Source organism: Chiloscyllium punctatum, chromosome 35 (assembly GCF_047496795.1).
Source record: "Chiloscyllium punctatum isolate Juve2018m chromosome 35, sChiPun1.3, whole genome shotgun sequence".
In the NCBI taxonomy this organism is placed as follows: domain Eukaryota; kingdom Metazoa; phylum Chordata; class Chondrichthyes; order Orectolobiformes; family Hemiscylliidae; genus Chiloscyllium; species Chiloscyllium punctatum.
In genome coordinates, this window is record NC_092773.1 from 54,966,532 (window position 1) to 55,038,620 (window position 72,089).

Here is a 72,089-nt window from a genome sequence, read left to right on the forward strand (position 1 = left end):
TTGATAACAGTTTTCTGTAATCGAACTGACGAGGGACCAAGCTGTCCGAGATCTGGTCCTGTGTATTGAAACAGGAATAATTAATTACCTCATAGTTAGGGATCCTCTTGGAAATTATGAGCACATTGTTGTTCAATTAAGAATACAGATGGAGAGTGCAAATTTAAAATTTAATATCGGGGCCTGTCCATGAACAAGGAAACTACTATGAAATTAGGAAGGAGCTGGCTAAAGTAGACTGGAACCGAATACTTTATGGTGGGACATTTGGCGAGCAGTAGAGGACTTTCAACGCAATTTCTGAAAACTGCTCAAAAAATGTATATCGTGAGAAAGACGTGTTCTGAAGATGTCGGTGCACTGTCCCTCTAAGAATGTTGAAAGCTCGCAGAACTTCCTGACCCAGCACCAAGAATTCGGAAAAAGTTAAAACGCATCTTTTTTGTCGAACAACCTGTTTACCTGGTTTCCTGGAAACGACTAAACAGCTTCGAATTCGGCTAATCAGTTTAAATTACAACCCTAAAAATGCCAAACTCCAACCAAGACTGAATTGAGTTCACAATTGAGTATGATTGAATTGACAATCATAAAAGCCAATGATACAATCCGATGCTTTCCGGACATAAGCTCAGGGAATACTGAACATTTGGAGGGGAACTCCAACGCCATTGACATTTGACACTGTCTAGAGAATAGCTCTCTTCAAATTATCCTTATCGATCAGTAACCTGTGAAGGAGCAATCGCTGAGATGAAGAAAAGAAGATTCGACGTCCGGGTAGATTTTGAAGAGTTAAATTTTGGTAAATCTTAATTGAGGTTTTTAAGCGGACTAATATTGTAGTAGGGGATGTAAAATGATCCGTCGAGGTAAGAGTACTTAACAGTTTTTAGCAAATTATTTTCTGTTATACTTTAAGAAATAACGCTGTTAGAATTATGTTAACTAACTCTTTGCCTCTCGAATTTTCACAGGTTATTGCATGGGCTAAATCGTGTGTCTGTTGGTGGTTTAAATTATCAGAATGACTGTTACAATCGTAACACAAGGACTGCAAGAACACGGGTAATCTGCGATGGGTGTGAAAGCAAATAAAGTAGGATATCCCATTGAAGTGGAAGGCAACCATTTGGCCAAAATCGGAATGAAACTGGAAGCCTGGGAAGTGTTACATATCAACAGAAAGTCACAAATGGTGGTATAAAGAAAAGTAAGATTAATGGGTGGAACGGTGGCTCAGTGGGTAGCACTGCTGCTGGAGAACCACGTTCGATTTCAGTATCTGGCGACTGCATGGTTGTGTTTGCACATTGTTCCCGTGTCTGCGCGGGTCACATCCGGGTGCTCCGGTTTTCTCCCAAGTTTAGACATGCACAGGTTAGGTGAAGTGGCCATGCTATATTGTCCATCCGCGTTCAGGGATGTGGAGGTTAATTGCATTAAGCAGGCGTAAATATAGGGAACCGGAAAGGGGACGATATAGGTTTCCTTTCAGAGGTTGGTATGGACTTGTATGGTTAAAGGGCACATTTCCACACTGGCGGGATTCTATAAAAAAAGAGCATCAGGTAAAACACTTGCACAGAATGTAAAGACAGCTAGCAACAGTTTCTATAAAGGAATTAAACGAAAAAGAGTGGCTAAAGTAAACTTTAGGCGTTTGGAGGATGAGAAGGGGCATTTAAGTGTGGGATGTAATGAAATGGCCGAGGTACTGAAGAGGTATTTTGAATTCGTATTTACACTGGACTTCGCTAATAATATGCTATTAAATTAGGTGAGGACCTAGAAATAATCATTATTACTGAAGAGCTCGTGTGGGGCAAGCTAATGGAGAAAAGAATTGATAAGTCTCCTGGCCCTGATGAAATGCATCCCAGTATACTAAAATAAATGGTGGGAGAAATAGCGGTGCTCTGGTAGCAATTTTCCAAAAGTCATTGGAGTCTTGGCCAGTCGCAGCAGATTTGAAAACAGCAAAAATGACACCACTGTTTAAAAAGGGTCGTTGACAATGATTGGGAATTATAGATCAGTTAGCTTAACCACTGTAGTGGGGAAGATGCTTGAGTCGATTATTAAGGAAGAAATAGTAGGGTATCTCGAAATAAAGTGTCCCAATTGGCAGACGCAACATTAGTTGACTAAGGGTGGGTCATGTTTTAAAAAATCTTTCAGATTCTACGAAGACAAGTCGATAAATGTGGACAACGGGACCCAGTGGATTTGGTCTACCTACATTTGCAAAAGGCATTCGACAACGTGCTGCACAAAAGGCTAGTGCAGAAGAGAAGGATGCATGGCATGAAGTAGAAAATATTAGCATGGATACATGATTGCTTAACTGACAGGAAGCAATGAGTGTGGATAAATGAGTGCTATTCTGCCGGGCAACAGTGACGAGTAGTATACCTCAGGGTTCAGTGGTGGGACTGCATTTATTTACTTTTAGATGGGTGATTTGGAGTTGGGCACCACGTGTACTGTGTCCAAATTTGTAGATGACACGCAGATGAGTGGCAGAATACAGGGTGCAGAAGATTGTGAAACATTATGGAGGAAAGTAGATATATTGAGTGAGTGGGCAAATGTCTGGGATATGGAATATAATGTGAATAAATTTGAAGTCATCGATTTTGGTTGGAGTATCTGTTAAAAATATTAATTGGATGGTAAAACGTTTCAAGATGCTGCTGTGCAGAGAGACCTGGGTGTCCTGCACGAATCACAGAAATTTGGTTTGGAGGTACAACAAGTAATTAGGAATGCAAACGGAGATTTGTCCATCATTGCTTAGGGGGTTGAGTTCAAAAGCAATAATATAATTTTGCAGCTTTAAAAGCTGTGAAACCACACCTGGAGTAATGTGTGCAGCTTCGATCTCCTTGAAAAAGGATGAATTTGCATTTGAGCAATTGCAGACGATGTTCAAATGTTTGATTCTGGAGTTGAGGCGGTTGAATTAAAAGGAGACCCTGAGTAGAATGGGATTATATACATTGGAATTCAGAAGAGGGTGCATATTAAAGAAACTTATGAAATTATGAAAGGAATCGGTAAAATCGAAGATGGGACGTTTCCATCTCGCAGGTGACGCAAGGAAAAGAGGGCATAGCCTCAAGATGACAGGGAGCAAATTTCGGACTGAATTGAGAAGGAAATCATTTACCCACAGGGGCGTTATTCCATGGAATTCCTTGCCCAGGGAACCAGTTGATGCTACTTCAGTAAACGCTTTTAAAGCTCAGGTAGATTTTTAGAAAAAGGAACTAAGGGATATGGTGAGAGCGTGGCTAAGTGGTGCTGAGTCCACGAAAAGATCAGTCCAAATCTTATTGAATAGCGGAGCGGGCTCGAAGGGCTGTATGGCCTACGTCTACTCCTAAATCCTATGTTCTTATGATCAGAGAAAGATTCAGGGAAGTTATTCCTGTTAAAATAGGACAATTGCTTCATGGAGAAAACGTTGCAGAAATATTAGTGTAGATAGAGGAAGGGTATTGGTTAAGGAGTCAGACTTGGGCTAGTTCAATCAAAGGAATGAAAATATGTATAAATGTATTGCAGAATCAACAGAAAAAAATAGTTACCACACGTTCTGGATCCACCAGACAGAACGAGCCCAGGCGTTATAAACCCTAATGATATGTCTGTTCACCATGTTGAACTGTACAGACGAGGCTAATGCAATGCTCAATACAGCCAGGTAATTTGTCCACCGGGGATCATTGTGCAGACCTAACCAGTACATTTCTCATTGAACATGAACGGGTCTGTCCAGCAGGCATTCATTTATAAACGTGGAGTGGGCAGGTCGAGCACGCATCAGTCTTTGATTGGAGGCAGGTGCAGCTTCATTCTGTAACCAATACCATGCTGTTCTTTTCCTGGGAATGTTTGATGGTGACAGCATGAGGGGGTGTGAGTGGCTTGACACACATCATTGAAATAGTGCCACGACCATGGTTTACATTGCCTGTCTTTTGACAAGAACCAATGTAAGTGGAATTTCAGTTTATAACTTAACAGATCTGTCGCTCCTCTGAGAATATTTTCTGGAAATAGGAAAGATGATGCTTTGATTTGTATCTGGGTCTGTGCTGAATCTGTCCTGAGATTGTTTGATGGGGGCAGTATGGAGCGAGATATGACTGTTTTTAGAAACCTTTGATATTCTTCTCCTTCGGTATTTGATGAGGACAGTGTTGGGTCTGATTTAATCAATATTTCCATACTTAATATGGTGTATGCATTTACAAATGGCTCGTGTAGGAGGATCATCACTTCACGTTGGACGCCATGCTGTACATGTCCTGGGAGAGTTTGTTTCAGACAGTGTAAAATGTGGTTTTATCATAATCTCACCAGCATGCTGAAAATGGCCTGTGTATGTGACAAGGACCTGTGTCGGGGGATCTTTAATTTGAATGTAACCTTTTGTGTTACTTCTCCTGGAATGATAGATCGGAACAGTCCACAGTGGTCTTTCAGCAATGGTGGAGAGAAAAAAACAGACGTAATATTTCCTTTAGAAGCGTTCTGAAGAGGGGTCACTGGACTCGAAACATTTACTCTGATTTCTCTTCACAGCGGCTGGCAGACCAGCTGAGATTCTTGGAATCATAGAATCCCTGCAGTGTTGAACAAGACCTTTCGCCCCAAAAAAGTCCAAAACAGCCCTCCAAACAGGAACCCAACCAGACCCATTCCCCTTCCCTATTACTCTGCATTTAGACACTATTAATGCACCCAAACTACATCCCTGGACATAACGTGAAAATTAGAGTCGCCAATTCACCTAACCTGTACATCTTTGGATTGTGAAAGGAAGCCGGAGGACACACACACAGACACGGGGCGAATGCACAAAACCACACAGTCATGTGTGGCTGGAATCAAATGAAGTCCCTAGCGCTGCGAGGCAACAGTGCTAGATAATGAGCCAACATGCTGTCTGCGTGGTTAATCAGCTTTTGCCTTTGTTTTCTTCCCTTTTTTGGACAGTGATCTTTTTTCCGTACCCAATGTTGTGCTGTACCAGTCCCGGGAGTAGTAGATGAGCAAGGTACAGGGTAAGCGTTATCCTCTGTCTCACCGTATTCTGTAACTGTCCTGGGAGTTTTGATGAGCGAGATAGCAGAGATGGCTTTGGTCAGTATTTCGTGCTGTGCTTTGCCTGTCCTGAGATTGTTTTATGGAGAGATTGTAGAGAGACAATTACATTCAGATTGAAAGAGAAGAGCTGTGTTTATTGTTAATATAAACCGACCATATCGGCATCCTGTGTGTTTTTTTGTGATGGAGCCAATATTATCGTAGCTTTGTTTTAAGTTTACTTTCAGTTTGAAACTGAAGAGAGAGCACCAAGGTTGTCTAAACCCTTGCAGTCTCGATCATGCTAGTAATGTTGAAGGAGCTTTACTTTCATTCTAACTTAGCGAATCACACGCACCTGCCTTTTTATATTGACCGCCAGGATTCTGTTATCCGCGATGTAAGTATATTGTCCGAAGCGTCCAGTATGAAAATGCAACAGTTGGAGCCAATAACAACACCGGGACCACCCTGTGCCTCTAGTAAATAGTCAAGGTCCAGACAGTTTTGCAAAGCAATAGGAGTATCACTTTTTTGTCTTCTCCCTGTGACTGCAGCTCATTGTCATTGCTGTCAAGTTAGTTTCCCTTTGGATTAGGTGTAAATGTCCTATGGTTTAGACTATGGTTTCATGTCCTCCCAAGCCACACTAATCCATCTGTCAAGGAGGTGTCCATGCTTAAGGTTAGGATGTCAGTGCGGACATCTTTCTTTTTTGAAAACATTCAGGCATGTTTCTTACTTGTGAGGTACAACCACCTTCCCGCAGAGATCTATGGCGACAAACTCTTTGTATTTACTGGAGGCTGAGATCAACTGATTTTTGCTGTTAAGATGGAAAAGGCAAATTCTGGGGGGAGGAAAGGACAAGATAGTGAGTGTGAATTTTCTTCATTGAATATCTTTTATTTCCACATGCATTTGCCTCCCTCTCTTATCTTTTATATATCAAAAAACATCTTGCAATCTTCTTTAATATTGCAAACAACCCGACTGGCTAATTTCATCTCCCCGCCATGACCTTTTATGTTATCCTTGGTTGGTTTTTAAAATCTTCTCAATCCTCTGCATTCTCAATGATCTTTGCCACACTTTATGCGTTCTCTTTGCTTTCATGCTGCCCATGACTTTCATTATCCACCTTGTCTTCCCCAGAGTATTTTTCTTATTAATTGAAATGAGTATCAGCTGTGCCTCCGAATTATCCTCAGAAACTCCTACCTTTGCTGTTTCAAAACCTTCTGTCCTGGGCTGCCCTTCCCATCAACTCTGGCATATTTCTCTCTCAAGTCTTTGTCGTTACATCATTGAATCATAATCGTTTCACATCCAAACGTGAGCAACAGACCTCGGTTTAAGGGGTGGTTGAGGGCGGGGGGAGGTGGGGCGGCGTTGACTGTTGTAATTCGGAGAACGATTGCAAATTTGATGAACAAGGTATAAAGAAAGAGAGAGAGATAGAAGACAGACGACGAGATGTGAAAATAGAGAAAACAAGATTATTGACATAAGTAGATGTACTTCTCTATTTGTTTTGGCAATCTTTATGTGCTGTATGTACAACAGAATATTATGTTCAAATGCTAGTTTTCATGCTTGGTCTGATGTCAGAAACTCAATCTCCAATAATATGGCAGACATCCACTGTTGGCAGAATCCAAAACGCCAACATAATGATGTCGAGGTAGAAAGTTGATTAACTGAAATAAGATGGGAGACCAATGGCAGAAATGGATAACACACATCGTAATAAGTTCGACACACTCGATCAGGGACTCCCAGAGAGGGGGAATACTTGACATCAGATTATCATAACATCTATGATGAATATCACGTTATGTTTTATGAAGATTATGCGTCATATGCAAAATATTTTGATAGCTGTTTCTACGTAGTGCATTCTGAATGTCTTGTGCACATCCGGGCAAACGTACCTGTCTGCACACACACACTAAACAATAGAGATACAAACAGCTGTAGTCAATTCCATTTCAAGTTATCCTGTCATATTTTCACTGTCACTCGCCATTACTTCTTCCAAATGTTTCTTTTACTTCTCTAGGGGATGTCGCTTTATTCTCCTCCAGTCTCGGCAGCCACTGTCCACTATTCATGCATTTTTCTCAACAATGTCTCATCGATCCTTTTTCTGATCTTTCAATACAAACAATCAAAACAATCGTCAATGTGACATTTGTTTTTGGTGAAGGCCAAAAAAGTCTGAAAACGGAAAGACGTATAAACTGTGCAATAAGATGTTTGCAGTTTCAGAAACAAATTATTGAAGTGTGTCGCTTTAAAGACAGAATGTTACATTGCTAGAACAGCTAGAGAAAAGTTTGAAGAAATCCGCATTTAATGTATGTGTTGTGGGAAATTGTGCTAAGAGAAAGTTTTTGTTACCTTGGCAGTCCTTATTGATAAAGGTACTTCAGTGAAGTAACAACCTCTCCATTGGCTCTTTGGACGTTTGGTGCATCCCATTTTGTGGGTGCATAAAACAAGAAAATTAATGACCCTGTGAAGTAGAAACACCACCTTTCTCCATTATTTTGAACATTTTTAGAGCATTTCGAGATGGGCAAGAAGATCAATCGCAGGCGACTTTAAAATTGTTGATGTGAAAGGCGTTTACTGCAAATGTTTTCTCAGTGGCAACGATTGATGTCAGTCTCTGTGGAGACTTATCATATCACTGGAGAGTTTCCTTGTTCTATTCATAAGTGGCTTCTTGCAGTGTGTCATCACACTGTGTCAGTGGCAGCATCATTGATAAGAATAAGCAGTTCAAGAAAGAAGTTGTGATCGGAATCTTAGAATGATAGACTGGGATCTTACATTAATGGATGAAAATCTGAGAAACCTTAATGGAAATGAGAGAACAATAAATCCGAATCTGAGAACATCAGACTTGAATGTTCCAACAATGGACAGGAGTTTATTCTCGGCTCTTCATTATCTTTCTGTCGATGGGAAATGGTTAGTAAAACGGATAGAATGTGTCCTGATGATTATTCAGGCGGGTTATTATCCAATCCTCGCCTTTGTTGGTGTTCCGGGTAAGCATATCTGTGCCCATTTATTTAGTCTGCAAATCATTTTGATTGTTGTTACTATTGTTGTTGCCAACATTTGGCAAAGATACAAAATATTACATTCGCTTCCTGTCTCAAACTCCATTCTTGTTCCACGACTTTCCTAACCTTCACTTACAAACATCTGAGGAGGAACAAAAGTGCACATAAACATGATTGGCTCAATTTTCTCCGAATTAATTTGTACATCAGTATTTCCTCTGCCACCAAACCTGTCGATTGCCACCTTCATAATATCCTCAGTCTTCAGTTCTATCTGAGTGCTATTTCTAAACAAACCATCATATCCACCTTTCCAGTTGCAGTTACCTTCGGACCACTCTTCCATTTACAAATATATTGATCAAAAACTTATTCTTGTCTCTAACTGGACTGTTGCCACGTGCAAATTGTGAAACTACTTTGATTCTAAGACCCATCTTACTTGAAACGTTTCAAATTTATTTCCATATATAATGATATTTTCTATGTTGTAACTATAAGAAAGAATTATCGGAAATCCTTCAAAAGTCTTAGGATTCTGAAAACTGGCAATCAGCTAATGTAACCCTGCATTTTTAAAAGAGTATTGGGAGGGAAAGCAAAAAATGTGACAACATTATCTCAGTGCTGAGGGAAAAAAAAGAAACCTTTTATAAGAAATGTGATAACGAGACATTTGGGGAATTGTGATATGACATAGCAGAGTCAGCCTTGCTCCAGGACGAAGACATCTTCTTTGAGAAGACTATGGAGTCTGTGTTTGTTGAGGAATTCATAAATAGGAATAAGTGGGAGTGGTGTATTTGAATATGCAGATGAATTTTAACATTTTTGTTGACAGGTATGCAAACGTCCACGTGTAAGGGGTAATATAATACTTGGATTGAGAAGTATTACTTGGTCGCAATGCAGAGAGCATAAATAATGACATTCAGTCGTGATCATGTATCACATGTATTCGTGGTTGGACCACAGCAATTGGCAAGGCAGATGAATGATTTCAGTATAAGGAAAATCTCGCATGATCGTTTTTTGGGCTGATTAAATGTAGTAAGCTTTGTAAATCTTGTTGTCCAAACGCACCACCATGTCCTTGATCATGAGTCACCAACAATAGTACATCCAGGGGAATCAATAATGGGGATACTAAACCGTATAATTTCCTTCATTGTAAGCTGATTCAACTCTGTAAGAAAGGACACGAGCATGCAATTGTAGAGCCTTGCTGAGAGAGTATTTGAATTACTGTAATTTGTTCTGCTTTGTAAGGAATACCACAAAAATAGATGGTGGTACCATAAAGAGAGAATGAAGAAACTGAGTGTTTAATTCGTAGCGCTGTGAGAGAAGAAGAGGTGATTGTGTTGAAGCTCAACAGTTGGTGCTGATCAGTTATTTGCAAAAGGGACATTGACAACATGAGAAATTCTGTACTTAACTAGGACTGGTTTATTTGATTTATTGTCATGTGTAACGATATACAGTGGAAATATTTGTTTGCGAGCAGTATAGGCAGACCAACGATATGCAGATCATAGTGTGAAAAAAAACTTGGACCGAGTGAGTCATCCAAATTTCGCCGCACAGGAAGTGCACCAGACAACATAATTATTTTGAAGATAAGCGTTATTTCAAGCTACAGAGTCTATTCAACAGTCTAATCGAGCATTCCTCATTCTCTGTATGCCTCTGCGGCTTCACAGGTCGATTGTGAATAATAGAAAGAGTTTGTGTTTAGAAGACATAAATCCTCTCAGTCCCAGGACATCTCAGCGGGTTATCCACAAGGTAGCTTCCTCGGTAGAAACATCTTCGCCTACTTCATTAATGCCTTTCCCCCATCATCACATCAGAAGTATGCACATTTATTGAAGATCACACACAAAATTCTCAGAACAAATGAGCGAGAGGTACACCTCTGAATGAATACATAAAGTTAATGTGCATTCGCTGTGCGACTCTGCTCTGAATGTTACGTTGTTAACGATCTCTGAAAGCGATCACAATATTTCCCTTCTGAAACCGTCAGCCTTTCTTTAATTACCCACAGTGTTAGGAGGGTTAGTCAGGGTTAAATATAAGGTCGGGGAATGGGTTTGGGTGGGTGACATTTTCGGATCGGCCGAGTTGGACTTGTTGGGCTAAAGAGCCTGTTTCCACACGGTAGAGAATCTCCTCTCACAGTGGTCTGACCTCCATAGATAAGACCAGCCTGCCTTCTCGGAGATGGAAGCTGCATAATTCAGACTTTGCACAAGACGTTTGGCTTCCTTCTTGACTGTTCGAAAACAAATACTGCTAAAGTAGTAAATGGGTACCATGCGCAATGGAGGCACCATGGACAACGTGGAGCAGTCTATATTTGCATTATGTGCTTAATTTCTTTGTCATGTTGAAATATTCCGTCACTGTGCAAGTAAGTTGAGGGCCTGAATTGCTTCTTCCTGGTTCTTGAATGGGGCCAAGGGACTGATTGGTCTAATCCTCGTGCATAATTAACAACTTGATGCCCTAACTAGTGTGAGGATGCTGTCGGTTTAGAAGTTTGGATTACTCTTGTTTCTTTTATGAAAGGGATTGAATGTGACCGACCAAATTGGCTAATTAAGGCCACTTGAATAAACAAATTGAGAGGCCTTGAGATTGTTTTAATGCACTTGAATATTGTGGCCTGCTCTCATAGATTAGTCTTTCTGACATTTGGTTTCTCATTACCATCAGAGGCGATTGGGTTTTCAACAGAGTTGTAAGCTTCAGTGAATGTCTCCTGGATGCTACTATCTCTGAATTTTCTCTGGAGATTGTTTTCCTCCTGAATTGGAGAACTGCTTGTGAGATTTTGTGTCTGTATTTTCCTATTTGCCAAGATGTTTCTTTATATGATGTAACTATATTGGAAGAAATAATTACTAATAGTAACTGCTTAAATTATTCGTTAAGTTTTCTAATACAATTAGGTTATCCTCGATTCCCCTGTCATTGATTTTAATTTATCGCATGTATTAAAGTAAGTACGTTTTGCTACATATCAAGCAGTTTGACTATTCGAATTTCATCTGGCTCAGACATTTTACATCTGTCGTTCAAATAAGAAAACGTTAGGGTCTAGTGTACGTGGGAAAACAATTTTGAGGGGTTCTCGGCTTGTCCACAATACTACACCCCTTTTGTTCATATTTAGTAGCCTGGAGTGACAGAGTTGGCTATTCCTCTTCTTGTCCAAAAGTTTCAATTGACTGAATGAATCTTTCATCTTCCTGTGAAACCAAGATGAGTGGCAGAATGAAATCTTTTTTTCAATTTTGAACACGTGCAGTGTCTTTTATTACGTTTGCACGGATGTTACGTACGATTGAACAGCACAAGCGTGAATATTGCCCAGGTTTGCTGCACGTGGACGTAGAGTTCTTCAGGAGCTGTAGGGTAACAATTTGTTCTGAGAATTTTGTGTGTGATCTTCAATGAATGCGCATACTTGTGATGTTATGATGGGGGAAAGGCATTGATGAAGTAGGCGAAGATGTTTCTGCCAAGGAAGCTAACTTGAGGATAACCCGCTGAGATGTCCTGGGACTGAGAGGATTTATGTCTCCTAAACACAAACTCCTTCTTTTGTTCTTCAATCACTTCAACTAGTGGGACATTTATACTGATTCCCATTAATTGTTCGGGATCCTTGAAACGATCCTCAGATAAATACTGCGTTGGTATCGTGGCAATTCATTCCTTACCCTTATTTTTAGCTGTTTTCTTCACGGAAACAGGTGCTGGTGTGGGAGCAGGAAATGTTTTCTTCACCCTCAGGATATTAAATGTCAGGAATTCTCGCTTCCAAGGAGTGACAAGAGCTAGATTACGAAATGTATAACACAAGAGCTCCGTGGCTTTTGACCTATCAGAGAGTTGAGGGCGATGAATAATTGGGCATGAAAGAGGATTTGAGACCTAGGTCGATATGCCATGATGTTATTGAAGAGGACAGCAAGCTTGTGGGGGCTGAATGAACTGCTCCTCTTTCTGATGTTCTCACATTCTGCTATTGGAGGGTTAGTGGATACTATTTCCATGCAAGTTGAGTTTTTGAATGCTGCAATCGGGAAGGCAGAGGATTATGTGAGTCACCATTTCCTGAGGCACGGGGGCTTTTTTCACAGTTAATCTGGCTGAATAGTAAACCATCAAGTAAACCACAATTCGTACAGAGAGATGAGGGACTTCTTTTTTAGCAGCGTGGTTCCCTAATTGCCTTTTCTTATCTATCCAAAACGTGTGCAACAGTCTTCAGGAAGTGACTGGTCTCTACTGTTTCTGTGCATAGCGTAACACATATAAGTAGCATCCAAATGCTCGTGTCTAACAGTTTTGAGGGGCTGAATGGAACATAGGACTGAGAAGCAGCGATGACCCAAGAGATACTTTGACTGTTCCGCACCAGGCAGAAAGATCATAACTGATCTGGTAGAGTACTCAGAATCACTTTTCCTTCGGAATCCCATTATCGTTAATTCGTTTCGATGTCAAATGGTTAACTAACTGAGTTGTGAAAGAATGAAAACAGAGACGCATCACACACTTCCTGTGACAAGAATTGGGACTCGAAATTACATTTTAGCATCTCTCCTCATCCTTCTTATCAAATTGGAGAGTCAAATCATATGTAAATAAACCATTTTTGTCCAACTTGTCCACGCTGACCAGATGCCTAAACGGATTTTACCCCATATGCCTGCATTTGGCCCATATGACACAATCCTTCCCATTAAATTACACATTCAGAAGACTTTTAAATGTCTAATTGTACCAAACACCAGCACTTTCATGGCAGCTAATTCAGTAGTGGCAATATCCTCTGCATAAGAAATTTGCGCATAAGGTCCCTTTAAAATCTTTCCACTTTCAGCTTCAACCGATGCGCTCGAGTTTTGGAATCGCGTTCCCTGGGAATAAGGCCATGGCTATTCACCCTATCCATGTGCGTCATGACTGTATACACCTCACTAATGACACTCCTCCACCTCTAATATTCCAGGAAAAACAGCCACAGTTTATTCAGGATCCACATTTAGCTCAAATCCTCCAAACATAGCAACACCCTTTTAAATATTTTCTGTACCATCTCAAGTTTACCAACATTGTTCCTTTAGCAGATCATCCCAAATTGTACACAGTAGTCTGAACGCGGCCTCACAAATGACCTGCATGGCCGCATCATGACCTCCTAATTACTATGTTGAATGCTCTGACGGCAACAAGACCAAACGTGTTCTTCACCAACCTCTGTATCTGCGACTCCACTTTCATGGAACAATGCAATTGCACGCGTAAGGTGCTGTTTTCAGAAACAATTCCAAGGGTAGGACAATTATTTGTGTGAGCCCTGCCCTAATTCATCTTCTCAAAGGTCCAATGCTCACATTTATCGAAATTAATCTCTGTCTGTCACTCCTCGGCTCATTGGCCCATCTGATGAAGATCCCGTTTTACGCTGAGGGGACCTTCATCTCTATCCGCTACACCAGCTATATTGATATCAGCAGGAAACCTATTAATCATGCCGCTGATACGTTTTTCGTTTCAGGGCTGGATTACTTCACACAATGCATCAGATTTAGTCTCAGCCATGCCATGTACAGAGGCAGAAAAACATCCTTAAAATCATAGACGATATCCTTTGCATGAAGCGGTTTCACTCCATTCCCTTTCCAAATCACTTTATGCATCTTCAGACTAACTGGATGACATTTATGTGCCATTGAATATTCAAATCTTTCTCCAGGTGCATAATTGACTTTTGTTTTTGCCTTTCCCAAAGCACAGCCTACACACAACACACATTGCTATTATTCTTTTAGAGGAAGTTTGCTCATGATCCTGCTCTGTCTAAATCCCATTGCAAATATTCTGTATCCAGTTGATGTCTAATTGCATGACTACCTTGTTGTAATAGCAAACCGAGCACCAAGCCATTCAGCGCCTTTGTCCAAGTCGTTAATCTATATTATAAATTGTTGAAGATCTCAGACTGATCATTCTGAGTTCCATTAGTAACAATTTCAATCTGAATTTAAGCAAGTACCTCTTCACTGTATTTACCTCTTCACTGTTAGCCAACCAGGTAACACTATTCCGGCGTAATAGAGTAGAAATTTTAAATGGCCTCGTTAAGTGCTTTGTTGCTGCTTGTCAATGTGTGCTGCTGTGCAAGGGACCTGTATGTCTTTGTGCCCGAGCCACAGTATTTTAGTCTGTTGGTGCAGCATGTATCGAAAAAGGCAAATGGACTTTTGTACTTCATTGATAAAGGGTTTGACTGCATGTTGCAGCTGTATCGGTAGCTGGCCAGATCACATTGGAGTACTGTGTTTAGCGTTTATCCCTTCACTTTTTGCAAGAATATATGTGTAGATGCGATTAACTGAGTTGATTTCGGAATTGAGAGGTTCAGCTGATGAGGGGAGACTGAGTCGTCAGTGATTATATTCATCGGAATTCAGCAGAAGGAGGCAGATCGCATAGAAATATAAACAAAATTACGTTAATAAACGAATGGATAAGACAGAAGCAGGGTGGATATTTCCACTGGCGGATGAAACTGGAACAAGAGTGTATAGCCTAACGTTTAAGAGGAGCAGGTTGATCACCAAATGGAGGAGGAAGGTATTCACTCAAAGTGTTCTGAACCTGAGAAATTCACTGCCAAATGAAATAGTTGAGGCGTCCTCACTGAATGCTTTTGAAGCTAACACAGCTAAGTTTATAATGAATCAAGGAATTAAGAAATATTGTGACAGGTTAGAAAAGTGGAGTTGAGGACACGAAAAGATTACCCATGATCTCATTACATTGATGATCAGTCTTGGAGGGTCAGACGTCCGCGCCCTCTTTCTTGTTCTGGTGTTCTTATTTTATGTTCTTATATTCTGAGTTGAGCAATACTCCAGTAGGGTCAGTTGTTGCCAGATCATTTGCTAGAGGCAGTGCTGTCAATGATCCATATTCTTGAGAATTTAAAGGAAAATAACAGAATATGGACTAACACATTAGTCGAACGCTGCACTGTCAAAATGCTATCTTTCAGATCAGGCGACTGACTGTGTGGAGTTTGCACGTTCTCCCCGTGTCTGCGTGGGTTTCCTCCTGGTGCTCCGGTTTCCTCCCACAGTCCAAAGATGTGCAGGTCAGGTGAATTGGCCATGCTAAATTGCCCGTAGTGTTAGGTAAGGGGTAGATGTAGATGTAGGGGTATGGGTGGGTTACGCTTCGGCGGGGCGGTGTGGACTTGTTGGGCCGAAGGGCCTGTTTCCACATTGTAAGTAATCTAATCTAAAAAAAATCTAGTCGACGGGGACAGGCGCTGGATGAAGTTCTGAGAGCGATGAGACATGTGGCTTGTTCGGGTCAGGTGATAAGACAGATTTACAGTGAATGTGAGAGAGCAGACGCTACACGGTGGCATTTATCCTGGCTGAGTCGGGAAGGTTAGTCACGCTTATCCTGTATTGTTGGAGATTTCGACAGACCACAGTTGCGACATTGATCTGGGTAGCAAGCGCAGACCACACTCAGGGTTTCTGCTGGCGTGGACTTGTCTGGGAAGACAATGGTCCTCCTCTGTACTAACCCATCCACCACGACCACCGTGCACCTGCTATCGTGGTGTAATTGCCACTTACCTACCATTTGACCCCAGTTACAAATCTGCAGAAAAATCTCCATCATCCGAATACACATTAATATCCCATTCACCTGCCATTCCTTGAAACACTGGCCCATGTTGCAAGATGCAATCCAAATGTCTTCATTTCAGCATCCTGAAACCTGCGAACACATCCTACCATGACACTTTATCTCAGTCTCCACTTCCCCTATTAATTTCTCCAGCCCTTCCCATTTGTTGATATTTAAACTCTTTCCACTATCATCGCTCTCTCTGACGGTGATTTTCACACCCCAGCAACACCTGCCATGGCACAATGGATTTATGGAACTGTAAATGGATGTTAACTGCACATCCAGTCACTTCCATCATGGACCTAACACAGTGTCACCGAGCAATGCACTGGGGTTTTCTGCACAACGATTTATGTTCGAATAATAACTGTTCCAGGTTTACAGATCACTTCAATAATGTTCCTTGCACAGCTCCACGCGCTGAACAGCTATCTACTCCGAGTTTATGAATCAATTCAATAGTGAATCCTGCGTAGTGTTCCATTCTGTAGAGACTGTTGTTGTACTGATCGGTACATGAAACTGGGCTGTACAGTGTTTCTCATCTGGATTTACGGTGTCGAGATTGGTTTTGTGAGATGGATTGAGAATATCATATAACGAACTGCGTTAGCTGACGCTGCATTATCTTTATAGCATGTTCTCAATCGTGTGTATGAGACCTTCAAATTTTCACTACTCCAACTAATCACAGACCTTCTAAATCTTCAACATTTCTTCAGCTTGTTCTACTTTGCTTAATTATCCACTTTTAAGACAAACATCAGCCCTACTGAATCTTATCATAGCCTTTGCTGTTGGCTTCCCTCGATTTTCAGGTTCCATCCTTATGAAGATCAAAAACAATTTCGAAAAAAAATCTGTGGTCGACGTTCTTGTTCACTTCCACCTTTTTTCCCATGTCATGTTCCATTTATATGGGTTTTCTGTCGCTTTCACTCACGCCTTTGAACTTTGGTCTATGCCTAACAACTGAACACATGTGCTTGTTCCTCTCAGCTGGATGCGTGGTCACCAACACGAGGTGGTCCCTTGAGAATTGCTCAAAAGACCAGACATCGAACATGCATCTCAGGGGCTTCTGACTGACTTGTTATTGAAAAAGTAGTGGAGGCGCAGTTGATGGTTTGCTGGAGGTTGCGCTGTGATTTGCCTCGGACATTCAGGGAAACAAGGGGATTCGATGACCAAGTCTGAACGGAATACGGGGACTTCGTTACAGCATCTGGGTCTGAAACATGGACAACCAGGAGACGAGGCTTCAGAAAGGGGAAACTCTGAAAACAGCGGGAGAATCTGTGGAGGGGTGTGTGGATTGTGTGGGAGAGAGAAATCTGCCGTATCTAGTCAATAGGAAACTGTCAAAGTTTCAGTAAATCTGACTCGTGAACATGCAGTGCAGAAATTATTGGACAATCTTGAATAAATGATTCCCCTTTGGTAAAAAGCTCAACACACTCGCCCCTCCTCCTCACCCAACCAACCACAACAAAAAATCCCTTGTGTTCTGCGAGTAATGGATCGACTTGGAACATTAGTTAGCAGGCCATAAGAGAGATTATCACAGAATCCTGACAGTGTGAACGCAGACCGTTCGCCCATCGAGTCCACACTAATCCTCGAAACAGCTTTCCACCCAGAATCCCCGATTTTATCCTGGTAGTATAACATTTTCTCATGGCTAACGCATCCAGCCTTCACACCCGTTCATCACGATGGGCGATTTGGCATGAGTCGATCAAGTGTGGAACTGGAAGACAAAAACGCAGTAGGTAAATTAGCAGTGGATACGATGTTTCAGGTGAGAAACTATCATCAACAATGGTGAACGGGAAGGGGCTGCAAAATAAATAGACAGCGGAGTGGCACCCAGGGAAAGATAGATGAATGATGTCAGGTGGATGCTGGTGGGAAGTAATTGGCCGATGGGAAGACTGGAGTGGATAGGTGGGAAGCAAGATGATCCATTCGGTCAGTCCAAGGGGACAGATAAAAACCTGGGATGAGCTCGGGTTTAGTATGGCCAACATAACCTGCGCATATTTGCCTTGTGGCAGGACATTGGAACACATGGAGGAAGCCATCATAGGCACAGGGATAATGTGCAAACTCCGCGTTGCCAGTTGCTTGGTGTTGGAATTGAGCCTGGTTCCCTGGCGCTGTGAGCCTAAGTACCTAACTAAGCCAATGATGGAGATGGAAGAACAGTTCTGATGTCTCAACGAGTCAGAGCAAACCCTCCAGTACACACTGTGTCATTACGTCCTGCCACTCTCTCCATTTCAAAAAATTACGACATTCCATTCGTCCTGAAAACAAAACATAACATTTTATGTATCACGTTATATCCCATCTGCCAAACAATTATTCCATCACTATATCTGTTTATAACCATTTGCAATCTCTCCCCTCCTCCTGTTAATTAAATATGCAGTTTATCTTTTTGTCATCACCAAACTGAATTACAGTACCTTTGTTCCACTCCTCCAAATCATTGGTCTCTATTGTAAATAGTTGAAGATTCAGCACTGATCACTGCACGATAGCACTGGTTTCATGCTGTCAAACTGATCAAGGTTGTTTTATTATGAGTGTCTGCTTTCTGTTTGGTCACCAATCCTTCCCCGTTCCTCACCAGGTTATTTGAAGGCTTAATACGACCAAGGGGTATTTTGAAATGCAGTCCCTAGAGCCTGCTCTGGCAGTTCATACGATTATGATTGATGTCATCTCGACCTTAGATCCACTTTCCAGCCTGCTCTCCATAATCCTTCGTTTTCTCAATGTTCCAGCATCCACTGCACTCTGCGGCAGTGAACTGCATAGATTCACAACCATTTGAATGAAGTAATTTGGCATCACCGCTGTTCTAAATCTGCTCCACGTTATACTAAAACTACGGCCTCTTGTTCGAGGTTGCTCCAAATGAGGAAATATCCACTTGACGTCTCCATTTTCAATTACCTTTAGCATTGTACAGACCTCAATGAAGTCTCCTCTCATTCTGCCAATCTCCAGAGACTACAGGCCTGATCAGCTGAATCACTGTTCACAAGAAACACTCCTCATCTCTGGAATCAGCCTAGGCAACCTCGTCTGAACTGCCTCCAATGGAACTGCAAAGCTTCTCCAGTCAGGGCGCCAAATCTGGGCACAGTCCTACGGTTGCAATCTCACTAATGACTTGCATAGTAGCAGCAACATTTTTTTTAACTCTTATACTCTATTCTTTTGGAATCAATGCTGCAATTCCACCTCCATTCGTCATTACCTGCTGTACTTGAGTGCAAGTTATCTGTGATATGCACAGAGATCACACACGTCAAATAAGGTCACACAGATTCCTCTGTACCTCAGCACGCTAACGTTTCTCACCATTTCAATCATATGTTGTCTGTCTATTTCTCTCATCAAAGTAGACACAACTGATAATTATTCATGATCAAATTCTTCTGTCAAATTATGGTTCAATTCGCCCAAGTAACCCATATTCATTTGTAAACTTCGGTCACCTTCATTGAATCTTACATGTCCAACTGTGTTAGTGTCATCTGAAAATTTGCCTCAATTATTTTACAAACGTGTAACTAGGTAACAGTGTAGTTTGCAAATTGTTGGTGCCTGAGTAGCGAGCTGTATGACTCCCAAATTTTGGCAACTAGGAAACGGCCGATCTATTCTTTTTTCATTTTGTTTTGGACCAAATCTCCATCCAAGCTATTAAGTTACTTTGCATACCAGGTGCTCTTATTTGACAGATTAGTCTTTTCTCCTTCTGAAATTTCTTCTGGATATCCAGATATATTAAATCCCCAGGATCCCCATTGTCAAAGTTGTATCTTTCTTCTTTCACGAGATTGAACAAATAATTCTAATATGATTTATTCTTCATAAAACCATGCATAGTCTGATTAATTTTAATTTGACCGTGCAAATCTCGTGTTATTAGTTCCTTGAAAATGCATCCTAATAGTTTGCTTACTATTTTTATTTACCAGTGCAGATGATCATTCCAAGTCCTTCTCCTTCTGTAATCACTACGTTCACTTTCAATCATGTGTAACAAGCACAAGGCTTTAAAATATCTGGTCCGATTCCCATGTAATGGGTATGAGCCACTGAATGGTAATATTCTGCACTTAGATTACTCACTCGATGGGCTGACTGCCCTCATAGTGTTCCTCTATTAGAGACTAAATGGCTTGATCATCCAGCTGTTGTTCTGCTGCTGTTCGTAAGAGGCTAAAGGTCTGCTTGTCCCCCTCTTATTACTGTGTAAGGCGTTTGAGGGATCATGGAATCGTCCTGTTATTGTAGAACAGTTTGAGGGGCGAAAACACCTCCTCCTTTTCTTTGGTCTACCCCTGCCTCGCGGAAATGGGATTGAAAAAGTGCCTTGACTTCGCCCGTTCCACTACAACAGACAAGTGAACTGAGTTAACGCCTGCTTTCCTACAAGTATATCTCAATGTATATTTATCCTTCTTCAAATTCTGTGCAACAGCCTCGATGGGTTGTCAAACCTTCTTTTATTCCAATATACCAATCTCCAGTCACTTTCTACCCTCTTCCAGTTCCTGTGCTGCAGACATGAGGAGCCTGAATGGGCTGACCTTGTTGCTGTGCAACTGAATACCAATGGGCATAGCCAACTCTGGGTCCTTAAATCACGGCTTCATGGGCTGATTGGCCTCCTCTTGTTTCTGTATATCAAGCTCCAGGGACTGAATTGTCTCATCCTTTTCAGGGGCAACAGGGTGAAACGTCTGTGTAACAGGCTGGAGAAGCCGAGTGGATTACTCCATATGCAGTGTTAATGGCTTCTGTTGCTGACCCTCCGTTCTCTCTGCTATGTCAATGAAAGATCATCTTCCATTCCTGTAAAGGACAATGGATATTGCATCAACCTGACAACGCGTTGCTTATAAGCTGACATCTTTATTGCAGTCATCCTTCGCGGACCCATCACTGAGCTGCTTCCAAATTGACAGTGTACTTTCTACAGTAAGGAGACCATATTCGTACACACTGCGTCAGATGTGATCTCACTGAGTCCTGAACAGTGGCAGACATACTTTGCCAACCTGCTATAAGGGTCCCATCCGGGTTTGATCAGTCTCTGCTGTCAGGAGGAATACACAACGTTGTTGAAATCTCACTGCCTTTTTCTACTCCACTAGCATGACGAGGGACCGAGTCAAAATATCAAAATGGCGAGAGGAATGAATGATCTCAATGTTGAAATACGTCTCGTGAAAGATCTCGTCTGAATCTGCCATTCATATATCCAGGGCCCCAATTGTTCAGAATATATCTGGTAAAGTGGAGGTTGGAAATGGCAAGGAAAATCAACTTCGTTGGGAATTATACATCAAATGAAAACTGCAATGCAATCGTTGGGAGTGTTATAAAACAGAAAATCAAATATCCAAGTTTGTATGAACTGCAGAACAAAATGGACAAACTCAAGTTGCATCTGAACAGTGTTAAACAAGTAACCGTTGTGAAAAGTGCATTTCATGAGCATGTATGAGATATTTTCGCAGCAAGTTGAACACCGAGCTAAATATCAGGCTGTTTTGAATTGTTGTTGTGTGATCAGAAGAGCTAACTGAAAATCTTGTTGTGAAGGAGTTTTTTTCTAGACGTGATAGTGATGTATTAATGCTTATATGATGTCTGAAAACAAAAGGGTTTGTTATGAATTTATGGCTATACATCTGAGTCAGGCAAGCCATTACGTTATTTGGGACAAGTCATCTTCAGTGAGCTGGAAACATGTGTGAAAAAAAATTTAAAGGAAGGTAGACAATGTTGATCAGTTATAGAAACACTGTATGGTGAAAAATATCGATCTACTCCGACAAGTTGAAAAGACCACAACAAAAGTGACTCTATGATGGTGAACAGAAGAGGGTGATGATCGCATTTGATCACTGGCTCCAGCTCAGAAAAATGCCAAATATTTTGTTAAAGCGGTTAATCAGGGAAACGTAGTACCCAGCAATTTAGAACCACGAAACTGATATGAACATCAAAATGAGAACAGGCACGCAAACTAACAAGAAGCACAAAGGCTGCAAAGCAAACTTTCTTTCGATATCTTAAAGGAAAATGAAAACGAGGTCAAATGTGGAACAATAAATGTGCAGCAAAGATAATGAATTGTAGAGAATAGATAAATTACAAGGAAGGAAACAGCTATTTTGTGACTGTCTTCAAGGATTAAGATCAATAAATTTTCCCGGAAAGACCAAGTGACCATGAGCCATGTGTAATTAAAGATTGAAATCAATCATAAGAGTAACGAGGTAGTATTTGGAACTGAGCTGGATTGAGCGGTGGTCAGTCTGACAGACCTAAAGTTCTTTTTAATTGAATTTCAGAGTAAGTAGCAATCCACATATTGATTACTTTGTGGATCAATATGTTACGTTCCAACACAGTTTGCAAAGGCAGGACATCTGAAAGATTACAAATGCAAACCGATGGTTGAAAGTGAGAAAGAGGGGGAGTAGACAACCACAAAACAGGAAAATTCCCATTAATTGGACGGAAACTGTTGGATTGCATTATAAAGGATATGATATCAGATATTTAGACGGTATCTTTCTGCAGCGTGCCCGCCTCCCCAGTGTTGCAGTGCTGCAAACTAAATAAATTTGTGTAGTCTGCAAACCGAGCGAGAATGCCTTGAGTTCATTAATGTACAAAATAAAAAGTTGCCGTGTCAACATCCAATTCTGTGGAAAAGCACTTGTTGCCACACTGAGAAGGACCCGTTCATCCCCATTTTCTGCTTTCTGCAAGGCAGCCAAACTTCCGTACATGGTCGTACTTTGCATCTGTCACCATGGGCCTTTGTCTAAGTCAGAAGTTTCCAGTGTGGAATATTTTGAAATGCATTCTTGAGGTCCAGGTAATAACATCTATTAGTTCTCCTTCGTTTAACATGCTAATTGCTTCCTCAAAGTATTCAAGTAGATTAGGGCGGCATGACCTCGTGTTGGTGAAACCATGCTGACTTTCCCCTACTTAACCATATATGTTGCAGAATTCAGAAATGGCAGCGTTAACAATGGATTCCAGGATCTTCCACATGACTGAGGTTAAGGTAATCAGTCTGTAATTTTCCCTCCTTTGCCTTACTCCCTTTTAAAAAAGGGGTGCCACCTTAGCTACTTTACAGTCCTTTGGAACCCTCCCTGACTCTAACGATACCGGAAAGATTCCATTAACGCCTCCACTATGTTTTCAGCTATAACCCTTGAACGCTAGCGTGCAGTCCATCCATTACAGATTATGTATTCACCTTAAGGCCATACAATTTTTGTAGCACTTTCTCCTTTGTATTGCCACCATACTCATCTGTGCCCCCTCACTCTCTTGAATTTTGGGATATTTCTCATAACTTCCATCGTGAAGACTGATATGCACTGATTACTCAGTTCCTCAGCCACTTTCTTGTTCCAAACTATTATCAATCCAGAGGCATGTTACAGCGGTCTGATCTCCACTTTTGCCTGTTTTCCCCTTTAAGAAGAAAGTGAGGACTGCAGACCCTTTTTCCCCTTAATACAATCTTCCGTCTCATGAGCAGGCTTCCTTTATATTACGGGCTAGCTTAGCCACATATTTAATCTTCTTTCTCCTGATTTCTTTTATTTTTTGCAGGCCTCTGTTGGTCTTTGTAAGCTTCCCAATTCGCTGGTTTCCCACTGCCCTTCGCCACATTGCAGTCTTTCTCCTTTTCTTAAATGCTCATCTGTATTTCCTTACTCAGCCATGTTTGCTGCATCCTCCCTGGAGGATAGTTATTTATTTTCTCGGGTTGAATTTCTGCTGTGTCTCCTGAATTTCTCCAAGAAACTCCTACCATTGTTTAACCAAAATTTTTCCTGCTCGTCCCCTCACTCAGTCAAGTGTATGAATCTCCTCCCTCATGTCTCTGAAGTAGCTTTTATTCAGTTGTCATACGGTAACATCTGATTACATCTCGTCCCTCACAAACCGCAGGTTCATTCAGTTATGGTATGATCACCGCCTCCCAAGGCTTCCTTCACTGTGTGGTTCCTCATCAATTCTACCTCATTGCAAAGCACTAAATCCAGTATTGTTTGTTCCCGACTGGGCGCCACCAAAAGCTGCTTCAAAAAACCATCTCATAGTCATTTTACGAATTCATTTTCTTGCAATCCATTCTCCACCTCATTTTCCCAGTTTATGTGCATATTGAAATGCCTAAACGATCACTACAACTTTGTCTTTCCTACACATATTCTCTCTTTCTTAGTCTATCATGCGCCTCAACTCCAGACTACAGTTTGAAGTCCTTTCCAGAACTCCACCTTTGCAATTCTTCAATTTTACACACGCACGTTCTACACCACCTGACTATACTTTGCTTCTTAATATCGGCTTAATTTCATTTCGTATCATCAGGCATACGTACCTCTCTGCCCACCTGCCGACCATTTAGACCGGATGTATATCCTTGGATACTCAGCTCCGGATCGTGATCCCATTGCAGCCACGCATCTATGATGCCTGTCACGTCAGACCTGTCAATTTTATTTTTTTTACACAAGCTCATTTACTTTATTCCTTATACTTCGTGCAATCAGATATAACACCTTCAGTGCTGTGTTCACCGTCCGACTTCTCAGTGGCAGCCGTTTATCCAGTGAGATTGAAGCTTGATTGTGAACTCGTTCCAAACATTCTTTTCTATTTGTGAATGTGCTGTAAACGTTACTAAACTCTTCTGAGGTCTGCAGTCTTCCCTCCTCATTTAATTTGGATTTTCTAATTTTCCCCCGTAAGTTAACGCTTCCCCCTCCAACGTTTCCTTTATAGCCCTGTCTACGGCCCGAGGTATTCAAATAATTAGGACTCTGCTCCCAGCATGGTTCAGATATAGACCGTTCCACTTGAACATATCCCTTCTTCCGCAGTGTTGATGCCAAGGTTCCATGAATTCAAACCCATTTATCCCGCCAAGAATTTACCCGCTTAATCGCCTTGACCCTGTGTCAAGTAGCTCGTGGAACAGGTAGTTATCCAAAGAACCTTTTTGATTCTGATTTTTAACTTAGCTCCGAGCTGTTCATGCTCTATTCGCAGAAGTACTGCCAGCGTTTTAACTCTGTCGTTGGTACCTATGTGTACTACGGCCACTGGATCGTTTCACTCCCACTCCAAGTTCCTCTGCAGCCCAGATGAGATATCCCAAATCAAGGCACCAGGCACGGAACAGCCCTTTCGGGTCTCTCTATCGTAGGCACAGAGAACAGTGTCTCGGCCTCTAACTATAATGTCTCCAATTATAACAACATTCCATTTCTCTTCCCTCACTTCCATGCACAATGGTGCTGTAATCATTGGACTCGACATTCCTGCAATAGCCTTTCCCTTCGACACAGGGTGCAATGTACTTGACTACCTCCTGGACCTCTCTACCTGCCACACTCACAGCCACACCTTCCTGACTCTGACCATTGTCCAGGTAACTCTCCCCCTTCCTCACGTGTCGCACTGTTTGAAGTTCAGACTCCAACTCATCGACTCTAAGCTTGAGTACTGCCAGCAACCAATATTTGTTACACATATAGTCATTGCTAAACAGAATAGCCGGCAGCAGCTCTCACATTATGCAGAAACAATATATCACCTGATCCTCCATCCTTTTAAGATCTGTTTTGAACCTATTCTTATTTTAACTTGCGATTCTTTTGTTTCTCTACTTGTTTTCTCAGTCTGAATGCACGTTTTAAACAATAAATTAACAAGATGCAATTCAGCACAGGTTCAAATTGAGCGGACTCCATATTAGCCAATTAAATCACAGTACTCCTGTGACATCCCTTTACAGTTTCGTCTCAGTCGAAACCTCTTTCAAGCAGAATCTCTTCCATTCCCATATTACTCTCCGCTCTCTTTTCCTCTGTTTCAGTTCTGAACTGAAATTCTGTACCTCTCTTATTTTCTGATGGCAGCTCACATCATTGCCTGTGCAGAAGAGGTCGGAGACATAGGCGCTGGCATCAGCGCATGTGCAGAATAGTGTAGATATTTTGCCATTCACATCGGTGCATTTGCAGAGATCAGTGCAGATATTAGACCATTGACATCGGAACTATCACAGAACTGTGCGGAGGCTTTGCCTTTGAAATTGGCACATTTGCAGAGAATAGTGCAGAGGACTTCGCTGTTGACATTGGCGCATTTAGAGAAAAGTGCGGATATGTTACTGTTCGCATCGATGGTTGCATATATTGCTACGTGCACAGAATTGTGCGGAGAGTTTGGCGCATGCACCAAAAGAAGTGCGCCAAACATTTGCTACTGGATTCACGCTATTGCACACGTAGAGAAATGTCTTCAAAAATACTCTTCGATAATTTTTCATCGATTTTAAAGCCAAATCGCACTGCTGAAATATATTTTATATGAGAATTACTTGTGTGCTCTGTGTATGTGTCAACTTCAGTGCTTCCTTCAAGTGTTTTCAACATTGAGTAGAAATGACTTATCATGGAGGTATGGTGTGAAGGCCAGTAGATGTCCTCATTAGGCAATTTCCTTGACCATCTTTGAATTTTACCAGGTGATGTCTTGTTTTCTGGAAGCAGTATTGGGAATTCCAAGGTCAATCCTGTCCTGACTGAGTACAACGGTGCCACCAACATTTGTGGTTCTGTTTCAGAGTCACAGAGATGCCCAGCACGGAAATAGCCTCTTTTATCCAACTTGGCCATGCTTACCAGATATCCGAACTTAATATAGCCCCATTTTCCAGCACTTGTCCCATATCCCTCTCAACACCTTTCATTTATGTTGTAATTGTACTCCAACCACAACTTCCTCTAGCAGCTCATTCAATACATGCACCAATCTCTGCATGGAAATGTAATCCTTAAAGTCCCTTTTAAATCTTTTCCCTTCCTTTAACCAATGTCCTCTCGTTCTGGACTAACCTAGCCCAGGTAAAATCACTTATCATTTCGGGGACAGGGTGGGACAAGATTAACACAGGGATGGTGACCGTTCTTCATGAAACATTACAAATCAGGTCCGATTCTGTGAATACGATGATGTCAAGATTGTTTCCTGCCGAGTCACATTTAGGAACAAAAGTAAAAATGGAGCAGGAATAACGGTTTAAAAAAACATAATAAAAGGCACTGTGAATGTGTACTATTTTCTCAATAAAGTTTCAGGAATTCACTTTGTGCATTGTCAGAAATGGATATGATGGAACAGCATTACAGAGACATGACGACAGGATGATCTATAGTAGGAATTAGATATTCCGGATATTTCATATTCATGAGTGTTATCTAACAATGAAAAGGAATTGGGGGAGATCTCTGAGTAAGAGATGGTATCTGTGTAACCATAAAAGAGGACCTGACATCAAATGATCAAGAGATTGTGTTAATCTTGTGGATTTTATTATGAAAAGTGACAAGTGAGTCGAGTTTGTGGAGAAATTTCCACCGTGAGCCAGAGTGAATCTCCACAAACTTACTGGACAGAAGGACTTTTTTGATGCGGGTTTTATGAATCTACCGCCTTCTATACTTAATATTTTCCAGAACATTCTAAAACTATCACGCGCATAGCATTCTGAAACCGACATTATTTGTGAACGGCGGATATTAGTTTGATTAAGATAACCTCCTGAGGGAAGAAATCCTGTTCCAGACAGACGGAGATTTTGTTTTGAAGTACCTTTCTTTGAGGGTAGTTAAATTGGTGAACATGTTTTCCCTGCATTTACCTTTCTTGATGACAGATGATCCACTGAAATTCAGAAAAAAAAGACAGAAATGGCCAATTATTTGTTGCTTTCAAGAACTGGGGAACAATTCTTCAGGTCAGCAATGTTTTCCCTCTTCGTATTCGGAAGTGGAAAGAAGCGACTCCATCTGTACTCGAATGAACGAGTCTGTGGGAATGTTCTCAAAATCATCTGTTGGTATGAATATGTGCCTGCCTATTTGGGAAGTGATCATTTATTTTGTTGCATGTCACATTTTGTGAGTAATTCACGAATTGTCATTTGTTCTTTCTGCTTCTAATACTTCAATAACGTGACACATTTGAGTATCGCACTGGGTCTTCGATTAAAGTGGTAACTTCCCCTCGAGGCTGATAAATAATTTGCTTGTTTTCCTTCCTCACAGTTAACTTAGTGACGATCTTTGTCCTGCTTTATAAAGATTGCGGATTGTCTCCATGTGTCAGACTTTACCTGGCGGCCATGGCAGTGGCAGATCTACTGGTCATCATTCTTGATTTAACATTGAGACACATTCCCATTGTTTATCGGGAGCAGTTTTATTTCCTGCAGTCCATCCGCGTGTGTAATATCCACGCTGTCCTGCTTTATGCCGCCACTGACTGTTCTGTCTGGTTCACCGTCACTTTCACCTTCGATCGATTTGTCGCCATTTGCTGCCAGAATTTGAAAAGTAAATATTGCAATGAGAAAACTGCGGCCGTGGTTCTGGGAAGAATGACTGTGCTGAGCTGCTTAAAGAACATTTTCTGGTATTTTATGCTCTCCGCTTGGTATTCGCTGATGAACCACCCCTGGTTTTGTAATGTCGCAACAGATGTTTATTACTCTCGTGTTTGGGTCACAATTGAGTTCCTCCACCACATTCTTAACCCAACACTCCCATTTATCCTGATTCTGCTGCTCAATGCTTTCACCGTGAGACATATTTTAATGACCAGCAGAGCCCGCAGGCGACTCCAAGCTCACACCATTGGGGACGTTCAGTGTGACGCAGAAATGAGAAATCGAAAAAAATCCATAATTTTACTGTTTGTGATCTCGGCCAATTTCATCATATTATGGTCCACGTTAATGATTTACTTTATATGGTACCGGATGTGGTTTATTGGGTTCCAGTCTGTCTATATACATTACTTTGTGCGCGAATTGGGCTTCATGCTACAGCTCCTCAGTTGCTGCACAAACACCGCAATTTATGCCATCACTCAGACTAAGTTCAGACAGCAGCTGAAGAATATGCTGAAATATCCCTTTACCCAAATTCACCAGTCAATCAAATTCACTCATTTATTAATCCATCCGGGATTTTCTCATTTCAGTTCAATGTTTGAGCGATGAAGCAACCTTTTGCGATGGGAGCAGTCTGAGCGGATTCCTGGTTGATCCAATCTTTATCCCACTGGTGGTTACAAGGACACATTGCAATGTTTCTCACAACTCAGGGTACAGTGAGAATAGGCACCATTGTAATGATTGTGTTTGTAACGTCAACTTCTAAAAAAAAATAAAAATATTCATCGAGAAGTGCCGAGCAGCAGAGTGAACTCTATTATTGTTTGACTTTGTGTTGAAGAAGCTGGATGGAAACAGAGAGAGTCGGCCCCAAGTCATCGTCCACAGGGAAGGGAGGAGACACGGTCATGAGTTCAGGAGTTGGGGTTAAATAACTCTGTCATTGCACTCACCTCCGGGTCACACCCTCCGACGAAGCCACAGAAGAATTCATCTCTCTTCCTTGCTCTCTTTTGCTTCATATCTCTTTCGCACTCTCACAATGTTCTTCTCTCTCCCCACGCACCTATTTTCTCTTTTTTTCAACGTCTCTCCCTCCCCACTTTACATCAATCCCTCTGTTTCCCCTCTTGCACTCTTCACCCACTCATCACATTCTCCATACCTCTCGTTCTCTGGTCCTCGTTCGCATTCCATTTTTAAGGCAACACGATGGTGTGAAGTGTCAGGATGATGCTTGGGGCCATAGTGTCAGCGAGAACATTGGTGGTGTAGTGGACAGCGAAGGGGGTAACCTCAGATTACAACAGTACCTGTACCAGATGGGCTAATGGGCTGAGAAGTGGCAGATGGAGTTTAATTCAGATAAATGCGAGGTGCTGCATTTTGGGAAAGCAAATCTTAGCAGGACTTAAGGTTCAGGTCCTAGGGAGCGTTGCAGAACAAAGACACCTTGGAGTGCAGGTTCACAGCTTCTTGAAAGTGAGTCGCAGTTAGATAGGATAGTGAAGAAGGCGTTTGGTATACTTTCCTTTTTTGGTCAGAGCACTGAGTACAGGAGTTGGGAGGTCATGATACGGCTGTACCGGACATCAGGTCGGCGACTGTTGGAATATTGGGTGCATTTCTGGTCTCCTTCCTATCGGAAAGATGTTGAGAATCTTGAAAGGGTTCAGAAAATATTTACAAGAATGTTGCCAGGTTTGGAGGATCTGAGCTACAAGGACAGGCTGAACAGGCTGGGGCTGTTTTCCCTGGAGCGTCGGAGGCTGAGGGGTCATCTTATGGATGTTTACAAAATTATGAGAGGCATGGATATGATACATAGACAATGTATTTTCCCTGAGGTCGGGGAGTCCATAACTAGAAGGCATAGGTTCAGTTTGAGAGGGGAAAGATATAAAAGAAACCTAAGGGGCAACTTTTCATGCAGTGGATGGTACATGTATGGAATGAGTTTCCAGTTGTGGAGGCTGGTACAATTGCAAAATTTAAGAGACATTGGATGGATATATGAATAGGAAGGGTTTTCAGGGATATGGTCCGGGTGCTGGCAGGTGGGTCTAGGTTGGGTTGGGATATCTGGACGTCATGGACAGGTTGGACCGAAGGCTCTGTTTTCATGCTGTACATCTCTATGACTCTACTCAAATACTTAGGTGTCAGTGAAACAGACATGTGCAGTGTCCATGAAAAAAGATTTAAATTACAATTGAGGAAAAGTCTGTTAGATGATAAAGAAAGACAGAATAAAGGGAGAGAAAAAGACAAAAGAAAGGTAGAGAGAAAGACAGACAGAATAAAGGGTGAGAGAAAGTTTTCACTGAGCAATAAGAGTGAGAATTCGAAGTTGCGAATTTGGAACTTCGTCATCAGAGTCAAGTTAACTGGATGGAGATTAGATGAGATGTTAGTATTATTACAAATATTTCAAATTTCAGCGACATTATCATGAGAGAAACATCGAAAACCTTCTTCAACTTATTTGAAAAATTGGTGAGCCTGTTGGAGTGGTCCCTGTATTTATGGACAATGCTAGTTTAGACTAAACTGGTAGGTTGGACTAGTAAGGTATTTGACGCTATGTCAGATGAGAGGGCATGAGATTACAAAGAGGTCAAACAGCTATTTTAAGCGCTTATGAATTGATACCAGATGCACGGAAACAGCCTTCAGAAGCATAAAAATGGAATTAGGTTTGACTTATGTTTTGCGTTTGAAGGAAGTAAACACCGTAATTTCTAATAATGGATGCCGGCCTTAAAAATAGATAAGATCTATGAGGTTGAACGTGAGATTAGTCTGCTGGTGGAGTTGAAAATTCATGTGGAGTGTTCCTGTGGTGTATCAGAAATCCCAGAATTTTCCAAAAGCATTATGTTAAACACGGTATAAAAGAAGGAGAATACACCTGAGGGTAACTCTCAGAAAGGTGAAAGCTTGAGACGGAAATGGAGACCAAGTCAGCATAGTGCAGAACCGAAATCGGCGAAATGCAGTAGATTGTGTAGTCTGTGTATTACACCTTGGAATTTTTAGAAGTAGAATATGAACTCGATAGATTAGACTAGATTCCCTACATTGTGGAAACAGGCCCTTCGGCCCAACCATTCCATACTGACCCTCCGAAGAATAACCCACCCAAACCTGTTTCCACCTGACTAATGCACCTAACACTACGAGCAATTTAGCACGGCCAATTCACCTGGCCTGCATATCTTTGGACTGTGGAAGGAAACCGGAGCACCCGGAACAAACCCACGCTGACACTGGGACAACGTGCAATCTCCACACAGACTGTCACCCTAGGTTGGAATCGAACCTGGGACTCTCGTGCTGTATGTCGTTAGTGCTAACCACTGAGCCACCGTGCCGCCCATGAATGTGTCCACTGTGGTATTTGAAAGACTCAGGCTTCGTTAAAAAAATCATTTTTATTGGCCTGGACCACACGAGGATGTTGCTCACCTTCACCAGACGTCTCATACATGCCAAATGGTCGGTACGTTACAGGCGGAAAAAAAGCCAGGACCTTTGTTAACAATTTCTGCACGTGAAGAACGTTTCACACGGGTTATGAAAGATATTTTCGGACAGACGCCGAGAAATAAAAACGGGAAACAGATTTCGTTAACCATAATGGCTTTGTCTACCAGATTTCAAGAGTAAATTGAATTATGAGAATTAAGGCAAAATGAGTGGTGGAGGAGTTTGTCGCTTTGTTCGCGTTTTATGGGCTACCCAGAGAGATTCATTTGAATCAAGGTTCTAATTGTTTTGCAAGCCTAGTTATGGACTTGGATTTTATTCAAGTACGTATCATACTTATTCCAAGAGAGCTTTAGAAAGCTGGCATGAGACCTTGAAGACCATGTTGAGAGCAGACTGTCAGGATGACCCGAATAATGAGGAGGAAGATGTCCAATTCGGATTGTTTCCCATTACAGATGCACCAAATGAATAGACGCAGCTTACTCCCTTCGAGTTAATATTCTGACATGAAGGTGAGGACCCATGAAATTATTTAAAGTAAACTTGACAAGACCAAAGCACAAGACCTAACAATTTGGTTTTGCATCTGGTGAGAAGAAGATGTTATGTCGAGCAGGTGATTTTGCTAAAACGTACCAAAAGGGGCCACAGCATAAAATGAAGCAGTTTCCATGTACAAGCACAGACTCAGAAGTTGTCTTTTAGTCATGACCTGTTAGTACTGTTGCCAGTGATAGGACACAATTTATAGTCAGGTTTAGTAGCCCCTGATAAATTTAGAAAAAAGTTGAGTTAGGTGAACTATCTCATAAAGTTGTTGACTTGTTGAAACTGAATTGCACTGGACAGAAACAACTGAAGAAACAAATGTAAGTTACTTCTCAGCAGAGTGCGGAATCAAATCCAGATATTGTGGATTTTGATCTGACTCAAAATATCTTTCAAACTAAGAAGGCCTTGAGTACTGGGAACAGGTTAGTACACTATCCTCCTCAGAACCAATGAACACAGTTGAAAGTTTGCTAGTGTAGTATGCGGACATATGTATGAGTCTGATGCATGGGAAGAATACAATTGTAAATGATGTGGATATAGGCAATGCTGTTCAGATACAGCAACACTCTAATCAGCGTCACACTTCCAAAGCCAGCGAGGTCCTGAAGGGTGTGGTAGCCAAAATCAACGAGGATGGCATTGAACTGAGCCAGAATGCATAAAGTTCAATGATGTTCTTAGATACCAAAGCCCAAATGCAAATAACGTTTCAAACGGATTATGAATGATTGTGATGGAGCCCTGCCTGGAAATAAAAAAACGTTTTCATTATCCACAATGGTTGTACCTACCAGATTTCAAGAGACAATTTGATCACAAGAATTCAAGCAATCAGATTGGACTCAAGGCCAGACTGGATTCAACGATTTTGCTTGAATTATTGGAAGTCCATACCGTTACAAAATCGGACTCATACCCAATATCGAGGTTGGAGGTCTGTATGGAGGGAATTTGACAAGCAGTTATATCAGCAAGTTGGACAAACTGTGTGTTTATGACAAGTACATTTCCCAGTGACAGTGAAAGACATTTCTGCGCTTGCAAACACAAATGAACTGCAACAAGTCAAATTGAAGCACTTTGGAATGAATAACACACCCGCCAAATTTGAAAGACTCACAAACAAAGTTGTCGATTGGTTTACAAACTGTGAAGTCTGTTTGAACAATGTATTGGTGTTTTGTAAGCACGGGTAGGATCATACTGTGTCGTTTGAATGAACACGAGAGGCGAAATTGGCAATAATATTAAACAATACAGAAGACACAAAAGGTGTCTTCTTGAGTGATGTTCTTGGGACATAGCAGTGGTCCTGGAATGTTGACCACACGGAACGCAAAGATGAACGCCATAGAGGAATTCTACCTAATAAAGTATAGATAAGGTAGGTATCTATTCAATTATGAAATATATTTGTCTGGCAAGAAGTTAATGTGAAATTAGATTAATGTCATACACATGGCATGGTGATGGTGTTAAGGCAAATAAGAAATTGAGCCATTTTTTTCATTATATTGGTTAATTTGCTTTCTTCAGGGGAAGGGGTCATGAAGTTCTATACGCGTACTGTATTTTTAAAGGAGAGAGGAAACTAATCCCGAAATAGATAAGCACACCTGAAAATATGTAACATTTGGTGTCCACAAACACTGCACGGTGTTGCCATACACCTAACAAATTCAAACTCGGCCAATTAATTTCAGTCGTACCACAGATAACAAATACCAATCGAATTTCAATTTTTCAATTTGGGATGACATCAAACCAATTAAATGATCCAATGTTTTGGGGAATAAAACCAGACATTTTGAAGAGATTGGTAGAGAATAGCAACGACTACTAACAAACAAACTGCTAGCTATATAGCTGTCTGAAAGTTCCCTTATGAAAACAAATATATGCAGCAGAACACTAATGTCAAACCAAAGAAATCCACAAAGAATGGTTTGGATCTGGAGATGATAACAGGTTTTCAAATTGATGTTGACGTAAATTTAAGAGGGAATGTATCGGACCAGTATTGTTGCGTGATAGTTAAAAGATAGAATTAAGAGGATGTTGGAAATAGTTTTTGTTTTTAGTATTCTCTTTCAGACGTTTAGAATAAAATTGATATTTTTTACTTTAAATGGTGACCTTTGGGATTATAGTTTTCCTCTCGATGATTATCGCATTGCAGCAAGCGGTGCGGGTCTCTGTGTGTCAGTTTTAGAATGATCAGAGTGTTTTAACCCGTGTCATAACCAAGTCTTTATGTCTTTCTCCACGATAAACACAGGGAGGAAATATTCGTTGAGAAGCTCGCCCATTTGCAGTAGTTAGACAAAAATATAAACTCACACACTTACTCTTGAGAGGACATAATCTTTCTGTAATAATTCTTTTCTCTCAGCCAAAGCTATCTCAAAGCCTTCATCAATAAACTCTGTTGTCCACTGCATACCTCTAGGGAATCCCTTGATCATAGCTGCCTTTACGTTGACTATAAAGCCTTTATTCCTTTATTGCTGATGTTCTGTTCAAGAAAGTAAACAGTGATATTTCATCAAACTAAAGGAAAGTCAGCATCGCACTGTCATTTGGAAAGCTGTTGGAGAGTATTCTAATGGACAAGACTGTTGATGTTTCAAACCGCCTGGCTAATTAGACACAGTTAAAATACCTTTGCGCAGGCAAGGGCATGTCTTATTAACATGATTGAATGTTTCGAGGAGGTGATGAAACTTGTCGTTTATGGTAGTGCTGTGGATATTATCGACATGGATTTCACTGAGACTTTCAGCAAAGCCCCTCATGATAGAGTCGTCCAGAGATTTAAATGCATGGGATCCACTGTGAATGGGTCGCATGAATTCTTTTGGTTTTGCCCATACTAGGCAGAGGAACGTGGTGGAATAGAGGAGTTTTGTTTTCTGAAGGAAGTCCGCGACAAGTGGTGGTCCTTGGTTATCGCGATTGGCAGCTCTGCTGTTTCTGGTTTGCATTTTTCACATGGATGAAATTGCAGATTGGTGAGTTTGTAAGTTTACAGATGAGATTAGGCTCAGTGGTTTCTGGGAGGTATAGAAGGTTGTCAAAGAATAGAGCAGGAACTAGATCTCTTCCAGGAATGCACGGAGATTTGGCAGATGGAGTTGAGTCCAGTGCTGCACTTGGAGATCATGCCTTCAGGAAAAGTATATAGTTAATCGTAGGAACCTGAAGAGCTTTTATTTGAAGAGGGATTTTGCTTTCAAATCCAGTGCTCCCTGAAAGTGGCAACACAAATCGACAGGGCAGTAAAACAGGTTTATGACATGCACGTCTTTATTGTTCGGAGACTTGTGAGCAACAGTCAGGCTATCATGTTGCAGCTTGATAAGACATTAGTTCGGCTTAAATTAGAGTTCAATTCTGTTCACCATGTTATAGGAACATTATGGAGCTTTGGAGAAGGTGCAGCAGAGTTTTACCAGGATGCTACCAGGATTTGTGGATATGAGCGATAAGGAAATGCAATTAAAAAGCTCGGGTTGTTTTCTATCGTGAGGCGGAGGTGAGGTGAGACTGGGCAAAAGGCTACAGAAATATGAAATTAATGGATAGGGTTATTGGCCTGAGTCTCTTCCCCACAATGAAGTGTCTAACTTTAAATTACATGCATTTCAGGTGAGAGGATCAAAGTTCAAAGGGATAAATGAAGGGTGCGTTTCTTTAATACAGTTGAGGTTTCGGAGTCTGGAATGCACTGTCGTGATGTCAGTAGTGGCAGAAGGGTGAGCTAAGAAAGCCTTTAGGTATGCATGTCAGAATGCAAGTCATGTAGGGATATGGACAAAGGGCAGGGAGAATTAATTAGTTTAATTTGGATGCATGTTCAGGACAACGTCATCCATCGAAGTGCACGTTCCTGTGCTTTCCAGGTCCAAGTCAGTTGTTCCATGTTCCCGAAATTAGGTACTTCTGTATCTTTGATAACCCAACATCGATGGAAGAGTAAATGTTTCAACACAGGCATGTGAGTACACGTGACAATTTATGTAACTCAATTGAAATCAATTCAATCATTCCTTCTCCGCCTTTTCCTAAGACCGCTGTTTTCCCCCGGTTGTTTCAAAGGAAGATTTGGATTTTCCTTCTTTTATGTGCGAAACTGGCAGTCATGAATTGATGACCAAAATGAATATTGACTGGGGGGATGAAGAACTAGGCTATCTGGATTCAAAGAATACCGCGAGGTAATGTGACTTTCAGATTGTTCTGTAATGAAAGGACATTACTTCCATATTGCACGAAGACAAATTTCAGACAACTATTCGAATTTCTGTTATCGTTTTTCTGCACTGCTTGTTTATCTACTCTCTAGAGACGCATCAAATTCTCCCTTTACTCTGAGGCAAAGCATTCAAAGTTCCATAGTCAAAGCATCAGCAAATGTCTGTAATGTATGTTTCATTCACTTACCAAGCTTCTGAGAAGTCTGTACTCTGAAGAAACCTCCCATAAATGATAAGAAGTCTTCGCCTGTCCACTTAACTCTTGGTACCTCAGTGTGATTAGATTCAATTACTGACTTTTCGTCCTTTAATTTGGATCTAAGTGCCATCATAGAACATAGATTGTAGAACATTACAGCACATGACAGGCCTTTCAGCCCTCGATGTCGCCCCGACCTGTGAAACCAATCTGAAGCCGATTCATCCTGAACTATTCCACTTGCATCCGAATGTTTATCCAATATCATTTAAATGCACATTAACTTGGCGAGTCGACGAATGCTATGAGCAGGGCATTCCACGCCTTGAGTGTCTTGAGTGACGAAACTACCTCTGACTTCAGACCTATATCAGTGAGCCCAAAATTGAAGTCTATGCCACATCGTATTGGCCTTCACCATCCGAGGGAGAAAGCTGTCAGTGTGCAACTTGTCTAAACCTCTGATAGTCTTACCTGTTTCAATTAAGTCACAGGTTGACCTTCTTCTCTCGAACGAAAACAGCCTCGAGTCCCTCAGTCTTTCCTCGTCAGAACTTCTTTCCTTACTCAACAACATCCTGGTAAATCTGCTGTGAGTCCTTTCCAAAATTCCCTTGTCTTTACTGTAATACAGTTACCAGAACTGCGCGCAATACTCCAAGTATGGCCACACCAGAATTTTGTACAGCTGAAACTTAACCTCATGGCTATGACGATCAATTCCTCTACCAAAAATGCCAATACTACATGTGCCTTCTTAACAGCAATATCAACCTTAGTGTTAATTTTAAGAGATGTATGCACATGGACACCAAGATCTCTCTGTTCATCTACACTATCAAGAATCCTTCCTCTAGCCCACCACTCTGTATTTCTGTTGCTCTTTCGAAAGTGACTCACCTCACACTGATCCACAGTAAACTCCATTTTCCACCTCTCAGCCTAGCTCTGTAGCTTGTCTAAGCCGCATTGTACCCTGCAACATCGTTCGTTACTATACACAACTCCAACAACATTAGTGTCATTCACAATTTTCATTACCCAGTCTGCTACGCCCTCGTCCAGATGACACACTGCAGTGGCCGAAACAGATCCTTTCATTCCACTACTGAACTCAGGATATACGTCTCCCATCAACCACAACCCCCTGTCTTCTCTCAGCGAGCCGATTTCTGATCCACACCCCAAATCACGCTCGATCCCATGCCTCTTATTTTTGTGCAATAGCTTCCTTTGGGGATCCGTTTTGAAAACCTTCTTGAAATCACCGACGTCACCCTTATTCACTGGGAGTTTGCCTTCTGAAAGAAAACAACAAAGTTTAGGAGGTACGATATACCCTTCACAAAACCGTGTCCCGTGTCTCTAATCAACTCATTCCTTTCTCGGTGATTATAAATCAATCTCTTCTGATCTTTTCCAACACTTTACCCACAACTGACATAAGGTTCACTGGTCTATAATTTCCAGTGGTGGCTCTCGTCCCCTTCTTGAACAATATGAAAAGCATTTGCTTTCCTGTAGTCTTCTGGAGCTATGCCTGGTAAAGATGAGCTGTAAAGATCAAAGCCAAATGCTGTGCAATTCCAATTCTCAATTGTGATGTTCGACAACAAAATGAGAAATGCAAAAAAGTCAGGTAATCTCCTATGGGACTGTGCTTTAATTGCACGATATGCTTAATGATTTCCATGGACCTAAAGTTATTAAAATGGGTTAAATCTGTCTTGGACTGGCCGTCATGGAAAATAAAGCTCCTCACTTAATTGGCACTACATTTGGTCCCTGCAACATTGAGGTCTAATTAAACCACTCAACACAATCTCCAAGATACACTTTAGGAAAATCACAGTATTCACAACAGATCACCTTTTATTTCCACTACCATTACCAAGAACGGAACACCAGATACGTAGGAACACCTCCCTCTGCAATCTTCTCTGTGCACCACTGAGCACCTGATTACTAACTTCTCAAAGTTCCTTCGATGAGAAGAATTCTGGAATAGCAGTGTGAGTTTACTGACAGCACAAGTACAGCAGCAGTTTTTTTTTCTCATCAGGACAATTATGGACAACTAACAGAACACTGAATAAACCAGAAAATTACACATTACAGATTCGTTTTTGTAAGATATTTGGCAAATAAAGACTAAACTTCTCTCAGCAGATCAACGGTTAATTTTATATCATGTCATTGCAAATATCAAAAAAACAGTCAGTGCCGGCATTCTGAACTGAGGCGAATTAATCCCATATAACTGGCATACTGGTTTCCGAAATAACTTTTCTTGACAAACAGTTAGAGCAGTCTAGTGTTCTCTTTTTTTCCCCTATGCAATGGCTTTCAGGAGCTGCTTGCCATTCTTCCATTTCTGTGTAACAGGAACAAAGATAAAATGGCTGTTGTCCAGACTTTTTTCTGTGACTCGTAAGTAATTAAAAGTTGCCTTATGCCTCCCTGTTGCAGTTCAAATAGAGTTCAGCGATGTCTTCACTTTTCATTTTTTCAGGTTTGTAGTCACTGATGATCTCAACTAATTGACAAGATATCAGAAGTACTGAGCAACCTCGTTCCAGTTGTGTGCGATGTGCTGAAGTGTACTAATGGGAGTGCCTGCTCTGTCATTTCAGTTTCTGAAAAAAAAATCAATGTGTTACCTCGGCTGCTTCTTGAATCGTGTCAAGCATTTAGATCAAATGTGTTCTATATTCAGCAGGATATTTTATGCATGCTCTTAGATATTATCAAATTCTCTTTCAGGTATTGGTCCGATGGAATCAATTAAAATCCTCGCAAAAGATTTCTCAAATGCAGAAACGGGTGTTAAAAATGCTGGTTTTATTGATGCCTCTGTTTTTCCAATTGCCTGACACGTATGACATTTCCGGCAAAATGAAAGCACATCTTTGTGCATTAGAAAATGTTTTTCTGTACCAGCAAGACTTTTTTTCCAATTGGTAATTCAAGTGTTTCCTCCAACACCTCTTTTCTGTGAACCACTGGCACTGCACCTTTTTGAAAGTTTGCCCATCCCTCATCCATATATCTTTTGTTAAGATGGTCGCATTCCGAAATACGTTCAGAATATTCTTCTGCATACGCATTTGGATATAATTGTTTCAGTTTTCCATTTTTTGTTGTAACTTAGTTAAATTTTCTGAATGAAAAACATCTTCTTTGTCCTCCACCTGCCCATGATTTGGCTCAAGCATTCAATCGAACACAATTACAGACAATTCTCCTTTAACATGATAATATTTATTCATTGATTTCTCATCCTTTTTCCACTGGTGATATTTTGACCTTGTTATCAGATTGTCAGGAAAAATCTCATGATATATGTTCTGTAATACCTCAGTATTACAGAATTCTGCTTCTCCATTTAGGCTTTTCATCACAGCAGGCAGCACACCTACCTGTGGCCCAACTATATTGTTATAAAACACCAATTGTCCTCCAGGAGCCGAGAGTTTCTCCAGTACTCCTAGTAATAATTCTCCACAATTCCCTTCACACTCCAAACTCACTGCGCATATGGAGCATTTCTCGGATCGCCATAGATTCCACGTGATAGCACTTTTTCCAGGACTAGTATTTCAGCGTTACATATTCTCTTCATCCATCAACATGAAGGATTGATCTGATCCCGTATCTCTTAATACTAAATATTCTTGAGGTAGTGTTCCCACTCTATGAGAGGAAATCTTATTTTTGCAAGTAAATAATTGATGAACTACTACCACTTTCTTCACAAGTATAGTCTTTCTGGTGTAGTACGTTCTGGTGCAAAATTATCGCATCCATTGTGATTCATTTTCCATTTTAGCAACATTCCCTGTCTTATGCTGCTTTCCGATACCTTCTACCCAGTGCTTTTACTGAACCACAAACGCTGTGCACTTATTGGGCCTATTTTATTGCAGTGAAAACACGTCAGCCTTTTCAGTTATCTTCCCCCTTCATGGGTTTCCATTTTATCTTGTGGTAAACTATCTTTATTAACTTGAACAACGTCTACTTTGCCCTTACCAGAGGATTTCTCTTGAACATCATTTCAATTTCACATGTATTGTAATTAATGTCAGAAGCAAGATTTTACCCTTTCACACTCAATGTACGTTGGAACATTGTCCATTCTTAGGTTTCTAAATCGCTGCCTGTGATTTTCGGATAGAATGTCATATGCACTCATGTATGGCTTCCTTGACCTCGTCACATCCCCACCTCCCTTTTCTGATGGTGATGCGGATACACCACTAACTCTACCGAGCAAATCTCTTTGGTTCAGTCAAACCCGGATCATGAGGGGCCACTTCATTTGTTTCGCCTGTTTCTGGAATGAAATGAAAAAGGCTTCGACACTCTCCGAATCAAACGTGCATACTGCCTGGATACATTTGAACACACTTCCATCAAGTCTTCAGGGACGATGACTTTGCTCAACATCACTAACTTCCTGACTAAGCATAACTTTTAACTTCACCTTCATCCATTTACATCAACTTTCCATTAGAACTGCCAAATGTTGTCGACCAAACTCGATCTGTTTCTCCCCATCCTTTCTCTCTCTGTTATCTTTCTTCTGTGAGGGCACTCCTCTCTCATTCTTTTCTTTTTTCTGAGAGTGACTCTGTCCTCCTACTTTTTCCTCTGTCTTCAACTAATGAAAACTATTTCAGTCCCAGTTCATGGTCAAGCTGCTTCATATCCAATTGAAGCCGAGTCAATTCCAACGTTTCCAGCAAATTTAAATTTTGAACTATTGTTATTACCGTTTCTTTTCTCACTGAGGAAGGTAAAAACAAGTCCACCTTTGTCTCTGCAAACCAGCCTGCCAATTGCAATACCTTTAACTTTATCTTTGCCTTCTGTAAAATGACCAAATTGCTTCATCCACCACCCGCAGAAAATTCTCACTGACTGAAAGAGCCATTCCACCGCAAAGTACTGTTTAAACTGTTGTGGTTCTGTTCGCCGAGCTGGGAATTTGTGTTGCAGACGTTTCGTCCCCTGTCCAGGTGACATGCTCAGTGCTTGGGAGCCTCCTGTGAAGCGCTTCACACAAGCACTGAGAATGTCACCTGGACGGGATGAAACGTCTGCAACACAAATTCCCAGCTCGGCGAACACAACCACAACAACGTGCATCAGAGCTACAAATCTTTTCCCAATCTTTGAAACACGCAGCAAAAAAGAAACCGACATCTGCTACTCGCCTTTAAGTGCAACTACTCTAAAACCAAATTTGAATGATCAAAACATTCCAACAAAATGCAACTGTACAGGCCTGACCCTCTCAAAGTATTTTCAGAAGGTGGCCCTGACTATTTTTTGTATGTTGGTTGATGTGAAGTGAGTGTTCCCCATCTGATACAAGTCATCAAAGCACTGGACTTTCAGGGGAAAAAACAGTAATTTCAGGACAACAGTTGTCGCCCCAACAAATGAAAACGTAATTTTGAATAACTTAACTGTTGAAATACTACACCAATCAGCTCCAATAGCTATTAGTAATTAACTGTTCCAATACTTGAAAAGCACATGAACATATCCATGGCAAAAACAAATCAAACACAGACTCTTATAGAAGGAAGGAAACAATTTCAAAGACATAACATTCAATATAAATTCAGAAAAGTCTTTTAAAGAAGCTGGCGACGTCCCTGCACTCCACCAACTTGTGTCTGCTGCAGCTGAAATAAAGACGAAAAAAAGGGAATGAACTGAGAGCACTGGCCATTCCTTTTCCAGCTTTAACCGGAAAAGTAATGCATGAAAATAAAACTGTTGGACTATAACCTGGTGTTTTAGTCGAACAATGACACCTCCAAATCCTTATTAAAATCGACACTACGGCAGCTATGCCTTTATGACCTCTTCATATAAAAAAGACAGAATATCATTTATAAAGTGACAGCATTGTCATCAGCACAATACGTTTTTTTTGTGATTCTACTTCTCTCGCAATGGTATTGATATTTAATTCCACCCGCATATTCTTTATCATTAGTTGCTTGCTTAAATATCGTAGAAACTATGCATGCTGTCAGTAAGGAATATTGACATTTATTCAGTGTTCTTTGCCTAATCCCAGGCGTTCAGATGAGCACGAGTAAATTTCCAACTGGTCTGGAATGAGTTCCTGGATAAATAGATCGCATTCATCGCATGTGATACATGAAAAAAATATCCAATGTGGTAAGTCAATCTCTTCGTGTGCATTTTCCTCTATTTGTCACTAAGTATGCAATTTCAAAAACTGGATAAATATTCGAATTTGATGAGCTACAATATGCGTAAGGATTCAACATTTGGCAGCGAAGAAGCGCATAGCACAATTGATAAACGTATTAATAACAAAAATAGTCAAGAGTTACTTTTCACAAAATCCAGCTGTCTAAATTCTGAAATAAGGTGATGTACATGACATCTGACGTCCAATGCATAGAGAAGTCGAGAATATCAGGGCCAGATCTTTTTTTGTTTCATTGTGTTATTCAAAACAAAAACATTCTAAATGAGCTGAACTAATGTCAGTGATGATTTGACGTAATCGACACAATGGAGGTCTGATGTGTGCATAAATACAGCTGAGAATTTCCATGTGTCGGTCATATGGCAGCCAGAGACCTTCAACAACTACAACAGTCATTCATTTTCAGAAATGTGGAAACCACCGGTTTTGCTGTTGCAAGAGATTTACTATCCACTTCTTGCAGCTGCTGCTCTTCCAGGTAAGCCATTGATCTTGTTTCTTTCCAGTTGATTTTATTTTACCCGTGTAAGCGTTGAATACTCTATTTTTCCATTGTCAGTTTTCACAGAAGATTATCAAACCAGTGATTGAACACTTTCGGCTCCTCCATTTTAAATGGGAGCATAACTCGTGTTCAATTGCCACGCATAATTGCCACCAATGTGCCGCCTGCAAGGAGTCGTGTCGTTCTTTAGACAGTCTGCTAATACCAAACAAAATGATGTCTACAGCAGCATATTAAACCTTTGCGTGAATGTCATGTTTTGTAAATCTCTCAAAATGCGTTCACATCCTCTTAATAAATATCTACACCTCTATATCAATCATGCTTTGCAACATTGCCGACTCTGTCTCTTATATCTGTCTTTATTACAGCGAACACGATGACTATTTTAATTCTTTTGCGAAGAAACTGTGGTCTTTCCAAATGCATCACTGCTTATATCGTGGCCATGGCAGCAGCGGATCTATTGGTCGTCATCAATAATGTTGTAGTGTATCGCATTTTAAGTTATCACTTTCCATTGTCCTTCTTCTCCCTTACACCTGTTTGCAAGCTCATTATATACATGACTGTCATCAGTCTCGATTTAACTGTTTGGTTCACTGTGTCCTTCACATTTGACAGATTTGTGATGATCGGCTGCCAGAGATTTAAAACATTATATTGTACCGAAAGAACTGCAACCACGGTATTAATAATCATTTCGGTCTTGACTTTGTCAAAGAATATTCCAGTTTTGTTTGCATTTGAGCCAGAGGAAATCATTAATGGAATCCAATGGGGCTGCCGATCAACTGGAACATCATCTGCATGGGTAGCGTTGGTCTGGTTTTATAGTGCCTGGCTTGGTTGGCTTCCATTTCTCTTAATATTCTCATTTAATTCTTTAACCATCCACTGTATTGTGATGGCGAATCGAACTCGGATTAGGCTCCATGGTCACAGAAATAAGAATGAAAGCAGTGCAGAGATGGAGAACCGGAGGAAGTCCATCGTTCTATTATTTTCGGTATCCATCAGTTTCATGTTGCTTTGGTTGACATATTCTGCTATTTTGGTCATTACCAGACTGGCAAACTCTAATTATTACAGAGGTGACTTTAACGACCCTGAATATATTGCAACTGAAACAGGAAATATCCTCAAGTTGTTGAGTTGTTTCCTGAATCCCTGTATTTATGCCACAACCCAGAAAAAATTCAGAGGAGAACTGAAGAATGCAATGGAATCGCTATTGAAACAAACTCTCAGAGTATTTATAAAAAATGTGGACAAGAGCAATATATTTTAGCGGAATCTCTTTGCAGCTGAGGCTAGATTTCACCCTGATTTCCTTAATTCTCCGGGTTGTTAAAAAAACTTTGCACAGTTACCCTTCAGATTTTCAATCAGAATTTTGATGTGTGATAATTTCTGTTTCGTGCGATTTTTGATTGAAACATACTTATCAAACACCCATTGAAATTTTCGTCTTCAAAATCAGGTGTCAATGTTCTAAAACCTCTCTTGTGCAGGATATTTTTAAAATAAATACATGAATATAAAATCGATACCGTGATCAAATACGTCAGCATAAAATCGAACTCATATGTATTGCTGTCAGTAGAAATTATCAAAAATAGTATTGCTTCAAATTGGAAACTGGCTATTTTTGTGCACGTTTTGCAAAAAAAGAGATTTTATAGTCTGACGAAATTACACATTGGAACGCCATAGTCGACAACTTCAAACTTGCAAGAAGAAACAAAGGAAACGTTCTTGCGGTCCTGGCTCTTGTATGACATGGAACAGAGCATTAATTCATTCAATAGACTGATCAGATAACCTCTGTCAATCGGCCTACTATGTACACAGGAATAGTGCCGATAACACTCAGTGATGAGTCCATGAACGAAATGCATATTTAGAGAGATATCGAAAATAAGAGCGATCTTACATCTCAAGACTTCTTTTTCGTATTCTCTCGATGCTCAAGCATCCTCAGAGACCTCAGAAATATGCATTGCTATTACTTTAATACATTTAAGGAAACGACCACAACCGGTTTCTGTGACAGAGAACGCCACTGTCTCTGTTTGAAAACACTCTCTTCATCGCAGTCATATATATTCTATCTCATCTTCCGAGATACTGAAGCATGGCTCCATCGCGCAATAAGAATTGTGGAAGATCTGATGGATCTTACTTTTCTTGTTCTCAAACATAAAGCAAGATTATCGGATGGAAACCCTCAACCTACATATTTGAATAAACGTGATGTATTTTCAGTCACTGTCTAAGGCAAATTTAATGTCTAATCCTTTTTTGCCTGCCTGAAGTTACATTGTACTTTCTTCGTTAACTTCTGAAATTGGTGTGGGAATACCAAATGTGCGAATACAGGGTCTTGAGGTGAAAGAAGGGCATTTAGTTAAATTCGTCTTTATCTTTACATGCAGATATAAATATCAATGAACAGTTGCTCTCTGACGATTACAACATGATCACATAAATAACGTGTAGTGTCAAAGAGTCACACAGCACAGAACGCGGAAACGTTCATCTAGCCAGTTCGTGCCATCCATAATCAAAAATAAACTAGTCGCACTTCTCTGTGCGTGGCCCATCTACTTTCAAACAATTCTTGTTATCATACTGAATTTAATGAATTTTAAAAGTCGTAACTCGATGTCCAATTCTACCTGTGCAAGTTCATTCCACAACCGAACCACTGTTTGCGTAAAAAATACCAGCATGTATGTATAAAAGTTTCTCCTCTCACCTTGAAAATATGTGACGTTTTCTTAAACTCCCCCATACAATGGAAAACCCACCTGCAATTCTCCTCATCTGTGCATCTCATGATTTTATAAACCTGTATAATGCCACCTCTCAACGGCAATTACTTCATTAAAAATGTCCTTGCATATCCAGTCAATATTTCAGAGGTAAACCCTTCATTCCCAATAACATCTCACTGAATCTCTTCTGACCACTCTGCAGCTGAGCTCCAAATTATATTCGGGGCTTTGACGGGCTGAAACTGAGTACTCATCCTTTCAACATTACAGTCATGGTAGACTTGTCAAAGGAAGATTGTGAACAAATCGCTGCCCAATTTCATGTGATGTCCGTTGGCAGGAAGAACCTCGACCCTCCTGAGAAGCAGGTAAGGGGTGTATTCTGCTGCAATTCCCAGTTGCTTCTATCCTTCATTAAATTAGCACAGTCAGCAATAACTGACCATCTCCAGTTGTAAGTTTTAACACATTTTGGGCTACATTGTTAACCAATCGCATTACGATTTCAGGTGGATGATAGTTCACTGACTCATTCAGTGATGGAACGTTCGATGATGGATTGGGAATCGGTTTCCCATATCCTAACACCTCTGGAAAGGATTATACCAGATATTGATTTGATAGTAATTCTCCTTCTTTTGACGAAAGCACTATCAAGAGTGAAAGAGGCTGAGTAATGTTTCCTGATTTATTTCTGGTCAAACTGCAATTCCTCATTTTCATACCTGACTCCTCATCGAACAATTACCTCTCTCCGCAGGGAGAGGAGATGCTGAAAGATCATCTCCATTGCAAGAAATTGTTGCGAAAACTCCACATAAAACAGGAAGTAGGAAACCGTATTGGACATGAACATGAATAATATTCAGTGTTTGTCGGGGTCTCAGAACAGGATCAATGAATAGTATGTTGTTGGGGTACGTTATTGGTGTCGTAGAGTCGTGGAAATTGTTTTATTGAAGTTTTTTTCTGATATTGTGTTGGTGAAGGCGTTTTCACATTATGTGGAGCGTGAATTAGTGTGATCATGAAGGGGCTTTTAATGCTGTGTGACTTATGATTTATTATGTTGGAGTACTTTGCATAATACCCTTTTGAAGTGGAAGTAGGAAGATGTGAACACACAAAACTCGGGACCTCAAAGAAGATCAAAGCAAATTTTCGACAGGCAACAAGGCAATCACAAGGTGTAGCCTGCAAAAAGGAAAATCACGCCGAATTCTCGATTCATTCTGCCAATGGATAATGCATAGGAATGGATGACTTTGTCTCTTTGAATTAACTTTGGAAAGATATTCGAATATGGGTAGAATGGCAAGTTTTTTTTTCAAAAGAAACGACTGTGAATGCATTTAATGTCGTTCTCCAGAAGAAGATATTCTTGCCTCTTCTTCCAAATCAAACAGGAATAAAATATATATTTTCATAACTGTTTTGAAGGCATGAAGCTCATCAGAGAATTCGGAGAGGATTTTATCCTGTATGAGCTCACTGAGACTGTGAGGTTGGGAGTCTGCAGAGGGAGTAAATTTGATATGTTTGCATTAGAATTTTGCCAGTATGTTGGAGGGAATGTAGAGAGAACAAAGGCCTGCCTCATGACGAATGTAGCTTAGTAGAGCACAACTGGAACAGGAGGCTCTGGTTGGAGGCTGAATAAGCTCGTGCTGCTTATTGTGGAGCAATAACTGTCTATGAGAGGCATGGTCATGGTGATAAGGAAATCGCTGTCTCCCTTCGACCACGGGGCACAACAAAGGGGGCACAGTTGTCTTGGAAAACAGAATGTTTACCGGGGAGTTGAGGGCTAAATATTTAAACCCAGAAATGGTGGTACTCTCGAGCGGATTGCCTCGGAGGGTATTTGAGACGGGTACCATCTACAGTTTGAACGATACTTGCATGAACACTTACAGTGTCATGACTTCCATGCCTATTGACCAAATCCGCAAATTAGACACCAGTAGGTATGGCATAGTTAAGGTAGGATAGAATCGATGGACCGAAGTGTCTCTTCTAACGTGTTTCTTCGAAAATTCCATAAAAGAGTTTGGGAGAAGGGAACTGTGCATGAGCAAAGACTACATGATATCAACACATGTTGGAACATATTTGAGGAAATTGTGGTTTGAAACATAAAGTAAATGATGTTTGAAGTGGTAATACAATATAAATTCAAAAGTTTGAATAAGCAAATAAACAAAATATGTTATGTACCACAGAAAGTACCTTAAAGCCTTGGGCACACAGACATTAAGAAGTTAACCTAAAAAACGTTGCACATAGTAGGCACGTGCGAATTGTTCTAACATTCAAGTCAACGTTTCATATGTTACAAGCTAGACTCTGGAAGTGAAAAGAACGCGAATCAGAAAAGTACATATTTCAAGTTGCTGAGACGGTACAAGGGCAAAAGAATTTGACAACTCATTCTGAAAGGCAAGTATAACTGTTCAGGCGATGTATAGATATTTTTAATTGTATCCGAACTTCTTCTTTACTAACAATTTTCAGTAAATTGAAAACTGGAATTGGTAATTTTGATGAACATCTTTAACATTACTCTCGAACTGAATTGAGCATTCATTGAAAAATAATTCACTAACAATGGATTGCGAGGATGATTCAGGAGAAGAGTGAAAGTAAGAGGGTGGTTGTTATGGGGTCTTTAACTTTCCTGATATTGACTGGGAAAGCTATAGCTCGAGTTCGTTAGATGGGTCGGTGTTTGTCCAATGTATGCAGGAGGGTTCCTGACACAATATGTAGACAGGCCAACAACAGGTGAGGCCATACTGGATTTGGTTCTGGCAAACGAACCAGGCCAGGTGTTAGAATTGGAGGGAAGTGTGCAGTTTGGAGACAGTGACCACAATTCGGTGACGTTTACTCTAGTGATGGAGAGGGATAAATGTGCACTGCAGGGCAAGAGTTATAGCTGGGGGCAGGAAAATTATGATGCGGTGAGGCACGACTTAGGATGCGTGGCTTGGAAAAATAGATTTCAAGGCAAAGGGGGCAATTGATATGTGGAGCTTGTTCAAGGAGCGACTTTTGAGTGACCTTGATAAGTATGTACCTGTCAGACAGGGAAGAAAGGCCGTGTGAGGGAGCCGTGGTTTAACAAGGAATTGGAATCCCTTGTTAAATGGAAGACGGCGGCCTATGTAAAGACGAGGCGTGAAGGTTCAATTGGGGAGATTGAAAGTTATAAGGTAGCCAGGAAGGATCTGAAGAGAGTGGTAATAGCAGCAAGGAGGGGACATGAAAAGTCGTTAGTTGGTAGGATTAGGGAAAACCCTAAGTCTTTCTATAGGTATGTCAGGAATAAAAGAATGACGAGGGTAGGAATAAGTCCAGTCAAGGATAGTAGCGTGTGGAGGCTGAAGAGATTGGGGAGATACTGAATGAATGCTTTTCGTCAGTATTCACTCAGGAACAAGACATTGTTGCCGATGTGAATACTGAGTCGCAATTAATTAGAATGGACGGCTTTGAGGTATATAGGGAAGAGATGTTGGACATTCCAGAAAGGGTGAAAATAGATACGTCCCCTGGACCTAATGGCATTTATCCTAGGATTCTCTGGGTAGCAAGGGAGGAGATTGCAGAGCCATTGGCCTTGATTTTTATGTCCTCGTTGTCTACAGGAATAGTGCCAGAAGACTGGAGGATAGCAAATGTGGTTCCCTTGTTGAAGAATGGGAGTAGGGATAACCCTAGGAACTATAGTCCGGTGAGCCTCACTTCTGTTTTGGGCAAAGTCTTAGAGAGAATTGTAAGGGATAGGATTTATGAACATCTGGATAGGAATAATGTGATCAAGGATAGTCAGCATGGTTTTGAGAAGGGCAGATCGTGCCTCACAAAACTTAGTGAATTCTTTGAGAAGGTGACTAAGGAGGTGGACGAAGGTAAAGCGGTCGATGTGGTGTATATGGATTTTAGTAAGGCGTTTGATAAGGTTCCCCATGGTAAGCTACTGCAAAAAATACGGAGGTATGGCATTGAGGGTGAGTTGGAGGTTAGGATTAGGAATTGGCTGACTGGAAGAAGACAGAGGGTAGCAGTTGATGCAAAAGGTTCATCTTGGAGTGCAGTTACTCGCGGTGTTCCGCAAGGATCTGTTTTGGGAACATTGCTGTTTGTCATTTTTATAAATGACCTGGAGGAAGGGCTTGAAGGCTGGGTGAGCAAGTTTGCGGATGACACGAAAGTCGATGGAGTTGTGGACAGTGAATAAGGATGTGGCAGGTTACAGCGGGATATAGATAAGTTGCAGAGATGGGCAGTAAGGTGGCAAATGGAGTTCAATGTGGGCAAGTGTGAGGTGATTCACTTTGGTATGAGTAACAAAAAGATGGGGTACTGGGCTATTGGTCGGATACTTGGTCGTGTGGATGAGCAGAGGGATCTTGGTGTCCATGTACACAGATCTCTGAAAGTTGCTACACAGGTAAGTCGTGCTGTGAAGAAGGCATACGGCGTACTGGCTTTTATTGGTAGAGGAATTGAGTTCCGGAGTCCTGAGGTCATGTTGCAATTGTATAATACTCTGGTGCGGCCGCATCTGGAGTATTGTGTTCAGTTTTGGTCGCCATACCATAGGAAGGATGTGGAGGTACTGGAACGGGTGCAGAGCAGGTTTACCAGGATGTTGCCTGGTATGGTAGGAAGATCTTATGAGGAAAGGTTGAGGCACTTTGGGCTGTTTTCATTGGAGAAAAGAATGTTTAGGGGTGACTTGGTAGCGGTGTACAAGATGATTAGAGGTTTAGATAGGGTTGACCATGAGAACCTTTTTCCACGTGTGGAGTCAGCTATTACGAGGGGGCATAGCTTTAAATTAAGAGGTGGTAGGTATAGCACAGATGTTAGGGGTAAATTCTTTACTCAGCGAGTCGTGAGATCGTGGAATGCCCTGCCAGTAGCAGTGGTGGACTCTCCCTCGTTTTGGCCATTTAAACGGGCATTGGATAGGCATATGGAGGATAGTGGGCGAGTGAAGGTTAGGTGGGCTTGGATCGGCGCAACATCGAGGGCCTAAGGGCCATACTGCGCTGTATTTTTCTATGTTCTATGTTCTATGTTCTAATGCAATTTCAGATAGTTTTGTGAAATTTTGGTTGTTCGCATATTTTGTTTATTTTGATGAATAAATTAATGAAGTCTCATTATCAGTTCAGCAACTGACATTGTTTTGAGTACACAAAACTGACAGGTGATGTGCATAAAATGCAGCAAGGCATTTAATAATATTTCCCACGGTAGGCAATTTCATAAAATACGAGGCATTGGACATAAGGAAACCTGTCCGTCTGGGTGCCGATTTGCCTGACCCACAAAAGAGAAAACGCAATGACAGATGATAAGTATACTGGCTGGAGCTCGTTGGCCAGTGGTATTCCACAGACATCGGTTCTGGAACCTCTGCTGTTTCTGACTTTATTAATGACTTGGAAGGAAGGATTAGTTCGTTTGCCTATGACACGAAGATTCATGGAATTGTGGGTAGTGTTAAGGGCTGTTATCGGTTGCAAGAGAACATTAACAGATTGCAGAACTTTGTGGATCAGTGGCAGCTGGAGTACAACGTTGAAAAGTGTGAATTCTTTCATTTTGAAAGGTCGAATTTGAATGGTGAATGCATGTTTGAACGCAACATTCTTGAGAGTGTGGAGGAACAGAAGGATCTGTGGTCCATGTTCATGCATCCCGAAAACTTGTCACCCAAGTTGATTGGATTTTCCGGACGACATATGGTGTACTGGCTTTTATTCGCAAGGGGGGTTTTGATTTAGAGTTGCGTGTTTATGCAGCAGATCAGTAGAGTTTGGTTAGACCACACTTGGAATGCTGTGTTCAATTGTGGTCACTTCATGAGACGAAAGATGCTGAAGCTTTAGACATGTGCAGAGGAGATTTAATGGGATGCTGCGTGGACTGGATGGCATGTCTTATGAAGAAAGGTTGAGGGAACGAGGGCTAATCTCATTGGAGTGAAGAAGGATAAGAGATGTTTTGATAGAGGTGTACAAGACGTTGAAAGTCATAGAAGGATTAGATAAACATGGACTGTTTCCCAGGCCAGACATATTGATCACGAGAAGGGATAATTTTCCGGAATTTCAATATAATGAAGTATTTCAGCCTGGTGATGACCATGGGACCATTATTGATTTTTACGTATAAAAGAAACCAAACAAATCCCGATCACTGTTGTCTTTGAGGAAGTCATTAGCTGCTCTTGCCTGAAGGTGATACCAGATCATTAACAATTTACTTTTTTCGAAACACCTCTATTGGCAAAAAAAAGGTTTCGCAATCACTTGTGGAATAGGCAGCGACACATATGTCCAAGCAATAAGTAACAAGAAAAAGTAATCATGGGATGAAAATTAACAGAAGAGGCACAGCAGCACACCAGGTGGGTTCCATCGAAGTGACATGAAATTTTCATTCGTCCCATGGGCTCCAATGTTATCGCACTTCAAGAGATCATGCAAACATTTTCACATAATTCAAATTGAAAATATACCCGTAGGAAGTTGAAAGGGAATATCTACTGAGAAATGCTGATTGAAAATATATTACAACATACTATTAAAGGGAATACTGCAATCAGTTTATATCTGATGAAATATAAGATCGGGATGAGAAATCAGAAGGAGTAAAGAGGCTGTCATCAAAACTTGCTTTTTCAAAGGTACCAACAGTCTTCCCAGCGGAATCGCTCGAAGTATGTTGGATATTATTATCAAGTAAACCTCAAAGATACTGCATGTTCGGAAACGAGTGATACAAAGTCTTACTAATTGTGGGAGAATTGTTTAGTAGGCTTATAAGAGTATCCTCTGCTTTTATTGGAAAATGGCTTACCATACTTATGATTGTTTCCTGTGATTTTAAATTTATAATTTAATTACAAAGCGCATTTAAAAAGAAATTCACATCGCCTTGCCGCTGCATATTTAACACTTTTCGATTTTGATTTTGCTGGAAATGTCAAGGATGCCTATGACGTATTTGCAGAATATGAATTAAATGAAATATTCCACAAATCTTTTAAATTGTACGTTTACGGTAATGCATGTTTACAGTCAACGAAACTGAGTTAGAAAATAACAATAGACTGTAACATTAGCAGAAATAAAGATCGAGAAAAGACAGACTATCCCATCTTGCAATCATCACTTCTCGTATGCAAAAAGTAAAATCAGACTTTCCAATTCGATTCATGCACCGTTAAATATAGGTGCACAATAGATGTGTCACGGTTGATCCAGAGATGCATTAGTGGTTGTAAACGGTATATCCTAACTGAAGAAATGAAAGTACGTCTGCTATGATTGGGAAATGCATATTTCGTGCAAGGCTTTCTTGCTTCTATATGCTGTCCTTTATTTATGAAGCTAGAGTCCTGCTTTTTGAGTGGTCTTACACATTTGTCAAACTCTCGGAAAACTCCAAGCTTGCTAAATTTTGTTCTTTTGCGAGTGCAAACTTTAAATCTGGAAATTATATTGCTTCTCCACAATCTCGCAAATGAATCTCTGTGAAATTTCCTCGTTTCCTTGGTAGCATGCGAACAGGTTTCTGAGTCTGACTACAATGTTATCGTAATGTTCATTTGACGAAGTTTCTTCCTTTGACTCATCAATCAACAAACTAATTCACAGACTAATCTAATTCACCAGTGTCACTGCCAATTCTCTGCAGTTAAAGCATTCTAAATTTTCTGCATTTATCATGTACATTTTTGATTTCCGTGATCAATCCCAGACATGGGTTTGTGAAAATCAATTTTTTCATTGGCATCCCTGTACATCCTGGTTATGTTAATCAGCAGCTATGTTCAATGCGGTATTCGATACTATCAGCAGCATGACCACCAACAGAGAAAACAAACAACTGATGCAGTAATCGCTGGATAAAACAGATCTTGACACAATGTATTCAATGATATGAGCATTCAATCTTCGTCTGAAAACTGTAAGTTGGAATTTAGTGGCAATTTGTCACAATCTAACCAAAAACAAAACATTGATTATCACGGTGTAAGGTTGGACTTGGGTTTATGCTGCGTTCTCTTTTTTTGGTTGATTCTTACATTTTAAATAATAATACAACAAACTCTGACGTACAATTTGTTTTCCTTAGTACGATTAAGTACATAATCGCATGCTCTCTGCTTTGTATGAAACTTTAAAATATAGCCTGAAAAATGTTAAAGCAATCCAACCATTCTTGTAATTTGCCTCCACTCTACTTCTTGGTGGTGTCATTGTAAATATGTTTTCAGTTCATTAACTGCTTCTGTAAATAACATACAAAATACATGTTGTTTCTCCAAACCCTTTGCGAAAGTTGAAACCATTCAGATTTGTCCCTGTCAGAAGCCATGCGAATGCGACCCATCTGATGATGAATATTTGCCCAGGAGAAAACGAATACTGCTTTCTCCCATCTCTGTAATCTCGCACTCCACCTCAATACATGAGGTGTATAAAGCCGCAGGGACGCTTTAGTTCAGCAGAGCTGAGAGGTAATGCTATTCCAGTGATCTCCAAACCAAATTACCATTTAAAATCCCGTTTAGAATTAGTACGAAATTCATATCAGTCCATCTAATTTTTCTACCAATTTACGCCAACCGAAACTGATTTTCAGCTATGCTTGTTTGTGATCTGGGTGGTTGGAAGGTTGGAAACATCGCATCAAACGCTTCAGATCAATCATTCTGTGTGGTACGACACCGATGCCTTCAGGTCTGTCTCTTTTATTCTGAAGAAGGGAATCAGTGCTCAAAACATTAACGGAGACTTCTTTCACAGAATTTGCTAGAACAGCTATGTTTCAAAAGGCGAAGATGCTTTTTTTTTGTTTCATCCATGTCTTCTGCCATATAGCAAATGCAATCAAAATAATTGCTTCCAATTACATATGTCACGCAATGATACAAACTGACACACCTATGTGTGTGTGCTTGTCTACTTTATTTCATTGTAAATCAAGGTATTGTTTTAACAGTAAGTCTTCCACTTTAATTTTACGCAATCGTCTAATTGACATCTCGACCAACGCGAATTTTTCTTTGTTTCACCGAATCAATGCCATTCAAAGTCGTGCATGCCTCCACCAGATTCCCCACTCATGTTTCTCTGCTGCATTTCCAACAATCGCAGATCACCAAGTACAAACCTACTTGTGTCTCATCTAGCCATACTTAATGCACATTATTAAATGATGTGGAAAGATCACAAGCTAAGAAAAGTTCCTTCCCTGCGAAGCATCAATTTGCCAATGTCATATCTTGTCATTCCTGCATCGATTCCCATGTCGCGATCCATGCAGAGAGACTTGCAAAGTCGGAAGCACCTTCTGTTCATTAGTGTGTGTGGTTTCAATGTTTTTTGGCTGAAGGGAAAGAATTGGTAAGCCGTGCTCACTGCCCACAGACCAGTTGACACGTTTCCTAGACGCATAGTGTCATGGCTAAAACAGCAAAGAAAATGAACTTGCAAAAATGACCTTGCACTGTCCTATTGACACTAATCCCACATTCCAAGGCTTGTCCCATGACGTTGTCTGCCATCACAATTCAAGTGTTCATTGACATAATTTTTAACAGTGGTGAGGTTCAGCACTTCGACTGACCCCTACACTCTCCAGCAGCCACTTCCAGACATCCAAACCCTTTGGCTGCGAAAGTAAATCTTTGATAGCCCCTAAACACATAATATAAGATTATGTCCTCTTCGTTATTCATCCATCAGTTTAATAAACTGCTACATAATTGAACTGCTCCGTTGCCTCTGATAAACTCATAATCCTCACTCTGGAATCACAAAGCCGTCTCAGCTGTAAAGTAAACCCTCAGGTCTATCCAAACTCTCTTACTGGCTAAATTTATTCTGTCCAGCAAACACCTTGCCAAAAGTGCACACCCGCCGGAGAATTCACAGCACAGTATGGCATGGCTAATAGGACTGCACACTGTTATCTGGCTCTGGCATACGCGAAGATTTGTACAATACTAATCGTATGCCCCTGCTCTCTGAACTGATGTACACAAGGCAGGAAAGAACAGAAGCTGTATTTGTCTTCTGAAGCATAGTTTCAACGTTTGGTACCAATTTCAATTTTCGATGGACAAGGACCCCAAGTTCCCTTTGTTACTCAGAGCTTTCGAACGTCCTTCCATTCATTGAGTGACTGTTTGTCGTGTTACGTCTTGCAAAGTGCATTATTGAACAGCTTTCATGGCAAATTTCGATCGGCTGCTGATCTGTCCATTTGAGCAACCCGTCAAAAACTTCCTTAAACCTAATATCAGTTTCTGCACTTTTGAACACCAACATGAACGTCCTGCCATTTGCACACCCATGTATTATCTCTATCCTCAACTTAACCATAGCTTCCGAAAAAAAAATGTTTTGTACTATTTCGAAGTCGTCCCGAACAATGTTTCTGTGCAATTTACTTTGGTATATTTTACTTGGCTGCTGGACGTTAAGGCTGAATGTCGCCAGAAACGTCTCTGACCTATTCACTTAATCATTAAACGTAAAATTCACAGCAGCTGCTGAAACAAAAAAAAAAATTCTTCTTCTTCATGTTACTGCATTTGAGAGGGTAAAAACAACTCTTGCTTTTGTGAAGATCTGATTACGTCCGAGCGTTTTGTTCACAACTTAAGATGCTTAGCTTTTCAGAGCCATAACATAGTTACTCTCAGCCAGAAGAATTTAATCAAAAATATCTCAGAAATCCGCAGTTGAATCAGTTATTACTTGTCAGGCGAAACTCCACTCGTGCACAGTCTCAAGTTTTCCCCATCATAACGTTCTCATAAACGAGCAGCTGCATAATACTGGGGAGACTCTGTGCCTCAAAAAATGTGCATCAACTGTATCATGAAGAAGGCTCCTTTTATTTTGCTTTAATGATTTGTTTTCGCAGTTCATCCGATAAACAAAGTACAAATTAATATAAAATAACGACCTTCTCAAACACTGGAGTTTCAAGCGGGATTTCGGAGCTGCGGATGGAGTATACAAAGCTGGGAGATCGATATTGGCAACATGACTGAAGTTGGAGAGCTTCCAAACGCTCCTCGTTCCTTCTTTAACCAAATTGTATTCCAAAAATCTATTGACCATTCCTTGTTTTTCTGCAAAAGAGACATGTCGGATTGGAAACGTTAACACATTTTGTCTTTTCGCTGACCCTGCCACATCTGCTGTTTCACCAAATCTTCCGACGTTGCAGCTCTCCATTATCTGCTGTATTTTATATGAATTTTCTTAGTGTTGAATGGCTAATGCTAGTCACATGTAAGGGAACCAGATGTCTTATATCTGTTTTCGGGTGGCGATAAAAATCTCAAAATCAAAATTGAGAAACAACCCCTTTCACATAACTTACAAACTCATGCAAATATCATCCATTCTCTCATTACAAACACTGTTTCAGATCAGATCAGGAACCTTCAAAGAATTTCAAGAACGTGACCCAAACCTAACTCTACAACGTGCTTTAAGCAGGTGTATTGCAGCTGTTCCAGGAAGAATGCAGCTCGCTAACCCATTTCGTTTTAAACAAAATATAATGTGTTTATATATTTACTGCATAAACAAGAACAAAGAGAACAGAACACAAAATAACTTAAACTATCAGAAAAGCCAAAAGACAATCACAACATTCTCCTGTTGGTTTAACTGCTTGTAAAAACACCTTATATACCCCTTGTCATAAAAGGTAAAATCAAACAAATGGTCTCACAGGAAAGAGGTCATAGAGCGTTGGCGAGTATGGACCAGCAGCTTTAAAACTGTCTCACACGAGCAACCACACGATCAAACACTACATCAAACCAGAGAAAACCTCAGCCGGAAAAAAGAAAAACCGTTTAATCCACTCTCATTGGACAGGTGTTGCCTTTTGAAGTCAAAGATTTTTTTACCTTCAGCGGTATCTGTCAGCTGTGATCAAACTGGCCCTATAACTCATTAAACTTAAAAGTGTCAGAGGCAATGTCTATGGCGACCTCTCCGAATAAAATGCCAAGGCAACGTAAACTATTTACTGGTGCAGCAACATCACAACATCATCGTAGGCCCTGACTGACAGGCGCGTGCGCGCGTGCAGACACAAACACACACACACACTCTCACATTCAAACACACACATACACACACACACAAACACACACACATATATATATATATCTGTACATCTCTCACACAGGCACAGACACACATGCACGAATGAACGTTTCATGTTGTATTGAGTGTGAACTTCAGAATTCGGTATCGTTTGCAGTGATTTACGTTCAGTTTTCATTCTGTCTTCTCCAATGTATTTACCAGGGATTGTCAATCAGCCCAACGGAAAATGTGGTCTTTTCTCCTGCACTATTTACTACTTCGGCCATGGCAATAGGCAATCTCCTTGTTATTGTCAAGGAGGTTATCTTGAGGCATACTAATAATGATTGCTTCCCATTGTCTTTCCTGGATATCGCTCCTGTGTGAAGTTTTATTGCAGTCCGTCTTCCTGCAGCCACAGACTGTTTCCTGTTATGTTATCTTTTCATTGATTTGTTGTCATTTTTTGCCAGCAACTGAAAACAAGATATTCCAATACGACAATAGCAACTGTTGTTCTGGCACCAAACTGTGTTCTACACGTTTGAAAAAACATTGTTTTATCCTCCAACACATTCACCCTTCCCTGTCTCCGTGTCTCCGTAACCTCGACGTTTCCCGACACCTCTCCAGATATCTCCGATCTCGTCCAACCTCGACAACATTCCTAAATATCTAAAACCCAGAACTGACATTGCTTCCTATCATTCTCAACTCTTTCAGACCCCACAACTCTTCCGATCTTTTTAGCATGCACACCTCTACACCCCTATCTATCACTCCAATGCCCAGCCGTTACCCCTCCTTCTATCTGGTGCAGATCAACAGAGGAGATCATTTCCTCATCAAATCAATCACATACAGTTTGGTGTAGGTTGGCAATGCTCGTGAAAAATACGCCTGGGTACAAAGGTGTCCCCTCCTTTCTCTTTACAGAGGTTCCCCTCTCCGAAACTTGTGCTTCATCTATTGGCCTTGTTGCAGTCCCAGGTTCACTGTCAATACAGGCCCCATATCTCACTCAGAGATTGCTCATGAAATCCTCTCGTCTCCATGACTCCAACGTTTCTCAGCAGAGTTTTGAGGGGTTTTAAGTAACAAAGGGAATACGAATGAGGAGCAGAAATGCTTTGACCTTTTCCCACCAGCAATGAGATGGTGACTAATCTGCTTGGGGTCGAAGCAAACATTCCTGTCTGTACCCCAATACACAGACACACGCCTGTACAGAACGTCAATGTGAAAAAAACTTTGTCCAAACAATACCGAAGCACTTGAGAAAATATAAAAAAGGTGATTGCCCAAATAGTATTCTGCACCTGAAAGTTATTCTGCTCAAACATTCCGTTGGCAATGGGCTGTCCACCTGGAACAAGTGGATTTTGCGGATTTCCTTTGATTCAGACGGTGGGGAAATTTCAGTGCATCATTTTCTGGAATCCTGTACGAGTGGTAAAGATGAGTGAAAAGTTTTCTGTTACCCCAATTTGGTATGAGGAGGAATAAAGAACGACAGAAAGTGGAGTAGACTATTCCTTCTCAGGCAGGTTCCATTTTCTCCCTCTTTGATCTGAAGCATACAATAATGTTACTCGACCCCCAAATTGGACCATGTTGAGGTAAGCATGGGGAAGCTGCTCCTACGCCAATGTTTAGAATGTTTGAATGGCTTCGTCTCTTGCTTTGTAATTACGTAAAGAGCTGAATGGCTTCATTCTATTCCTGTGTAACTCCTGAGGGATAGAATGATCGTCTCCTGACTGGTTGAATGGGATCTTCCTCTCACTGCGCAAAGGCATTGAGGGTTTGAGTGAGACAGAAACGCATAGAGTTGGCCATTCGGCTCCGCGAGACTGTTGCCTAATTCAGAATGCTCATTGATGATATGATTGAATCTGAACATTATTTGCCCAATAATTATTGATTGCAATGCCCAAAGATTCTTTGAGCTCAGCCTTGAACATCTACAAAGACCCATTTTTTGCTATTCCCTGGGGATGAGGGCACTGCAGACGGAACAGTGCAAAGGGGAAAGGGACAACCGTATCTCAATCGGGTATCCATTATGATCAAAGTATGTTAAACCCACAATAAGGAACGAACTATTTTGAGACCTAAAGACAACAATTAGGAACAAACATATATAATTCAAGCTCTGGAACCTATCCCACATTACCACTGAATCCCCAATAAAATGTTCAGCAGCCTTAATTGACTCTCGACTCTAAGGACACGTTTTAAGATCCCATAATACAATAAGAGCGTAAAAAGGAGCAGAATGCGGTCATTTGTACCCCTAAGTCCGCCCTACTGTCCGATAATGGTTGCTGTGTTCCTCAACGTCATTCCTCCTGCCTTTCCCCATAATGCATGATCACTAATGAATCAAAAACTTTTTTTTTATTTTTGTAATTTAAAATGTATTGTTTCTAAATGACTCTGTGATTAAGGTTTTGTATGCGTGTGTCTGTATCTGTGTTTTTCTGTGTATTTGGGTGTGTACCTGTTCCATGTGCCGCCTTAATTATCTGCTGCACCTGCAAACCACCTTATTCTGATTAATGAACAAGGACACCAGGTCCCTCTGCATTGCAGAATGCTGCAATATTTTTACTATTATATATAATAGGACAATTTGCTATTGATGAACACGCACGTGAATATTGCACATTTAAGAGAGCATGAAACCTGGCAAGGAAAGACTGAAAGCACAGAGTGTGCTGAACAATTTAAAAAGGGACCATTTGCTTGTGAAAAGAATAGCTGGAGCTGCATTGCTATCGTGCACAACGAATTCGAATTTGGAAAATCAGTTTATATTATGTCTCAACATCCCAAAATGCATTCGAATTTGAATTTTAATCTTTTGATGATATTAAACCAGTAAGACGATTCGATGTTTTGGGGCATAAAATCGGGCTCTTTAAACAGTTGCGAGAACGGCAAAGATCAAACGACTGCTAACCGAATTGCTCTTTGAAAGCTACCTGCCCATCAGAAATTCATGCAGCAGAAGACCGAAGAATAGATAACACCAAAAAAATCGACTGAGGAAAATCGGCAGAGTAAAATCAACACAGAGAAAATGATAGAAGAAAATGTCAGAGGTAAGTCGACACCGAGAATTGACAGTGTGCGCTATGAAACGCGTTTTTAGTTTTTTGTAAATCTCATACCGTGTTTTTATCAAACCAATATTGGAGAGTGGGGGGGTAAATGATATGTTTAAGATTAAGATTTGCAAAAAGTCGTTGTCTAATTTTCTTTTTTGGTCTAAAAGAATGAGAATATCAGTATTGTTTTCTTGAGGTGGTGAAATTTGGAATATTTCTTTGCATCTCCAAATTTAAGAGATTATGGTGCGAGTTGTCAGAATTCTGGCTGAGCAAATTCTCCTTCATCAATTTTAACCAACCTCTCACATCATGCCTAAAACTGGTTTAAATAGACTGAATTTGATCGATTCATGTAGAGCATTTCTGATCGCAATAAAGCACAAACGGAATTTTCTTCCCACAGTCATCAGGATAGTCTTCACTCTCAGTACTTAACGTGGCATTTAATTTGCGATGTCACCAATCTAGTGCTTGCTGTGACTCAGGATGGTATGCAGTAGATTTAAATTGTTATATTGCGAGCTGTCCATAGCTTAATTGAATACTGTTGATGTGAGTTTTGACACTGACGTGATTATATCGTTGTGGGTAGTCCGTATCTTGTGCAAAATTTGAGTCATTCCTCAATTATTCATTGAGCTGTGGTATTGTATCATGGAACGGCCTTTGGAAATCCATTAGAGACATTCATTTTTGTTTTGGGTACAGGTGCTACACAAACAATTAAGACTCTTGCAATAGGTAGTAAAGTGCGAATTTGGTTTTCCAATTACCTGACATGTACGACACGGCTGGCAAAATGCAAACACATCCTTGTGCACTCGAGGCTAATAAAAACGCTTTTCTGTTTTAATTTCAGTTGTTCTCACTCCTAAATGAACCATTGGAGGGAGCTTCAGTGACACCCGCAACAGCTCCTTTCCATAAACCACTGGCAATCGAATTTGATGAACTTCTGCACGTTACACGTCTGCCTGAATATGTGATGGTCTCCATTTGCCCATTAAGACATATTTTTTAAGATACGGGAATTCATTCCAATTATTTTTGTGTATGAATTTTGACATGATTAATTTCAGCGTTCATATTTCTGCTGTAAGTGAGTTTATTTATCTGAGCAAGAGATACTTGCTTCGACATTTCCCTGCTCCTGAAATGTTTCAACCGTGTGATCAGACCAAATCTCTGCTAATGAAACGTCAACTTGCTTTTCTGTGATCTCGTTTTCTCCTCATCCAGCTTGTGATTTTGTGACCTAGATACCATTGAGTCAGCAAAATTTCTAGAATGTGTGTTATGGAATAATTCAATTACCTGATTTTCCATTTAGTTTCAACCACTTCTAGTGGTGAATCATCTTTATCATTATCAATCACAAGTTACATTTCTGGAACAGAGCGCTTGTCCGACTATGACTTCCCCACTCTTCTCAGGACACTGTAACATCACTTTACATAATGGAGCGTTCCTTGTTTCACCGTGAATTGTTGTCTCTGGGACCTGTTCCAGCAATAGACTTTCAGAGATATATAACGCCTCATCGATCAGCATCAGATATTGAGAGGTATCTCGGAACATTGTAAACTCTTCACTTCCCGCTCCTGACATATGAGAGTAAAACTTACATTTGCAGGTATATGATTTAAGAAAATATTTTCCTCCTCAACCAAACTCCGACCACCTTGTACGTTCTGGTTCAGTTTTCTGGCCTTCACTGGATTTTCTGTCACCAGTGCAACAAAATTTATTGGCTTATTGTGTTTCCTTACAGTTGGTTTCCCAAAGCTTATACTCATATTCCAGCAGTGTGATTTCCTATGGCCTACATTACTGCAATGCAAACACAGGAGGTTTAATTTTCTTTTCTCTGTTCCTTTTAACCGTTTGAATTTCATCGAAATCTACCTTTCCATGTCCACGTGAGAAATTCTCTTTTCCCAAATTTGAGTCCCTCACTGATTGAAATTTATTGGAGAAGCCAAAATTGACAAATGACCCAATTCATAGCCATCAGCCATTTCAGCTGTCAATCTTTTCGTCTTGATCTTTTGCTTTTCGTCATGGATTGTTGTTATTTCATGACGTGAATTTGTGAATTCCTCCAAACTGGTTTGCTCTATTTTGAATGCCATGATCTATATGCAAAATTACTTGATTTGATCCTTTCAAACTCAATGGAAGTTTAACCAGGTTCCATCCTTAGATTCCTGAAGCGTTTTCTGTCGGCTTCATGCACCAGTTTCAATGTAATCGTGACGGCTTTTTTCAACTCCTCATAAACCCCAGATCCGTCCTGTTACAGTGATGGAAATGCCTCATCAGCTCTAACCACAAATTTTGTTTGGATCAACATAACTCACGTGAGATTAACAAAAATGGCATCCGCATACTTCTCAGCAAAACTCGGCGATGCATGAATGCATTTAAGCAGATGCTCACCATATCTTTGAATGTCAGGGTTTTGCTCATCCTTACTCTCTTCCTCACTAAGCTTGTCTTCAGCATTCATCTCCATCCTTTTACGTCGAATTTCCTGTATAATTGCCTGTCGTGTCGTTTCGTGGCTAGGTGGTGTTCATGAATGCGGATCGTTATCTGTCTTACTGTTTGTTCGATGTAGTGTTTTGTACACTTCATTGGTTTTGCTCATGCTAGGTATCGAGTCCTTCGTCCTGGTGACTTGTTGTCTTAGAGTGGCTGTTGGTTTGTGTGCTGTTATGAGACCTGGTGGTCGCAGTAGTCTGGCTGTCAGTTCAGAAATGTTTTTGAAGTATGGTACTATGGCTAGTCCTTTGGATTGTAGCATGCCCTCATTCTGTTGTCATTCCCTTCGGCATCTGTTGATAAAATTGCGCGGGTATCCGTTTTTGGTGAATGGACAGTGTAGGTGTTCTTCTTCCTCTTTTTGCAGTTCTGCTGCACTGCAGTCTGTTGTGGCCCTTTTGAACAGTGTCTTGATGCAACTTCTTTTGGGTGTGTTGGGGTCGTTGCTTTCGTAGTTTAGGACTTGGTCTGTGTATGTGGCTTTCCTGTATACCTTTGTGGTGAATTCTCTATTCGGTTTTCTTTATAGCATCACGTATAGGAATGGGAGTTGGTTGTCCATTTCTTGCTCTCTAGTGAATAGGATTCCTGTGAGTATGGCGTTGAAGATCAGGTGTCTGTTCTCTATTTCTGTGTTTTTAATGGTTACAAAGGTATCATCGACATATCTGACGAGTTTGGGTTGAATTTGCGGTAAGACTGTTTGATCTAACCTTTGCATTACCGCTTCTGCTATGAGTCCCGTGATGAGTGAGCCCATGGGTGTGCCGTTGATTTGTTCATATATTTGGATGTTGATTTGATTATTTCCTTAGTAGCCAAACACTCAGATGAGAAGCAATATGAGTTCGACTGGGACAACAATACTATCATAGGACAAGCCAAACAGAAAAAAGCCAGTGAATTCTCGAGGCATGGCACTCATCCACAGATTCAATCAATAAGCACATCGACCTGGATCCAATATACCGGCCACTGCAGCGGACAGCTGGAACTGACAAACGGATGCGGCAGATACAAATCACGATAAATGCCGGAGGAAACGTCACAGAAGCGCTTCACAGGACGCTTCCAAGCACTGAGGATGCCACCCAGACAGGGGATGAAACGTCTGCAACAAAAATTCCCAGCTCGGCGAACAGAACCACAACAACGAGCACCCGAGATACAAATCTTCTCCCAAACCGCTCAATCCATGTCTGGACTTTGTCCAGAACTTCGTTCAATTGGATATGGACAGATTGTGGATTTCAAGAATTCATTATGATACAAGACATAGAGATGCATGACTTAGGATGTGTGGATTGGAAAAGTAGATTCCAAGGCAAGAGCGTAATTGATATGTGGAACTTGTTCAAGGAGCAACTATTGAGTGTCCTTGATAAGTACGTACCTATCAGGCAGGGAGGAAAGGATCGTGTGAGGGAGCCGTGGTTTAATAAGGAATTGGAATCCCTTGTTAAATGGAAGAGGGCGGCCTTTGTAAAGATGAGGCGTGAAGGTTCAATCGGGGCGATTGAGAGTTATAAGGTAGCCAGGAAGGACCTGAAGAGAGAGCTAAGAGCAGCAAGGAGGGGACATGAAAGGTCCTTAGTTGGTAGGATTAGGGAAAACCCTAAGGCTTTCAAAAGGTATGTTAGGAATAAAAGAATGACTAGGGTAGGAATAGGTCCAATCAAGGATAGTAATGGGAAGTTGCGTGTGGAGGCTGAAGAGATTGGGGAGGCACTGAATGAATACTTTTCGTCAGTATTTACTCAGGAACAGGACATTGTTGTCGACATGAATACTGAGGCACGAATAAGTAGAATGGATGGCTTTGAGATATGTAGAGAAGAGGTGTTGGAAATTCTGGCAAGGGTGAAAATAGATAAGTCCCCTGGGCCTGATGGCATTTATCCTAGGATTCTCTGGGAAGCAAGGGAGGAGATTGCAGAGCCATTGGCCTTGATTTTTGTGTCCTCTTTGTCTACAGGAGTAGTGCCAGAGGACTGGAGGCTAGCAAACGTAGTTCCCTTGTTCAAGAAGGGGAGTAGGGATAATCCTAGTAACTATAGGCCAGTGAGTCTCACTTCTGTTGTGGGCAAAGTCTTAGAGAGAATTGTAAGGGATAGGATTTATGCACATCTGGATAAGAATAATGTGATCAAAGATAGTCAGCATGCTTTTGTGAAGGGCAGGTCGTGCCTCACAAACCTTATTGAATTCTTTGAGAAGGTGACGAATGAGGTAGATGAGGGGAAAGCGGTAGATGTGGTATATATGGATTTTAGTAAGGCGTTTGATAAGGTCCCCCATGGTAGGCTACTGCAGAAAATACAGAGATATGGCATTGAGGGTGAGTTGGAGGTTTGGATTAAGAATTGGCTGGCTGGAAGAAGACAGAGTGTAGTAGTTGATGGCAAAGGTTCATCTTGGAGTCCCGTCACTAGCGGTGTTCCGCAAGGATCTGTTTTGGGACCATTGCTGTTTGTCATTTTTATAAATGACCTGGAGGAAGGGTAGAAGGTTGGGTGAGCAAGTTTGCGGATGATACGAAAATCGGAGGAGTTGTAGACAGTGAGGAAGGATGTGGCAGGTTACAGCGGGATACAGAGAAGCTGCAGAGCTGTGCAGAAACGTGGCAAATGGAGTTCAATGTAGCTAAGTGTGAGGTGATTCACTTTGGGAAGAGTAACAAAAAGATGGGGTACTGGGCTAATGGTCGGATACTTGGTAGTGTGGAAGAGCAGAGGGATCTTGGTGTCCATGTGCACAGATCTCTGAAAGTTGCCACCCAGGTAAATAGTGCAGTGAAGAAGGCATATGGCGTACTGGCTTTTATTGGTCGAGGAATTGAGTTCTGGAGTCCTGAGGTCATGCTGCAGTTGTGTAAGACTCTGGTGCGGCCGCATCTGGAATATTGTGTGCAGTTCTGGTCGCCATACTATAGGAAGGATGTGGAGGCACTGGAACGGGTGCAGAGGAAGTTTACCAGGATGTTGCCTGGTATGGTAGGAAGATCGTATGAGCAAGGGCTGAGGCACTTGGGGTTGTTTTCATTGGAGAAAAGAACGTTTAGGTGTGACTTGATAGAGGTGTACAAGATGATTAGGGGGTGAGATAGGGTTGACAGTGAGAACCTTTTTCCACGTATGGAGTCAGCTATTACAAGGGGGCATAGCTTTAAATTAAGGGGGGGGGGGTAGATATAGGACTGATGTTAGGGGTAGGTTCTTCACTCAGCGAGTCGTAAGTTCATGGAATGCCCTGCCAGTAGCAGTGGTGGACTCTCCCTCTTTATGGGTATTTAAGCGGGCATTGGATAGGTATATGGAGGATAGTGGGTTAGTGTTGGTTAGGTGGGCTTTGATCGGCGCAACATCGAGGGGCGAAGGACCTGTACTGCGCTGTATTCTTCTGTGTTCTATGTTCTATGTCATTGTTGAAAATCGCTGTTATTTTGTGAAGATCATTGATGACGCAGCTGGAGATGGTTGGGAAGAGGAGAAACTTAGGAATTCCTAAACAGATGTGCTCATGCTGGGATGACACATCCCCAACAACCACAAGCATCTTCCTTTTTGCCAGAAGTGAATGGAAGGTAATTGTCATGATTCTCATAGGTTCCTGTTTGTCCGCGGCTCCTTGATGCTACATTCGGACAGTTATGGCGTTGAAACAAAGAGCTGACCTCAAATCTCGATTTTACTTCTTTTTGACTCTACTCAAACAACGCTTTGCCATAGGTTCTGGCGTTCGTTAAAACCAAACAACCAGAAAACGCCTCACCTTGTAATATATTCAAATGTGAGGGACAGGGGAGTTCCCATTTCCCATTTCAATAAAAATATCAATTTATTGTCCTCATTCAATAGTGAACACTGAACAAAGAAATTGTTGTCAAATCCAACCTCCTTTTTCTTAACGTTTGACTCTCTCACCCAAATCTATACAATTTGCTGTTCCAGTGCAATTATTATACACCCCATCTTAATCTCAAGACCACACAGTATCTGTCTTGTTCGCTGACTTCAATCTTCATCAGCTGATCGCTCAACTTTATTTTCTTTTAAATGTTAATATGTTTTACATGAAAAGGCACCTTCGGTGGAGACGTTTTCTAATTTCGTTGAGAGAAAGATGTCAGATGGCCAGCAACGTCTCCAGCTTGATGACCGATACTTAGCTGATCGGTGGCAGTTGCGCACTGTTCCAATTGTCAAAAATCACTATTTCAGGCACCCCCAAAGTCGGAACATTGCATTGGACTGATGTTGTCCAAACAATGAATGCAAATTTGATTTGATTTTTGTATCGTGAGGCTTATTAAACAAATTGTTTGTGTACGAATTGTTGTGATTCAGCAACCAAAACTCAGCTACCAATTTCACAGCCATATGCCACATCTTGTTTCACAGCCTTTCCATTTGCGCACCTGAGCATGCACCTCATGTGTCCTTCAAAATGAAAAAAAAACTCTTTCTATTTTAAACTAGACGTGTATGTTTATGTCATAGTATTAATTGGTAAGGTCACATCTGCATTTATGAGACTGGCACTGGTGATGACACTGAGCGAAGTATGTTGCTGTGTTAGAAACATAATGGGGAGTCTCGAGCAGCGAGGCTGCAGTTGAGAGAATCAGAGGTGACATAATTGACACAAAAAGAAGGATCCTGAGGAGAATTCACTCGATGCATTTGGAAATCGTGCTTCTTTTTGAGGAAGCACCAACAAATGAAGATTCAACATTTCCTTTTAAAAAAGTAGATGACCCAATCTGGATTGAAAGACTGGTAAAATAAATATCTCAGACATTTTTTGATTCTCCGCAATTCACCATATCAAAATGAAGTTAGTGCAGAAACATTTAAGAATGTTTAATCAAAGGTTGATACATTGTTGTGCGTAAATAAGCGTAGAAGCTGCTGACGAAAAACAATATGTTGTTCTTAGTTTTACTTTTCTTTCCAGACAGTATGTAAATGACACGGAGTCCAAAAAGTCAACAGTTGAAGGGATTGAGGGCCAATTTGATAATAGCTAACCGATGCTTTCTCAGGCTGTAGGCTTTCACTTTAAAAAGAAAAGTTGTGAAATGGAAGCAGAGTGGCCAGTTCTCGCAGCTAATCTTTAGTCAGTTTTGCTTTGGTTTCGAGCACGAGTGTGGAAGAGGTTACTGGTCACAAAGAAGCAAATCCAGGCAGGTATTCTTGTTCTGAATTCAATCCTGGAAGAATCTTTGTTTGATTTTACTTTTTGTGTCCGGAATGTTTATGTGGATTGTGACAAATGTTTGCCCATCATTAACTGGGATGAGATGTTGGGTTTGCGGAGTGGTTAATTTACTCGGTATACTGTTTTCTGTGAAATATGGTTCATCGATAATCCCCTCAATAAATTCTGCCTTGTTTGAAAGGAAATGATTTTAACATTGGCATTTTTCGTGAAATATCACGTTCAAGCTGCTTCAAACAAACCAGCAAAGTTATGGTCTTCTTGAAATTTTTTTGGGGTCTTCCTTGGTCCGTAACATTTTGGGGGCTCGTTGAGGGATTTGTTCTGTATTTTCGATTTGGAGCAAGGATTCTTGGACTCGACGGAAGCATATGGTAGGTATTAGGGTCGTTGTTTTTTTTCCAAATGTTGAACGTAGTTGATTTAAACTCCGTTTGAAACAATAAGTTACGAAGAGTTTGCGAGGAGTGGAACAATTGATATTCGGGGATATACAAAAGGCGATCAAGGCCAGCCTGCTGGAATGAGCAGATACTCTGGACTTAGAGATTATTTCTTGCACGAGGAAAGGAGAGGTAATTCCTGCAATTGCTCAGTGTTTAAATTTGCTGGAAATGTAATCAAAATCAAAAGCAATTAGAGCTGGTGAAATTGTCAACAAAGTACCTTTAGTTAGAGGTAAAATACAATAACAGTGTAACAGAAACGACAGAGTTTGATGCACGACTAAAAGCCGGCGAGGGAGAAAAGTAAAGAGAGTATGAAGAGAGAGAGATTGAGAGAGAGAAAAAGGACGTCCGACAGGCATTTTGAATTTTAAATGCGGGAGGAAACATCACAGAAGCGCTTCACAGGAGGCTCCCAAGCACTCCGAATGCCACCAAGACAGGGGCCAAAACGTCTGCAACACAAATTCTCAGCTCGGCGAACAGAACCACAAAAATGGATTGGGTAGCCATGTATAAGATTTGTGCCAAATAGGTGATAGGCAAAATCATCTCCATTAAGACCCTCTTTCACCACGGTCCCATGACATGTAATTTTGTTCCCATGACTAACTCTTTCAAGGTCAGTATCCTCGAGTTACTATTCACCAAAATCTCAACATGGCTCGCAACGAAAATACAGTGTCTACAAGAGCATGTCAGTAATCAATAATACTGTGGGCTGGAACTCAACTCCTGACTCTCCCCAGATCCTGTCTATAATCTCCATGGAGATGGAAGCGAGAAAGTATGGGGAAATAAACAGTGATGTCTTGAAAGCTGTCGATGTTTGTCAAGGACAGTATTACAGTTGCAGAAATGATGCTTGGGGATTGGTCAACTGAGGTAGTATGGGCTTGGGTTAAAAAAAAGAAAAGAGAGTTCACCCTGTTGGGAGTTTTCTACAGGCCTCCGAATAATTCCAGGGATGTAGTGGAAAGGATAGCAAAGATGATTCTCGATCGGAGTGAGAGATACAGGGTGGTTGTCATGGGGGTCTGAAATTTCAAAATAATGACTGGGAACAGTACAGCACGAGTACGATAGATGGGTCAGGTTTTGTCCAGTGTGTGCAGGAGGGATTCCTGACACAGTACGCAGACAGGCCAACAGGGGGCGAAGCCTCATTAAATTCGGCACAGGGGAATGAGCTCCGCCAGGTATTAGACTTGGAAGTAGGTAAACACTTTGGTGTTACCGATCACAATTCTGTTGGGTTGACTTTGGTGATAGAAATGAGTCGGTGTATGACACTGGGCCCGAGTTACAGCTGGGGGAAAGGCAATGACCATCGATTAGGGAAGATTTAAGAAGCATTGGATGGGGAAGGAAACAGCAGGGGATGGGCACATTAGAAATGTGGAGCTTATTCAAGGAAAGGCTCCTAAATGTCCTCGATAAGTATGTAACTGTCGGGCAGGGAGGAAGCTGGAGAGTGCGGGAGTCGTGGTTTACAAAGGAAGATAACACTCTGGCCAAGAGGAAGAAGAAGACTCATGTTAGGATGAGAGAGCTTGGAAGAGCCAGGTGGAGGTACGAGAAGTTGTTGGCGGATAGGATCAGGGTAAACTCTAAGGCTTTCTACAGGTATTTAGGAATAAATGGATGATGAGATTAAGATTAGGGCCAATCAAGGATAATAGTGGGAAGTTGTGCGTGGAGTCAGAGGAATTGGGGAAGCACTAAATGAATATTTTTCGAAAGTACTCACTCTAGAAAACGACAATGTTGTCGAGGAGAATACTGAGGTACAGGTTACTAGACGAGCTGTGATTGAAGTTCAGAAGGACGAGATATTAGAAATCCTGCGGAGTGTGAAAACAGATAACTCCCATGGGCCTGATGGGATGGATCCTCGGAACCTCTTTGAAGACAGCGAGGAGATTGCTGAGACTCTGGTATTGCTCTTCATATCGTTATTGTCTTCAGGAATCGTGTCAGAAGACTGGGGGATGGCAAATGTGGTTCCGCTGTTCCAGAAGGGAAGTAGAGACAACCCTGATAATTATAGACCAGTGAGCCTTACTTCAGTAGTCGATAAAATGTTGGAAAGGATTATAAGAGATAGGATTTGGAACAATTTCAA